This window comes from Tachypleus tridentatus, chromosome 7 (assembly GCF_004210375.1).
Source record: "Tachypleus tridentatus isolate NWPU-2018 chromosome 7, ASM421037v1, whole genome shotgun sequence".
In the NCBI taxonomy this organism is placed as follows: domain Eukaryota; kingdom Metazoa; phylum Arthropoda; class Merostomata; order Xiphosura; family Limulidae; genus Tachypleus; species Tachypleus tridentatus.
The window spans coordinates 98,745,986-98,806,933 of record NC_134831.1 but is presented as its reverse complement, the minus strand read 5'-3'; the positions used below and the strand labels follow the sequence as shown (position 1 = coordinate 98,806,933).

The 60,948-nt window shown below is 33.5% G+C and overlaps 1 protein-coding gene across 3 annotated transcripts; it reads right to left on the bottom strand.

Moving 5' to 3' along the window:
- Positions 1-2,543: 2,543 nt before the first annotated feature.
- Positions 2,544-40,952, bottom strand: Ufd1 (ubiquitin fusion-degradation 1-like). 3 transcript variants are annotated; one of them, XM_076513246.1, is made up of 13 exons: positions 40,600-40,906; positions 38,125-38,239; positions 35,489-35,521; positions 31,097-31,218; positions 30,271-30,401; positions 25,156-25,228; positions 24,561-24,629; positions 23,984-24,055; positions 15,262-15,312; positions 10,944-11,032; positions 8,044-8,122; positions 3,067-3,116; positions 2,544-2,632 (listed from the first exon to the last, which is right to left on the bottom strand). In XM_076513246.1, exons 1-13 carry the CDS (start codon positions 40,600-40,602, stop codon positions 2,626-2,628), a joined length of 894 nt encoding a protein of 297 aa, XP_076369361.1. In that variant the 5' UTR covers positions 40,603-40,906; the 3' UTR covers positions 2,544-2,625. The 3 variants fall into 3 exon arrangements, with proteins under 3 accessions (XP_076369361.1, XP_076369362.1, XP_076369363.1); XM_076513247.1 differs by lacking the exon at positions 3,067-3,116 and having other exon boundaries at positions 40,600-40,907; XM_076513248.1 differs by lacking the exons at positions 3,067-3,116; positions 38,125-38,239 and having other exon boundaries at positions 40,600-40,952.
- Between the last annotated feature and the right edge of the window lie 19,996 nt (positions 40,953-60,948).

Sequence of the window (60,948 nt, the reverse complement as noted above, 5' to 3'; positions counted from 1 at the left end):
GCACAAAGAGCAACAAAAAGAAACTTCATTACTGACATATACACTATCTTTCACCTAATATCTACATATTTTTATCAAAAGTATGTTCTCAAAACGACCATGTATACTGTAGTGTTTGATAAAGATGGTACATTACTGACCTTACAAAGTAAATGGTACAATTTTAAGTTGCCCTAATTTCAAGTATATTTAACATTTTTCAGGACTGTGTTGATAATATATTACGGCTAATGTCCAACCCTGTATTACCATTTACCAATATTCTTCACTTTATTTATATTAATCAAGTTTTTGTTGATTTTATTATTTATCTTTATGTTTAAATATGAATTTATATCTACAATATTACAGCTAATACCTTGTGGGGTCCACCCCATGAATTTATGAAGAATGGCACAGATACTACACACATGAGTCCTTCATACCTGACACACCTAACAACAGTATGACGTCAGATACTACACACGAGTCCTTCATACCTGACACACCTAACAACAGTATGACGTCAGATACTACACACGAGTCCTTCATACCTGACACACCTAACAACAGTATGATGTCAGATACTACACACGAGTCCTTCACAGTTGAATACCTGACACACCTAACAACAGTATGATGTCAGATACTACACACGAGAGTCCTTCACAGTTGAATACCTAACACACCTAACAACAGTATAATGTCAGATACTATGCACGCGAGTCCTTCACAGTTGAATACCTAACACACCTAACAACAGTATGATGTCAGATACTACACACGAGAGTCCTTCACAGTTGAATACCTAACACACCTAACAACAGTATGATGTCAGATACTATGCACGCGAGTCCTTCACAGTTGAATACCTAACACACTTAACAACAGTATGATGTCAGATACTACACACAAGAGTCCTTCACAGTTGAATACCTAACACACCTAACAACAGTATGATGTCAGATACTACGCACGCGAGTCCTTCACAGTTGAATACCTAACACACCTAACAACAGTATGATGTCAGATACTACACACAAGAGTCCTTCACAGTTGAATACCTGACACACCTAACAACAGTATGATGTCAGATACTACACACAAAAGTCCTTCACAGTTGAATACCTAACACACCTAACGACAGTATGATGTCAGATACTACACACACAAGTCCTTCACAGTTGAATACCTGACACACCTAACAACAGTATGATGTCAGATACTACACACAAAAGTCCTTCACAGTTGAATACCTAACACACTTAACAACAGTATGATGTCAGATACTACACACAAGAGTCCTTCACAGTTGAATACCTGACACACCTAACAACAGTATGATGTCAGATACTACACACAAGAGTCCTTCACAGTTGAATACCTGACACACCTAACAACAGTATGATGTCAGATACTACACACAAAAGTCCTTCACAGTTGAATACCTAACACACCTAACAGTATGATGTCAGATACTACACACAAGAGTCCTTCACAGTTGAATACCTAACACACCTAACGACAGTATGATGTCAGATACTACACACACAAGTCCTTCACAGTTGAATACCTGACACACCTAACAACAGTATGATGTCAGATACTACACACAAGTCCTTCACAGTTGAATACCTGACACACCTAACAACAGTATGATGTCAGATACTACACACACTTCACAAGTCCTTCACAGTTGAATACCTAACACACCTTAACAACAGTATGATGTCAGATACTACACACAAGAGTCCTTCACAGTTGAATACCTGACACACCTAACAACAGTATGATGTGATGTCAGATGACACACCTAACAACACACAAGAGTCCTTCACAGTTGAATACCTAACACACCTAACAACAGTATGATGTCAGATACTACACACAAGAGTCCTTCACAGTTGAATACCTAACACACCTAACAACAGTATGATGTCAGATACTACACACAAAAGTCCTTCACAGTTGAATACCTAACACACTTAACAACAGTATGATGTCAGATACTACACACAAGAGTCCTTCACAGTTGAATACCTGACACACCTAACAACAGTATGATGTCAGATACTACACACAAAAGTCCTTCACAGTTGAATACCTGACACACCTAACAACAGTATGATGTCAGATACTACACACAAAAGTCCTTCACAGTTGAATACCTGACACACCTAACAACAGTATGATGTCAGATACTACACACACGAGTCCTTCATACCTGACACACCTAACAACAGTATGATATCAATCAGTTTTTTAAACCAGATCTGGAGTATGTTTAAACAAACAATCCAATTATTTAAAGTGAACCTAGCCTGTAAAAAACTGAACAAAAAATAATGGATTTAATGTGTAATCAGCTGAGACAAAAACATTTAGCTGGCTGATATATTATGAACAAAAAACCTACCATGGATTTCTGGAAGCAATTATACAACTTTTTAACTATGAAAAATTGCAACAAGGAATGTGGAGCAGAACAGTAGAGAAGCAACACTGTGTTGTTTTCATACAAACTGCAGTGTGTCCAGAGATGTACAAAACACACTAAAACAGTATTTACTATAAGTTAAAACCTTTATTTCTTTTGTCTTAACATCTTTCCTTCTCCAGAAAAAGCTTCAAACTGGTCAACACTAGTTATTTCCTGTGAAGTAAATTTATAATAGCTTTAATCATATAGTTCTAACAGTTTAAATAATGATTAACCTTAAAATAGCATTTAAAGTTCACAAATAACAATGTGAATTAACTTAAACTGAAGACAACATTGTTTCAAAGTAACAAGGAGGTTTGTACATTTCTGGTTTTATAAGTTTTTGCTGTCTTTCCTGTTTTTGTCCAAACACTTAAATAATTCATAATAAAATTAGAAAATTTAAAGTAAATAAGAAGACAAAAAAGCAGCTGTAGGTGTAGGGCTATGACCAGCTTAATAAAGACAAGATTGACACAGTAGTTAAAAAACACAACACTTAACTGTAGAGGGGGTAAGAGAAGAATTTTATATATATTTCACTATTTTACTGAGTTCATTATGTCTGTCACTGTATCTGTTGTACCTAGCTCAACTTAACACACATGGTATAGGTAGGGCTGTATTGGCACTGGACATATAGATCCAACAGACACTGTAATAGTTGAACAGGAATTCATGCAACCAAGCAGTTCAAACAACTGTTATAATTTTATATATATATTTTTCTGGTACAAATACAGTATGTCAGTACTAAATCTAAAGAATATTATTTTTGAGCACAACTTCAATTGGGTAAAACACGACTGTGAAGTTTAGTTACACTAATAACACATTTACGAGTAACAACACCTTTTATACAACTACAACGATTATACTAAAAAGTTCACCAAAGCTGATATAATGTGAATCTGGTACTTGTCTCAGGATTTGCTTGTCTATCTAATACATGTACTTTTTGGACTAGGAAATAAATACAACTTTAGTAATGTTGTCACAGAGATAAAAATACACCATATTATCACATGCATCTACTAAATGTGTCACCCATGGACTGTTTTATATTTTTAAACAAATGAGTTTCATAATCTTTACTCAAATTTCTTGCATCTTTCCTCAACAATTCACAGAAATTAAATAAATTAGCTTAATTAACAATAGACAAAGTTTAATAGTCTAAATCTGTGCTACTTACAATAACCTAGTTTCATGTTAATACACAGGTTTTATTATCTAATATGAAAACAATAACCTTGTCTCATGTTAATACACAGGTTTTATTATCTAATATGAACACAATAACTTAGTCTCATGTTAATACACAGATCTTATTATCTAATATGATCACAATAACCTAGTCTCATGTTAATACACAGGTTTTATTATCTAATATGAACACAATAACCTAGTCTCATGTTAATACACAGGTTTTATTATCTAATATGAACACAATAATCTACTCTCATGTTAATACACAGGTTTTATTATCTAATATGAACACAATAACCTAGTCTCATGTTAATACACAGGTTTAATTATCTAATATGAAAACAATAACCTTGTCTCATGTTAATACACAGGTTTTATTATCTAATATGAACACAATAACTTAGTCTCATGTTAATACACAGATCTTATTATCTAATATGAAACAATAACCTAGTCTCATGTTAATACACAGGTTTTATTATCTAATATGAACACAATAACCTAGTCTCATGTTAATACACAGGTTTTATTATCTAATATGAACACAATAACCTAGTCTCATGTTAATACACAGGTTTTATTATCTGATATGAACACAATAACCTAGTCTCATGTTAATACACAGGTTTTATTATCTAATATGAAAACAATAACCTAGTCTCATGTTAATACACAGGTTTTATTATCTAATATGAACACAATAACCTAGTCTCATGTTAATACACAGGTTTTATTATCTAATATGAACACAATAACCTAGTCTCATGTTAATACACAGGTTTTATTATCTAATATGAACACAATAACCTAGTCTCATGCTAATACGCAGGCTTTATCATCTAATATAAACACAATAACCTAGTCTCATGTTAATAAAATGGTCTTATCTGATATGAACACAATAACCTAGTCTCATGTTAATACACAGGTTTTATCATCTAATATGAAAACAATAACCTAGTCTCATGTTAATACACAGGTTTTATTATCTAATATGAAAACAATAACCTAGTCTCATGTTAATACACAGGTCTTATTATCTAATATGAACACAATAACCTAGTCTCATGTTAATACACAGGTTTTATCATCTAATATGAAAACAATAACCTAGTCTCATGTTAATACACGTTTTATTATCTGATATGAAACCAATAACCTAGTCTCATGTCAATACACAGGTTGTATTATCTAATATGAAAACAATAACCTAGTCTCATGTTAATACACAGGTTTTATCATCTAATATGAACACAATAACCTAGTCTCATGTAAATACACAGATCTTATTATCTAATATGAACACAATAACCTAGTCTCATGTTAATACACAGGTTTTATTATCTAATATGAAAACAATAACCTAGTCTCATGTTAATACACAGGTTTTATTATCTAATATGAACACAATAACCTAGTCTCATGCTAATACGCACGCTTTATCATCTAATATAAACACAATAACCTAGTCTCATGTTAATACACAGGTTGTATTATCTAATATGAAAACAATAACCTAGTCTCATGTTAATACACAGGTCTTATTATCTAATATGAACACAATAACCTAGTCTCATGTTAATACACAGGTTTAATTATCTAATATGAAAACAATAACCTAGTCTCATGTTAATACACAGGTTTTATTATCTAATATGAACACAATAACCTAGTCTCATGCTAATACGCAGGCTTTATCATCTAATATAAACACAATAACCTAGTCTCATGTTAATAAAATGGTCTTATTATCTGATATGAACACAATAACCTAGTCTCATGTTAATACACAGGTTTTATCATCTAATATGAAAACAATAACCTAGTCTCATGTTAATACACAGGTTTTATTATCTAATATGAACACAATAACCTAGTCTCATGTTAATAAAATGGTTTTATTATCTGATATGAACACAATAACCTAGTCTCATGTTAATACACATGTTTTATTAACTAATATGAAACCAATAACCTAGTCTCATGTCAATACACAGGTTGTATTATCTAATATGAACACAATAACCTAGTCTCATGTTAATACAAAGGTCTTATTATCTGATATGAACACAATAACCTAGTCTCATGTTAATACACGTTTTATTATCTGATATGAAACCAATAACCTAGTCTCATGTCAATACACAGGTTGTATTATCTGATATGAAAACAATAACCTAGTCTCATGCTAATACACAGGCTTTATCATCTAATATGAACACAATAACCTAGTCTCATGTTAATACAAAGGTCTTATTATCTGATATGAACACAATAACCTAGTCTCATGTTAATACACAGGTTTTATTATCTAATATGAAAACAATAACCTCGTCTCATGTTAATACACAGGTTTTATTATCTAATATGAACACAATAACCTAGTCTCATGTTAATACACAGATTTTATGATCTAATATGAACACAATTACCTAGTCTCATGCTAATACGCAGGCTTTATCATCTAATATAAACACAATAACCTAGTCTCATGTTAATAAAAAGGTCTTATTATCTGATATGAAAACAATAACCTAGTCTCATGTTAATACACAGGTCTTATTATCTAATATGAACACAATAACCTAGTCTATGTTAATACACAGGTTTTATCATCTAATATGAAAACAATAACCTGGTCTCATGTTAATACACAGGTTTTATTATCTAATATGAAAACAATAACCTCGTCTCATGTTAATACACAGGTTTTATTATCTAATATGAACACAATAACCTAGTCTCATGCTAATACGCAGGCTTTATCATTTATCATCTAGTCTCATGTTAATAAAAGGTCTTATCTGATAAAAACAATAACCTAGTCTCATGTTAATACAAAGGTCTTATTATCTGATATGAAAACAATAACCTAGTCTCATGTTAATACACAGGTCTTATTATCTAATATGAACACAATAACCTAGTCTATGTTAATACACAGGTTTTATTATCTAATATGAAAACAATAACCTCGTCTCATGTTAATACACAGGTTTTATTATCTAATATGAATACAATAACCTAGTCTCATGTTAATACACAGATTTTATGATCTAATATGAACAAAATAACCTAGTCTCATGTTATTACACAGGATTTATTATCTAATATGAAAACAATAAACTAGTCTCATGTTAATACACAGGTTTTATTATCTAATATGAAAACAATAACCTAGTCTCATGTTAATACACAGATTTTATGATCTAATATGAACACAATAACCTAGTCTCACGTTAATACACAGGTCTTATTATATGATATGAACACAATAACCTTGTCTCATGTTAATACACAAATTTTATTATCTAATATGAAAACAATAACCTAGTCTCATGTTAATACACATGTTTTATTAACTAATATGAAACCAATAACCTAGTCTCATGTCAATACACAGGTTGTATTATCTAATATGAAAACAATAACCTCGTCTCATGTTAATACACAGGTCTTATTATCTAAGATGAACACAATAACCTAGTCTTATGCTAATACACAGGCTTTATCATCTAATATGAACACAATAACCTAGTCTCATGTTAATACACGTTTTATTATCTGATATGAAACCAATAACCTAGTCTCATGTCAATACACAGGTTGTATTATCTAATATGAAACCAATAACCTAGTCTCATGTCAATACACAGGTTGTATTATCTAATATGAAAACAATAACCTCGTCTCATGTTAATACACAGGTCTTATTATCTAAGATGAACACAATAACCTAGTCTTATGCTAATACACAGGCTTTATCATCTAATATGAACACAATAACCTAGTCTCATGCTAATACACAGGCTTTATCATCTAATATGAACACAATAACCCAGTCTCATGTTAATACAAAGGTCTTATTATCTGATATGAACACAATAACCTAGTCTCATGTAAATACACAGATCTTATTATCTAATATGAACACAATAACCTAGTCTCATGTTAATACACAGGTTTTATCATCTAATATGAACACAATAACCTAGTCTCATGTTAATACACGTTTTATTAACTAATATGAAACCAATAACCTAGTCTCATGTCAATACACAGGTTGTATTATCTAATATGAAAACAATTACCTAGTCTCACGTTAATACAAAGGTCTTATTATCTGATATGATCACAATAACCTAGTCTCATGTTAATACACAGATCTTATTATCTAATATGAAAACAATAACCTAGTCTCAAGTTAATACACAGGTTTTATCATCTAATATGAACACAATAACCTAGTCTCATGTTAATACACAGGTCTTATCTAATATGAACACAATAACCTAATCTCATGTTAATACACAGGTTTTATCATCTAATATGAAAACAAGTTTATAACATTAAAATACAAAATTAATACATACATCAAACTCATTCTGAACAGGTCTAACAGTTCTGATGAATCGAAGAGTCCCAATCTGATAGTCATAATCTGGTATTCCTCTATGATCAGAATAAAACTATACATTAAAAAGTATTTTCATTTTAAAACAATGCATCATGATGAAACATTAAAATACAATGATGTTAGTAGCTATAAAAATCTGTGAGGTAAAACAGAATAATATTAGTAGCTACAGAAATCTGATATAAAATAAAATATTAGCAGCTACAGAAATCTGTAAAGTAAAGTAAAATATTAGCAGCTACAGAAATCTGTGATGTAAAATAAAATATTAGCAGCTACAGAAATCTGTGATGTAAAATAAAATATTAGCAGCTGCAGAAACCTGCGATGTAAAACAATGATATGAGTAATCAGTGATGTCGAGAAAACCCACTTGTGGAGAAATATATATGCAAAAACGGCTCGTTTGGGTTGAGAAAATATATTACGTAGAAGAGCGAACAACATTTCGACCTTCTTCGGTCATCGTCAGGTTCTAAACCCAAACGAGCCGTTTTTGCATATATAATGATATCAGTAGTATGGAAATCTGTGATGTAAAACAATATCAGTAGTATAGAAATCTGACATAAAACAATATTTCTGGCTTCAGAAATCCATGGTCTAATACTACAGGCAACCACAATAAGAGTAGGACATTCTTTTACCATCAGTGATGTCAAAAAACCCACTTGTTGAGAAATTTATATGCAAAAACGGCTCGTTTGGGTTGAGAAAATATTTTACATAGAAGGTTGAAACGTTGTTCGCTCTTCTATGTAAAATATTTTCTCAACCCAAACGAGTCATTTTTGCATATAAAATTCTTTTACCATAAAATATATAGCTTTAATTTATGATTTTTAAATACACTCTAGATAGTTTAAAAAAAAAAAAACGTTTTATCAACACTGAATTTTGAGCATGATTCAAACCGTTTTATAAACAAAATTATCTATTGATAGGAAAATAAACAATGTAATTTATAATATTTAAAACTATTAGAGGCATACGTTAAGGAAAACAGTAATATTAAAACAATAAAATATCCTAGGAAACACGACTGTGAGAAATAATATACACAAAAATACACACCTGGATAAGGCATGATATATAGTTTTATCTTGATCTATATTGTTACTGAAGTAATATTTTAGTATATATATGGTTGTGATCTTTTAATACTTCAACATTGTCAAATAACTTCCAATTTAAGATTTTTTTAACGTATAAATGCTTTTCAGCAAAATTTACTGACTTAAGTTAAAATCAAAAATTAAATTCAAAGCTATGAAAGAAATTATACAATTTTACAAAAAACATCTGTTTCAATATTAATTTTGTTTGTTTTTCTGAATTTCGTGCAAAGCTACTCGAGGGCTATTTCCACACTAGCTGTTCCTAATTTAGCAGTGTAAGACAAGAGGAAAGGCAGCTAGTCATCACCACCCACCGCCAACTCTTGGGCTACTCTTTTAGCAACAAACAATGAGATTGACTGTCAAATTATAACACCCCCACGGCTGAAAGAGTGAGCATGTTTGGTGCGACTAGGATTCAAAACCCGACCCTCAGATTACGAGTCGAATGCCTTAACACGCTTGGCCATTCCGGGCCCATCAATATTAGTTAAGATATTTTGGAGCTCTCATATCAACTAATGTTTCAACCATTCAGTACTATGTATCATATACTTAGTGATTTTATGTTTTAGCAAATCACAACTCTAAGTGTTAAAACTGTTAATAAAGTTTCATAAAATCACTTATTTTAAACATGAAAAAAAGACACAAAGTAAACAGTTTATTAAGGATAATATCAACACAATGTTTAGTGAAACATCTTAGCGTAACTCATATTTTATTAGGGTTTCTGAAATAAACAAAGTCAAGTAATTTGGGGATAAGCAGTTTAGATAAGTGTGAAAAAAATAAAATGTATCCTGTATGTCAGGGTTCCCCAACCGGTGGGTTGTGACCCCTGGGGTCTTGGCAGGGGGGTTGCGAAGCCTTGGCAGGGGAGTTGCATAGCCTTGTTAGAAGTAGCTTGGGATGACATTAATTTTATTTCATCAATTACATTTTCATGTCGCGAGTGCAAAAAGGTTGGGAACCCCTGCTGTATGTAGTATCAAGGTTAAATTTTTCTACTTCAATCCAAGTACTTATTTGTATGGTTTGTTTTGAATTTCACGTAAAGCTACACGAGGGCTATCTGCGCTAGCCATTCCTCATTTTACAGTGTAAGACTAGAGGGAAGCAGCCAGTCATCACACCCACCATCAACTCTTGGGCTACTCTTTTACCAACAAACAGTGGGATTGACCATCACATTATAATGCCCCCCCACGGCTGAAAGGACAAGCATGTTTTGTGGGATGTGGATTAAAACCAGTGACCTTCAGATTACAGGTCGAGTGCCTTAACCACCTGGTACTTATTTGGAAAGTGTTGTTAATTTTAAGTTTTTCCATTTCAATCCAAGTACTTATTTGAAAATTGTTGTTAATAAGTATAACATTTCAAGTAAAGTGAGGTCAGGCTCATACAGAATATAGATTTGAAAGATGTAATAATATTTAAAAATGTTATATGTATAGAATATTTTCAATGGTTTTATGCAATATTCACCACAGTCAAAAAAGTATTTCAACTCTGAAAAATAAAAGAAATTCTTGCAACAGAAGTCTGTTAAACAATAGCAGACAAGTCTGTTAAACAATAGCAGACAAAAGTCTGTTAAACAATAGTAGAAGACTGATTTGTTCAATTATTTCCAGTTTCAAACAGTTTTCATTACATTCCTTCCCACTATTGCTACTGTAACTGCTTTTTATTTTTAAAAAAACCACAGTTGTACCACAGAGATAAGATATACCTTTTTTGAGGAAACCTGTTGGTTGAGGAAACTAATGGGTCTGTTCCTTTTTTCTTCCCATCTAACCTGTTTCCTTTTCCGCTGAAAGCCTGCAAAAGAATAACACATAGAGGATTGTATACACAGAAAACAACACTATGGGGCTCTCATACCTATCCATCTTTGTTGTTTGTGATCATACTTTGAAAGATAATTTAAAAATCTTACATTTTCTTACCATTGCTTGCTACTACATTTATATTTAAATCTTTTTCCATAAAGCTCAAACATGAACAGCACAAACACAGAAATAAGCCATAAGATGAACTTATGTATTTATGTTTGGTAAGCTACACTACATGATCTGTGGACATCTGACTATCATATCCATATGTGTTTGTTGAATATCTCATTCCAAAACCATGGCCATTAATATGGAGTTGGTCCCCCTTTGCTGCTATAACAGCCTCCACTCTTCTGGGAAGGGTTTTCACTAGAATTTGGAGCATGGCTGTGGTGATTCTCTCCTATTCAGCCACATCAGAGGTCGGGCACTGATGTCGGGCGAGAAGGCCTCGCTCATGGTCGGCATTACAATTCATCCCAAAGGTGTTCAATGGGATTGAGGTCAGGACTCTGTGGAGGCCAGTCAAGTTCTTCACACACCAACCACAACAACACATGTCTTTATGGACTCACTTTGTGGATGGGGCATTGTCATGCTGAAACAAAAAGAGCCTTCCCCAAACTCTTGCCACAAAGTTGGAAACACGCTATTCTCTAGAATGTCATTGTATGCTTTACATTAAGATTTCCCTTCACTGGAACTAAAGAGCAAAGCCCAAACAAAGAAAAACAGCCCCAGACCATTATTCTTCCTCCACAAAACTGTGCAGTTGGCATTATGCATTTAGGCAGGATGCTTGGCATTGCATATGGTGATGTTAGGCTTGTGTGTGGCTGCTCGGCCATGGAAACCCATTTCATGAAGTTCCCAACAAACAGTTTTTGTGATGACGTTGCTTCCGGAGGCACTTTGGAATTTGATGGTGAATGTTGCAACTGTAGACAAATGATTTTTACGTGCTACACGCTTCACCACTCAGCAGTCTCATTCTGTGAACTTGTGTGGCCTAGTGCTTCGTGGCTGAGTTGTTGTTGCTCCTAGACGTTTCTACTTCACAATAACACTTACAGTTGACTGAGGCAGCTCCATCAGGACAGAAATTTGACGAACTGACTTACTGGACAAGTGGTATCCTACGACAGTGCCACGTTGAAAGTCATTGAGCTCTTCAGTACGACCCATTCTACTACCAATGTTTTTCTTCGGAGATTGCATGGCTGTATGCTTGATTTTATGCACCTGTTAGCAATGGGTGTGGATGAAATAGGCGAATCCACTAATTAAAAGGGGTGTCCACACACTTTTGGCCATGTAGTGTGTACTTCTTTCAATGTGTTTAACTATACATACAACAGAATGATGCTCATAAAAAATGTCCAAAAATGGCTTGATTCTTTGTTGAAGACAACTTAAGCCTATTTCCTTCAATACTAAAAGAAAAACTAAAGTCTTGAATTTAGGAAATGCAAGAATGTTCTAGAGGTTATACATATGTACTAAACAAGTTTGATATCAGGGAAAGCATAAATAAAAATATTATATAAGGTAATCTAAATGTAATTTTATAACAGACACTGTTCTATACACTAGCTACAATTTTTGTAATAATAATTAGTAGAAATTTGTAATGTTATACCTACAATGAACTAATTATTGTAAAGTACTGTGATTATTGTCCAAAAAGGAATATTGTACTGTGACCATTCCCAGAAATGGGCCTAGAAATTTGAGCTATCCTTCCTTATGGTATAACAAAACATAGTTTTAATGCATTGGTTCGTTACAAGTAAATGTACAGTTGTGGAAAAAAAATGCACTTATGCATGGATATTCATGGGTAACCTAGGTTAAAAAAAAGTTCCACAGAATGCTGTTCGAAAATGGAAAAAACTGTAGAAACTGTCAGTTTTTGTGATACCTTCATAAAAAATGGTATAAAAATAAACCTTATATAATGACTTTCAGTACTGTGTGATATAATTTATATTATTTGTACGCTTAACCTGGCATTGTGATGAAATATTTTATTATCTTTTAAAATTTATACCCTAACACTATTTTAATATTTTATCATTGGATGTTTTATTTGGTAGAACAAGGCACAACATCTTCCTGATGTATTAATATCTCCCATGCCCCTAGAAAATGGTTGTGACATAATTAATCTGTTTTGATATGTCTTTAAACATGGATATCTACAGGTACCATTGCCAAATATTTTACCCAAAAAGCTACATCCCAAATCACTGACTGGTAATAACATCAGTAGTTCTTCTTATATCTTAAAATTTAACTAACCAACATCTGTCAACTAATAAAAGGTTTATTATTTGTGTTTTAATAAGCCATTTAATATACATCTGTACCAAGGTTAGAGAAAGACTGGAATTTTATAGAACAAAATATTATTGTAATATGATAAAGATTTCAATTTCTTGGAAAACTAACAATATACTGAAGAAATAGTTATGTATAAGATGCATTACACCTCACTCAAGAAAATGTGTTTTGTGTATGTACTAGAATAATGACAATTTATATACACACACACTAATTAATTACCAGTCATTTCATTACAGTCACTTTCTTGCATGTTTTACGAGTGTCTTTCAACTTGCTTGTTGCTTATTCAAGTCAGAAATTACTTGATCAAACTAGCTTCTCATGAATATTAAGTTAGATTGTAGTTAATTAATTAGCCAGTTTTATCTGTTGTGCTTTCAGGTAAGTTGACCAGGAATTTACTCACATAAGTGAAGTTATTTAACTGTTTTAACTATCCAAATCTCAAGTAAAAAATAATCAATTAGTTGAATATAATTAATATAAATTGGAAATAACCTAGTGTATAATAATCATAAAAATTTATAATTGTATTTTATGTTACACACTATAAAAACTACACTGAAAGCACCAGGCTTTAAATAAATCTATACATGTTGCAAAGAGTCAAACCTAACACCACCAAGAACACAGTAATGAAACATTGTTCATATGATTATATACACTTCCATATTCTACACAATACAAAATTTCTCTATCCAACAGTTAGTATACGAGGTGCTGCCACCTATTTATCCTTTTGCATTTAAAACAAGTTTCATGCAGTAAAATTTTGCAATCCCTGGACCGGAATCTCCATCTACAGTTAACACAAAATTATTAAATATTTCTTATATACTCTCCTAAATTTAGGTATAATGTATTATTCAAATATCTGCTCGACTTAATGTTATTTCAATTAACATCGTGAGAAAACAGACTGTTTGTCATGAGTTCTTCGAGTTTGTTTTTATATAGCTAATTTATGTTTCTAAAGTTTTAAAATTCCTACATGCATTATACAACAGTTACAAAGAAATTTATTAGTATAACATATCTGTTAATGCTATTTCTATCAAGGCTAGCAGTAGCACGACCATTAACAAAACTTGATAATTAATCAAATTCTATTATCACCCAGCTCTGACAGATCCAGCCAAAAATAAAAGCAGAGATCAGCCATAAGAATAGGGGACTATCTCAAAATCTCATTGAATTATACAAAATGAATCTTATGTTCTTGGACAGATGTCTTTCAACATCAGATAACAAAAGTGGATTATAAGAAAATGATGATGAAAAACAAAGCAAAATGTCATATAACATACCTTGCTTCATGTATAAATAAATAAATGGTATTGGGATATGTCTTACCCTCATTTTTATAAAGGAGGAGGGCTGATCAAAACATCCAACTCACTTAAGACTTGAAATCAGCATACATCAAAGCTTCACACTTTCTTTCAAAAGTGAATGTTTTGATCACATATTTACCATTATATATAAAACATATACCAAATTGTTTGATTGTTTTTGAATTTCGTGCAAAGCCACACAAGGGCTATTTGCACTAGCCGTCCCTAATTTAGCAGTGTAAGACTAGAGGGAAGACAGCTAGTCATCACCACCTACTGCCAACTCTGGGGCTACACTTTTACCAATGAATAGTGAGCTTGACCACCACATTATAACACCCTCACAGCTGAAAGGGTCAGCATATTTGGTATGACGGGGATTCAAACCTGTGACCCTCAGATTACGAGTCGAACGCCTTAACCCATCTGGCCATGCCGGGCCCATATACTGAATTTCTTGACTAATAATACAACCACTTCTAGAAAGAATACAGCTTTTAAATCATACATTTAGTGGAATACACAGTTAACTTACCACAAATTCTGGATTATCAACTTGCAAGTTGTTGATGTCAAAATTCATTTCCTGAAAATGAGAGAGAGAAATGTATACAAGTTTTCATCAACATTTATTTTCCAAAACTTTAATATATAATAGGTGTAATAATTATTACAACCAGAAGTCACTTCTTTGACAGTCAACACATTTTAAACAAAATCCACGGAGTTTTCATCATAGCAATGCTACTTTTAAATATACATTAGACTTCATATTTTTATTCTTGGTTTATGAGTTTTCATATTTATAAAATAAAAAGTAAGCTTGAAATGGAAAAAACAATTCTACTTTAAAGACAAACTGAATTCTTACAGCTTAAAGTTTTTCTCTAAATTGTGAAAACTAAAATCAAATTGTTCTTCAAAAAACAAAACATTTACATAGCCCTCAAGTATATCCTTGTAGTGATTTTGATAACTAATTTCCTGTTAACACCATAAACAAAGGTCAAAACTCGTTAGTATGAACCACATGTAACCACTCTCAATCTTCTTGTTCACAAGTAATATTAGCTTCTGCACTTCACTATAAATATTGTGTTCAAGTCACAAAAGTTAAGACTTTATGGATTACTCTTCTATATTTCAATACTTGAGATTCGTTTATTGAAACATGCAACTGTCTCTCTCAGGGACACATTTATGATTTATGGATAAAACTTTCTTGTGTCACATGCCCATCCAGGTGATCTCTCATGTTTGGAGTGTAATTACTTGAGAGTTAATTGAACAGTGAGAAACTAACTGATTTGGAACTTATTCATTCAAAACAAAATGTCCTAACTATGTTTATAAAAACAGAACCAGTTGAATAGTCAATGTTTTGGAACTTATTCATTCAAAACAAAATGTCCTCACTATGTTTATAAAAACAGAACCAGTTGAATAGTCAATGGAGATGTATGTACATTTCACCACACCTGCAGCCAACTTTCAATGCCCAGTCAGTTTCAATATGGTCATAATTTTGCTTTGTTTAACTTAAGCGTATTTTGCCCTCTAGGATACTTTTGGCATGAACTTTTTTTTAAATTTTCTAAAAGAAAAAAAAAAAACTCAATAAACACCCAATCAAGGAAATTAAAAAAAATGTCTGAAGACATGACATTTTCATTATAAAAACTTTCTAGCATGGGTGATTAAAACTTCAAATTCCCCAAGCCTTCAATCTAAAATGAAAATCAGTTTTTTTTTAAAGGATTTATCCAACAGAAGGAACAACATTGGTTCTGAAGGTCTTTTCATGCTTAATTGTTATAAAATATTAATTGTTTCAGTTCCATGTTTCAGTGAAAAACAGTTAAAAATGTTGGTAAAAACAAACATACAGCTATGTAACAAGATATGAGGTCTGTTCAAAAAATACGCGGACTGACGTCATAAAATAAAATGTACTTTATTTAGAAGTTACAGGTCTGGGACCCCTTCAAAGTCTTCTCCTCCCCAATGTACACACTTATCCCAACGATGTTTCCACTTGTTGAAACAGTCCTGGTACGCTACTTTTGTAATGTCCTCCAGCTCCTTCGTCACATTTGCCTTAATCTTGGGAATTGTCTCAAATCTTCTTCCTTTCAAGGGTCTTTTGAGTTTGGGGAACAAGAAAAAATCGCAAGGAGCAAGATCAGGTAAGTAGGGAAGAACAGTGATTGAGTGTTTGGCCAAAAACTCACGAGTTCTGAGGGCTAAATGGGCTGGAGCGTTGTCGTGATGGAAAAACCAGTCACCACTCCTCCACATTTCTGGCCTTTTGCGACGGATGGCGTCCCTCAGACGTTTCAGAACTTCAATGTATTAAGTCTGGTTCACTGTGGAGCCTTCGGGGAGGTACTCGTGGTGAACAACACCCTTAGCATCGAAGAAAACTGTCAGCATCACCTTGACCTTGGATCAAACTTGGCGAGATTTTTTGGGTCTGGGGGATGTTTCACCCATCCTCTGGGAAGATTGGACCTTCGTTTGAATGTCATAACCGTAAACCCATGATTCATCACCTGTTATGATCCTTGACAAGAAGTTTTCATCTTCGTCTGAACGATCAAGCAGTTCCTGACAAACCTGGACGTGATGGGCTTTTTGTTCGTCCGTCATCAGTTGTGGCACAAATTTCGCAGCAATGTGGTGCATCTTCAATTTTTCAATCAAAATCTCGTAACAAGATCCAACTGATATCCCACACTCTTCAGCAAGCTCCCTGACAGTCAGACGTTGATTTGCCCGCACCAGGATGTTGATTTTGTCGATGTGGAAGGACGTCCAGGACGCTCATCGTCATCAATGGACTGTCGACCATCCTTAAAACATTCATGCCACTTGAAACATACCGTACGCTTTGTAGCAACATCACCGTAAGCCGTGTTAAGCACAGCAAAAGTTTCAGTCACAGATTTTCCAAGTTTAACACAAAATTTCACAGCAAGTCGTTGCTCCTTCAGGTCATTCATTCTGAAATCTGCCAAACGAAAAAAATCGCACTTCACTTAAAACCGCGTAGCTAATACACAAATGAAGATATCTGCAATCGGGAAATGGCGTCGTAATCAGCTGATCTGTGCGAACCTAGCAACACCAAGTGGATTCCCCTGGAACCAACTGAAGCCGCGCAATTCAAACAGTCCGCATATTTTTTGAACAGACCTCGTATTTCCTTAGGAGAAAATAGTAAAAACACAATCAGAAAGGAACATTTTTACAAAACATAGGGCAATATTTAATCCTCTAAGATGTCATACCAAACTGCACAATACTGTAAAGACATTATACTCTCTAGTCTGAGGTAAGACTGAGACAGTGGGTGGGTTTGGCATTTTATGGCATCAAGCAACTAGGCTATCTATGCCAAATATCCAGTAAAACATTAAATATCATACCAAACTGCACAATACTGTAAAGACATTAAACTCTCTAGTCTGAGGTAAGACTGAGTCAGTGGGTGGGTTTGGATTTTATGGCATAAAGCAACTAGGCTATCTATGTCAAATATCCAGTGAAACATTAAAAGTAACGTAAAAGTATTAAAATTTGTAAAAAAGAAACAAGTTAAAACAAAGTTGAATTTTTGAAGTAAAACTTAAACAGCATGAAATCCAATTTTTTATATTTCTTGTACAGCAGTGAGAGAGAAGTTACAGTAATATTAGTTTTAAAGGACATTCTGTAGAATAAGTTGAATAGTCATAACTCACCAGGATGATTTACAGGTAAGTTAAAACATCAGCATTAGTTAACTGAAGTTGGCCTTTCCAGTCATGGTTTTGAGCTATTTGATGTTACACCCATATTCTAATTTCATATTGAACTAGTTGTACTTCAAAAAGGAATCATAAAAAAATGTCTAATTTATGAATTGAAAACTTAAATGGTGTTAAAAAGATCAACGGCCTTTAAAAAACTAAAAACATTTGTAAGGGTGGACAGTGTCACCATTGCCAATGACACTGTCCAACGTTATGGGTAAACCTTAAGACAAAACACGTCTAAAATGGTGCTGTCATTGAGAGTCATAACGACAGCAAGACAGTAAAACGTGGCTTATTGTGACCTGAGTGTTACACAGACAACACATTGTTACATCAGTTCCAGATAAAAGAAAACAATGAGTTAAGAAATTGTGACCAATGCGTAATCTAGTCAGAACAAGTTCCTCTTTCTGATCCTTAAGGAAACAAGACGGCCAAAGTCCAATAGAGAGTTCTATTTGGAAAAGCTTGTTTTCATGTTGCTCACTCCAAGTTGACTGCCAACTGGCACAAAGCTGAGCCTTGAATACAGAACCACACTCCATGTATGGAATAGGCACAGCAGTGATAGTGCCAGAGCAGATAGATTTAGTTGCAGTGTCAGTGAGCTCATTCCTGTGAATACTCACATAGCCTGGTACCCAGAAGAACTGGAAAAGGGAGTACAACAGCACAGTGCCAAGCATCAGAAAAAACATTCTCCTGACAGATCTGGTTAAAAACAATCAGAAGAACAGCAACAGAGGCAGAAGAGAGTTGGCACACCATCTCATAATGATTGTAATCAGGTCTGATTGATATACTGCCAGACCAATATGAACATGTTTAAGCTCCACCAGTGTAAAGGGGTGATTACAGTCACAGAAACGATCAGCCTAAAAGAAAAGAGGTGATCCTCCTGCTCATGTTTTGATGGCTAAGAAGATGGAGGATGAAGAGAAGTGCTAGATGCATGGGAAAAGCTTTTGCTGAGAGTATTAGAGATGCTATTGGTATCAACAAACTTCTGGCAAACAGAGAACAAGATTGAAAGGAGTGAAGAAGAAATCTGGCCAATAACCTTTCAAATATTGTCTCATATGACTTTGGAACTGGTAGTAGAAAGAATGCTAGAGGTGTATTTAATCCAAGGTTCCTTCTGGCTTTGATGTCTGACCTGCTAAGCATGAGCATAGGCCTGCTGAAATGCAATGTGATTTAAAAGTGTGGGATATCTATGAAAGGTATCCCAAGCCTGTTTTTTGAGCTTTTCTTGTCATGTGGCAGGCAGGATTCCACCAAGGATAAGGATACTGTGGGAAACGTGTCAAGGTTTTAAGAATACACTGAGTTAGCTGCCTGGACAATAGTCGGTTACTGCTGCCACACAGTCATCTATCGATGGCTTACATATGATGGCAGGATCAAGTCCTGAGAGAGTGGTGAAAGAAATGCAGTTAACCTGGTCCAATTTTCATTGAGGCATGCAGGTCAGATAGCATCAACCACATCTAGTCTCTCTCAAAATGATAGGAAAATGATCACTGCCCTGTGGATTACCATCAACTCTCCAAGAAAAGTAAATGAAAAGTGAAGGGGAGCAGATAGAAAGATCTATAGCAGTAAAAGACTGACTAGGTGCATGAAAATAAGCATAAGAACCAGTACTGAAGATAAACAGGTTGTGTTCCAAGAGCATATGCTGCATAGCTTCACTCCTCCCATCAATACAAGCACCACTCCAAATGGGATTATGTCCATTAAAATCCCCCAGTAGTAAAAAGGGGGATGGTAACTGCTCAATGAGGGCATCAATGTCTGACTTATTACAGATCACTTCAGGAGGCAGGTAGAGAGAACAAATAGTGATGACATGACCCCAGGAAACATGGATGGCTACAGTATCCAAGGGTATATCGAGTGACAAGGACAGGGTGGGCACACACTGATCAACCAAAAATGCCACCCCACCATGCACTTGTCCATCACAACATGTTTCTACATGGAAAACTGCTGAAAAGTGACTATATCAGCAGGTTTCAGAAACGTTTCTAATGAGGAGAGATACATGGGATGGTAAGAACAAACAAATCTTTGATGTCATCTGTATTTGATCAAAAAACCTCAATAGTTCTACTGGATTAGAATGACCATTGTTATTTATAAGTGGAGGAGAATGTAGCGGGGAGATCTGTTTGCAACCACATTTGTTTTCTTTATTGGACGAAGATCTACCAACATCCATGGATCCTGCCCTGGGTCGGGTAGGTAGGTCTCTGTCTGTGGATAAAGATTCCAATGACTGAGGGCATGAACAAATGGTCAATTTACTTTTCGGGGCTGCAGAAGAGAATGGACCTGAGAAAACATTTGAACCTGAAGAAAGTGAAACTGGGCAATCACTGGAAGGAGTGGTAGGAACAAAGATGCAGACACAGATGCATTAGCTTCTTTAATTATGGTGGGCACGAGATTCTTAAGTTGTTTTGTAAATGACTCTGTTAGAGGCATGGAAAGATCTCTCTACACTCCCACTGTGGGAGGGGAATGGAGTGCAGCAGCATATGTCCAAGATAGAGTTGGGGACAGTAATTTCTGAGTAGGTGATATTATGAAGTCTTGAAGCGTTGTACCTCTTTGTCTTCTACCCATTTAGGTCAAGAAATAGAGTAAGAGAGGTGTGAGCCACTTCAGTTAACACAGTGTGGTTCCAGGTTACACTTGGAAGCATTATCGCCTTTACCACCACAATGAGCACATACCAAAGAACCATGACATGATGTTTTTTAGTGACCAAACTGCTGACATTGGAAACATCTGAGGGGGTTAGGAATGTAAGGCCATACCTTGCAGTTCAGATAACCTGTTTTGCCTGTGGCAGGAGGACGTGGTGATGTAAACGTTAGTATCAGAACATTGGTAGGGTCCATAATTCTGTCTTTACGGGTGAAGATTCAGCATAGCGTAGTAATGCTTTTGCTGGAGAAACCAGCGAGGATTTATGACTCGAGAATGTTCTTTAAATCCCTCTCAACTAACTCCTCTGGAAGAATTCAAAGTCACATGGGGAGTAACCTCAAGGAGTATATCCCCAATGGTTTTTGATTTCAACAGGAGTTTGGTATGCTGCGGTGAAGATGTTTCTACAAAAATATCTTGAGAGCACAACTTCTTTACTAACTTTGAAGAGCCAGCAAGTCCCTCTAATCCTTTCTGAATGAAAAATGGAGACATCTGCCCCAAGTATTTCTCAGAAATCATGTTGCAAAATCTGGCTGTAACATTGACTGTACAGAGTCGTCCATGCATGGTCATTTTCCAATGATCTTTTTTGTTCCCCAATTCTTTCATTTTTATTTATTTTGTTAGATAGAGGGGTATCCATGACAAAGAAGCTACATTTCAGTGCCCACTGACCCCACCCCACCATGAAGCCCTGTGAGGTGATGTACTACAGTGCCAAACAAGGACACTGCAGCAATGCTAGGTTTCATGAGCACTATACCCAAACACCAACATCAGATACAATGTCCACAACACCTTTCTAGAACACCCAACACTGGTACTTGGTTAACCCTAGCCCAAGTGGACCAGCTGACTGACTCTAGGTGGCCCACCCCACGGCAACCCATCTACAGGAATTCATGGCCAAAGTGATGTGTTAGGGTCAGACCCCTCAACCATCAGGATCCTCTCCTCCATTTCACGGGTCACCATACACAGCAAACATGTGGATGGATGTTTAGATCCTAAAGAACAGAACCTTCCCTGGGAGGTTCCTTCATCACATACAGGAATCCACACCAAGGGGAGTAAGGCTGAACCAACACTAAAGAGGAAGAGTATTACAAAAGGGTACTCAGTAAATCACATACCTATAATACAGAAGGGTACTCAGTAAATCACATACCTATAATACAGAAGGGCACTCAGTAAATCACACACCTATCATATAGAAGGGTACTTAATAAATCGCATATCTTTGCCACACAGCATTGAACATATTCACCTCTCAAAATATACATAACTGTGTTTCTGTGTCCATCATTATTAATGGACACAAGCCATTTTTGGTAGGACAACGAGGAATAATATTCTACAAAGGCCCATTAAGTTTCATCAAAATCTGATCATTTTTGACTGAGTTATAGAGCAATAAACAGCATGAAAAATTGGATTTTTATTATTTTGCTGCAACTCTCCAAAAACTAATCACTTCTAAGTTGGATCCGTTCAGTCATTTTCAAGACATCTTGTTGAAAAAACACACTACCAAATGTGCACATACATACATGTGGGTGAATACAACCTTCAGCGGCTAAAACGACACAAGAAAAGTCTCAGTAAAAAACAGTAATTCCCTATGGACCTTTTGGTATTAAAGCCCAAGAGATAAATATTTTGTGCACACATACACACACTTTTTACATGAGAATTTAGAACTATATTTTTTGAAACTAAGACAACCACTTTTTTTAGTGTTCTACTGAATGTAATTACAGAAGCATAACTCATAACTACTTGAAAACATCAGAAACAAGCATTAGTTGGTTATGATGAATTCCAGGTAAAACTGGTATCAGTCATTGTTAGCTTTCAAGTGAGAGATCAGAGGGAAGGCAGCTAGTCAACACCCACAACCAACTCATGAGCTACTGTAAGAATGGTCTCAAATTTTGTAGCAATATTTTTCTTGACAAGAACAGGATGTGCACCACAGACATTTGGATCCACATTGCACATGTCAAACACAACACTACAATTGACCCAAGAAAAGCAAAAAACATATTTCTCTCAAAATATTTTAATCTTTTTTCCATTCTCAATGTTTTCATATATTATCACTTATGTCTGAACAAAGGGTTTATTAACTTTTTAAACAGAAAACAGGGTTGTTGTACTACAGATACAGTCTATCTTGTGTTAAGTTCAGCTGCACTTATCACACATTTCAGAACAGTAACTCTCCCATTTATGTCATTCCATATCAAGTTATTAAGATATCGAGGAACAATATCTGATTAAATAGTTTTTGGTGGCAAATACAAAAAACAAAACATTCACATAATTCACTTAGGCCCATACTGCATAATGACAAAAACAAGACCACCATTCAGGTATTTTTTCATCTTCTGGGAGTCAAGTAAAAGCCAACCTGTCCCTTGGCCTCAGTCATGTATCGTCTTACCTATTAGCTAGTATCAAGTGATATTCCCTGTAATAATTTTAGTGCCAAATCTACTAAAAATCCTGAAATGTGATTGTTCTGTATTGGTTTATTTATTTTCTGTCTTTATTTGAGTTAGATTAAGTTTAGACATTCTAAATTATTCCAGAGATATGCATCTTCCCTTTATAACAAAATTTAAATCAATGGGAAAATTCATGTCAATCTGCCTAATTCTGTATTTCATAGAAACAGGTCCTCAACATGAATCAGTTTCTGTATATATAAAAAAAGAGTAATAAAAAATAGTATACTTCTTGTGAAGAGGTTTGGTGTGATTGCTTTCTCTCAGGTTCCTTGTATCCAACTGGAGCAGCAAATTCTACCTAAATAAAGGATGAAGGGTATTTTTCTTAGTATACAAGTGTTAAATTCTGGGAAAATATAAACAAATATATCACTTGTTTTTCTTGCTATAAAAACTGACAAAAACATCAGGTGAAACTACTGATTTTCATATAAAAGACACAAGTTGATTCAAGCTGTAATTAGTAAGATAAATTATAATATTGGCAAAACTTTTGTCATTTTGTTTAACTTTTAATGCAATAATACGTCACTAGGAGCTCTATAATCAGCAAGTTGTGGATCTCCAAGTACTTCAGAAAAATGTGTATGAAAATTAGATGAGTGACATGAACAATAATTCAAAGATTACATAGAAATAATAAAACTGAATTGATCCTATGATAATCAATGAGACAGAAAAACATGGCACAATTTATATTTAACACCATACAATTGAAATAATATTAGAAATGTAATGTTACAATTATAATAATAATAACACTGCTCATTTTTATGCACAATTAATTCAAAGATATGACTTACATTCATGTCACATTCAATTATTGACACTGCTGATCCAGGTTTTGTTTCTAACACACACAGTTCATAGATCTATACAAAATACAAACATACATAAGAAGTCTTTAAAATGATATTTCATAACCTATTTTAGGTGTAGCAATCATATAACAAGATGCAACATTGAAGTTTAAGTCATCAAAACCATACTTCTGTCGTTAGTCTAACATTTAAATACAAGCTTACTTCAATATAAAGAACTCTTGTTACAAGGCTTACTTCATACATAAAACAGTTCGTCTTAACAAAACAAAGTTTTCCAAAATGACCCAACATTCTTCGAAAAAATGTTTAATTACTAAAAACAACAACAAAAAATGATTTTTTCTACAGCAGCAAAGTAATTACTTTAAATAAAGTGTCTCTCTGAACAAATTTAACATGATTTGTTATACACACCAGATTCTCAACTCAAAACTGACATGTAGAATCAAGTTAACTGTAACAGTTTTCTTCCATATTTATCCTGATATGTCCATGTCTTTTGGCATTTAAGCAGAGATATAAATTAATTTTTATATATACTATTACAATAAATATAACGTTAAGCACAATGTACCTTGTTGTTATATTCAATAGCAATAATATCACCTGCTGTTAAACAGGCAAAGTTTCGAAGGGCATTTTCCAAGCTGAATTTATGTTAAGAAATGCACACATTTGCACAGAAAAAAAAACACACCAGAATACTAGCTTATAATTAAAATAAAGAAACAAACAATACATGGATTAAATGACAAAAATCTGACAATGACATTTCAATTAATGGTAAAATAATTATTAAATACACTCCTACATTATCAATATTATAATTTAATGTGGAAAACTTTAAAAAGTCTGGGGGTAATATTTTAAGACTGGTTAATCTTAGCTCAAAAAGCACTAGTTCTCTTGAAAGTACATGTGAAGGCAGAACAAGTTATACAGAAATGAACTTGGATCATCACCACATTGTGACAGTACATGTCACCTCTACTTACACACTATTAGATCACTATGCACCTTAACAATAGAACTGCAATGTAGTTTCCAATGCAAAAGGCTCGGTTATAAGGTTGACCTTCTCTAATACCCACCACTGATCCCTGCAGGCTTTCTATAATCAATTTAACTTACGAGGACAACAGTTTCTCAGTACCCCCTTAACCAACCTAATCACACAGAAATAACAAACTTTTTGGAAAAGTTACAAATATGCCTTTGCATTGGATGGCATGAATAACAGTAATTTTCCATGTGCTTGAGGCATGCCAATGTTGGATGGGTATGTAATGGAAACAACTTTTACATGTAACTAAGAAATTCTAATTCCCCAATCAAAACTCACTTTTATGATCTGAGTGCTTGAATATTTTGTATAAGAAATTCTAATTCCCCAATCAAAACTCACTTTTATGATCTGAGTGCTTGAATATTTTGTATAAGAAATTCTAATTCCCCAATCAAAACTCACTTTTATGATCTGAGTGCTTGAATATTTTGTATAAGAAATTCTAATTCCCCAATCAAAACTCACTTTTATGATCTGAGTGCTTGAATATTTTGTATAAGAAATTCTAATTCCCCAATCAAAACTCACTTTTATGATCTGAGTGCTTGAATATTTTGTATAAGAAATTCTAATTCCCAATCAAAACTCACTTTTATGATCTGAGTGCTTGAATATTTTGTATAAGAAATTCTAATTCCCCAATCAAAACTCACTTTTATGATCTGAGTGCTTGAATATTTTGTATAAGAAATTCTAATTCCCCAATCAAAACTCACTTTTATGATCTGAGTGCTTGAATATTTTGTATAAGAAATTCTAATTCCCAATCAAAACTCACTTTTATGATCTGAGTGCTTGAATATTTTGTATAAGAAATTCTAATTCCCAATCAAAACTCACTTTTATGATCTGAGTGCTTGAATATTTTGTATAAGAAATTCTAATTCCCCAATCAAAACTCACTTTTATGATCTGAGTGCTTGAATATTTTGTATAAGAAATTCTAATTCCCCAATCAAAACTCACTTTTATGATCTGAGTGCTTGAATATTTTGTATAAGAAATTCTAATTCCCCAATCAAAACTCACTTTTATGATCTGAGTGCTTGAATATTTTGTATAAGAAAATGTTGTTAGAACCCCACTCAAAAAAACTTTTTTCTATACCAGCATATTATTTACCAAATTCCAAACAATTCCAAAATGTAATTTTGATACACTCTCTTACACCATGACCATAAATTAACTGAAACTGTCACCTGACCTAAAAATCATTTTAACATTACATACTCAACCATATGTATTTTGTAATAAAGTTTTAAACTACCACTCCACTGCTTAAGAATTTTTATATTACAAGAGTAATAAGTTTATACAAAAAACAAACTACACTACTACTATTATTACAAGTCCATGTAAAAAACAAACAAACACACCTACTTTGAATAAAATTTTACAAAGTTAGGCAATAATAGTCAAACATAATAATTTTACACTGGCCCATTTGACTTTAGAACAGTTTGTGTTACTCTGTCTGCCTCTAACGAATGTTTCCAATTTTACAAAGTTAGGCAATAAGAGTCAAACATAATTTTACACTGGCCCATCTGAGTATAGAACAGTTTGTGTTACTCTGTCTGCCTGTAACGAATGTTTCCAATTTTACAATGTTAGGCAATAAGAGTCAAACATAATAATTTTATACTGGCCCATCTGAGTATAGAACAGTTTGTGTTACTCTGTCTGCCTGTAACGAATGTTTCCAATTTTACAAAGTTAGGCAATAAGAGTCAAACATAATTTTACACTGGCCCATCTGAGTATAGAACAGTTTGTGTTACTCTGTCTGCCTGTAACGAATGTTTCCAATTTTACAAAGTTAGGCAATAAGAGTCAAACATAATAATTGTACACTGGCCCATCTGAGTACAGAACAGTTTGTGTTACTCTGTCTGCCTGTAACGAATGTTTCCAATTTTACAAAGTTAGGCAATAATAGTCAAACATAATAATTTCACAATGGCCCATCTGAGTATAGAACAGTTTGTGTTACTCTGTCTGCCTGTAACGAATGTTTCCAATTTTACAAAGTTAGGCAATAATAGTCAAACATAATAATTTCACAATGGCCCATCTGAGTATAGAACAGTTTGTGTTACTCTGTCTGCCTGTAACGAATGTTTCCAATTTTCAAAGTTAGGCAATAAGAGTCAAACATAATAATTTTACACTGGTCCATCCGAGTATAGAACAGTTTGTGTTACTCTGTCTGCCTGTAACGAATGTTTCCAATTTTCAAAGTTAGGCAATAAGAGTCAAACATAATAATTTTACAGTGGTCCATCTGAGTATAGAACAGTTTGTGTTACTCTGTCTGCCTGTAACGAATGTTTCCAATTTTACAAAGTTAGGCAATAAGAGTCAAACATAATTTTACACTGGCCCATCTGAGTATAGAACAGTTTGTGTTACTCTGTCTGCCTGTAACGAATGTTTCCAATTTTACAAAGTTAGGCAATAAGAGTCAAACATAATAATTTTATACTGGCCCATCTGAATATAGAACAGTTTGTGTTACTCTGTCTGCCTGTAACGAATGTTTCCAATTTTACAAAGTTAGGCAATAAGAGTCAAACATAATAATTTCACAATGGCCCATCTGAGTATAGAACAGTTTGTGTTACTCTGTCTGCCTGTAACGAATGTTTCCAATTTTACAACGTTAGGCACTAAGAGTCAAACATAATAATTTTACACTGGCCCATCTGAGTATAGAACAGTTTGTGTTACTCTGTCTGCCTGTAACGAATGTTTCCAATTTTCAAAGTTAGGCAATAAGAGTCAAACATAATAATTTTACACTGGTCCATCTGAGTATAGAACAGTTTGTGTTACTCTGTCTGCCTGTAACGAATGTTTCCAATTTTACAAAGTTAGGCAATAAGAGTCAAACATAATAATTTTATACTGGCCCATCTGAGTATAGAACAGTTTGTGTTACTCTGTCTGCCTGTAACGAATGTTTCCAATTTTACAAAGTTAGGCAATAAGAGTCAAACATAATTTTACACTGGCCCATCTGAGTATAGAACAGTTTGTGTTACTCTGTCTGCCTGTAACGAATGTTTCCAATTTTACAAAGTTAGGCAATAAGAGTCAAACATAATAATTGTACACTGGCCCATCTGAGTACAGAACAGTTTGTGTTACTCTGTCTGCCTGTAATGAATGTTTCCAATTTTACAAAGTTAGGCAATAATAGTCAAACATAATAATTTCACAATGGCCCATCTGAGTATAGAACAGTTTGTGTTACTCTGTCTGCCTGTAACGAATGTTTCCAATTTTACAACGTTAGGCACTAAGAGTCAAACATAATAATTTTACACTGGCCCATCTGACTTTAGAACAGTTTGTGTTACTCTGTCTGCCTGTAATGAATGTTTCCAATTTTACAAAGTTAGGCAATAATAGTCAAACAATAATTTCACACTGGCACATCTGAGTATAGAACAGTTTGTGTTACTCTGTCTGCCTGTAATGAATGTTTCCAATTTCTTGAATTGATATAATTTGTTTTGAATTTCATGCAAAGCTACCTACAAGAGGTTTATCTACACTTGCTAACCTTAATTTAGCAGTGAAGGACTGGAGAAAAGGCAGTTTGTCATCACCCACCACCAACTGTTAAATTACTATTTTATCAACAAACAGTTGGATGTATCAAAACATTTTAACATCTTCATGACTGAATGGGCAAACATGTTTCATTGGATGGAGATTTGAAACCCATAACCCACAGACTGAAAACTGAGTGCACTAGCTGCCTGGCCTTGTTCAGGCCATTTCCTGAATCATGATCACCGAGTAATCTTTGAGGCACACCCAAAAAAATTCTAAGACCCTTAATTTATCTATTTGCATGAGTATAATGGTAATTTTGCTTGAGGCTTAGTGTCTCTTTATATATCTCAGTAATTACTGTTTCTGGAAATGAACATCATTTGGAAAAAAACAAGATAAGGAAAAAAAATTAACATGTAAAATGTTTATTTCATAGGATATATTAACTTAAGCAATAAAAAAATGTTGAATGTGAGGTCATATATAAAACATACAGCTTCTAAGTCAAATATGTTTAACATATTTATATAAATATCCCAAATATAGGTTAATGAGACACAGTATTACCAAGATATGTATAAAGTACAAAACTCAGCTTGTTTTGTGACATCACAGAATTATAAATATTCAAACTGTGTTAAAAACTCCCCTCTCCAGATCATAGAGTTATCAGTTATCACCTGTTAACATGTGTAGAAGACACAAGACTGAACTCAATTTAAGACATTATATAACTATTACATTATTCATAACCGTACAGAAATCAAAACCTCACCTCAAGAGTTATAGTTCAGGGTTTTTGGAAAGTGTGAGAACAAGATTAGTCAGTGCAAAATGTTTTGCATGAGTGAAGTTTTGACAAATTGAGAAACCAAAAATGAATCTAATTACTGAAAATAAAATTACTTGTTCAGTATTTCTTGTTTTAAATATAAAATAATACAATTGCACAAATGTCTACTGCTGGACTTACAAAAGATTAAATTAGTAGTGTAACAACCACATCATTGGTCACTAAAGGAGGTACAGATTAAACCAACTACAAGTTAAAAAGGATACACTGCTTTAGGATTAGTAATGTCCAAGAAATCTTCAGATTGGGGCTGAAATTTGGAAAAAGTTGCTACAGGTAATGTTGCACTCTCAACTTGAAGGATGCCACCTTCTTCTAGCAATAAGTTCCTCATCATCTGACAGAACACAATGCTTTTTTAATTTTATGATATCATAGCTTAAAATGTTAGATATATCACAAACCTAGAACACAACAAGAATAAAATCTTGTTAGTTCTAATTGTTTTAAATAAGTTCATTCAAGTTAATAAAATAGTTATTAAAGATACAGAATAAATAATTACTTATTATTAAACATTACCATAATTTTACACATTTTTATTTACACAAGGTCTGAATAAAACAACATATGAATCATGATTTACATGTATTTATACTAAAGTTATACAAAAATGTTTAAAAGTGAGTAGTTTTTCGAGATTTGCAACTGTAATGTAAATCACTTTCAAGTATCAGCCCCGAAATATAGTTTCCCATCATGTTTTTGTTATATCCTCCCAGGTCACAAAAGCAAAGTTTGAAGAGAAAAATAGGTCTTTTCCATTTACGTTAGGCATAAGCAACTGGGAAATAACACTTTCCACCCAGGAACAAGAAAAAATTTTGTTACATACAGTAATTTCAGAAATGGTAATGTTAAAGTGATCTTTATTTTAAAAATGTGGGAGACGAATTAGTTTTATGAAATTCCAGGAACTGTAAGTTACATGTAACATTCATGTACATACAGAAGCTTCTTTGTGATCACAGAGAACTTCATGCAAAAGAAGATGTTAATAAAACTGCATTTTTTTAAATTAAAAAGCCTTACCCAATAAGGCAAGTATACTTTTCCTTCATCAGCAACAAACTCCAATACTCCACAGTGAGTTACCCTATTTGTCTTACTGTTGGTAAGTTTAAACAGCATAGGATATACAATGTTTAATCGTGCTAAAATGGACAAATAATATTAACAATATTATTATGTACACATTTCTTAAAATTTCAATATATATATATATATATATATATATATATATATAAACACACTATTGGATATATTTTGAAAACAGTATTCCCAATGGAATAATCTTCCTAAGGCTATTCTTTAAACACAAATAAATTGTTACACAAAAAGACCAAGCAATAGATATGTTTTACATTTATTTTCTATAATACAGACTCACATCACTACATCTACAAGAAATTAGAAAACACAATTCCATCACCATACTGCACATTTTTCAGTTTTATGTCTGACAGATGAAACCTGTCAGACACAAAGTTGCTGGTACATTATTATTTTGTGCTTAATACATTCATTGTTTGACAAAGAAAGAGCTTACAGTCATGATAAAATGAAGATGCAATTTGTTTACTAACAAAATTGTCAACAACACTTAGTCGCACATCTCCATCATCAAGTAAAATGAATAACAAAGTATTAATAACCAAAAAAAAAGTAAAATTTTCACTGCAAAATTACCATTAATTTATCACACTGGGTATCCATGTTCAGTAAAATTGCTGTGAATTTATTTGTGCATGTATACATCATTTTCTTAAAGGTTTATAGATATGTACAAGGAAATTGTCATGAATTTATATATGCATGTACAAGTCTTTTCCTTAGAGAATGAAAGTGTCATGAATTTATTTGAGCATGTAAAAGCCCTTTCCTTAGAAAAATGAAAGTGTCATGAATTTATTTGTGCATGTATAAGTTCCTTAGAGAATGAAGGTGTCATGAATTTATATAAAAATGTAGAAGTCCCTTCCTCAGAGAATTAAGGTGTCCTGAATTTATATATGCATGTACAAGACCTTTCCTAAGAAAATGAAGGTGTCATGAATTTATTTGTGCATATAGATGTCCTTTCCTCAGAGAATGAAGGTGTCATGAATTTATATATGCATGTAGAAGTCCTTTTCTTGGAGAATGAAGGTGTCACGAATTTATAAATGCATGTAGAAGTCCTTTCATTAGAGAATGAACGTGTCATGAATTTATTTGTGCATGTAGAAGTCCTTTCCTTAGAATATGAAGGTTTCATGAATTTATTTGTGCATGTAGAAATTGTTTCCTTAAAGAATGAAGGTGTCATGAATATATTTGTGCATGTAGAAATCCTTTCCTTAAAGAATGAAGGCGTCATGAATTTATATATGCATGTAGAAGTCCTTTTCTTGGAGAATGAAGGTGTGATGAATTTATTTGGGCATGTACAAGTAAGTTCCTGAGAGAATGAAGGTGTGATGAATTTATTTGTGCATGTAGAAGCCCTTTCCTTAGAAAATCAAGGTGTCAGGTATTTATATGTGCATGTAGAAATCCTTTCCTCAGAGAATGAAGGTGTCATGAATTTATATATGCATGTAGAAGTCCTCTCCGAAGAGAATGAAGGTGTCAATAATTTATATGTAGAAATCCTTTCCTTAGAGAATGAAGGTGTCATGAATTTATATATGCATGTAGAAGTCCTTTTCTTGGAGAATGAAGGTGTGATGAATTTATTTGGGCATGTACAAGTAAGGTCCTGAGAGAATGAAGGTGTGATGAATTTATTTGTGCATGGAGAAGTCCTTTCCTTAGAATATGAAGGTTTCATGAATTTATTTGTGCATGTATAAGAAATTTCCTTAGAGAATGAAGGTGTCATGAATTTATATGTGCACGAAGAAGTCCTTTCCTTAGAGAATGAAGGTGTCATGAATTTATATATGAATGTAGAAGTCCTTTCCTTAGAGAATGAAGGTGTAATGAATTTATATATGCATGTAGATGCCCTTTCCTTAGAGAATGAAGGTGTCATGAATTTATATATGCATGTAGAAGCCCTATCCTTAGAATATGAAGGTTTCATGAATTTATTTGTGCATGTATAAGAAATTTCCTTAGAGAATGAAGGTGTGATAAATTTATTTGTGCATGAAGAAGTCCTTTCCTTAGAATATGAAGGTCTCATGAATTTACTTGTGCATGAAGAAGGCCTTTCCTTAGAGAATGAAGGTGTAATGAACTTATTTGTGCATGAAGAAGTCCTTTCCTTAGAGAATGAAGGTGTCATGAATTTATATATGAATGTAGAAGTCCTTTCCTTAGAGAATGAAGGTGTAATGAATTTATATATGCATGTACATGCCCTTTCCTTAGAGAATGAAGGTGTCATGAATTTATATATGCATGTAGAAGTCCTATCCTTAGAATATGAAGGTTTCATGAATTTATTTGTGCATGTATAAGAAATTTCCTTAGAGAATGAAGGTGTGATAAATTTATTTGTGCATGAAGAAGTCCTTTCCTTAGAATATGAAGGTCTCATGAATTTACTTGTGCATGAAGAAGGCCTTTCCTTAGAGAATGAAGGTGTAATGAACTTATTTGTGCATGAAGAAGTCCTTTCCTTAGAATATGAATGTGTCATGAATTTATTTGTGCATGTATAAGAAATTTCCTTGGAGAATGAAGGGGTGATGAATTTATTTGTGCATGAAGAAGTCCTTTCCTTAGAATATGAAGGTTTCATGAACTTATTTGTGCATGTATAAGAAATTTCCTTATAGAATGAAGGTGTGATGAATTTATTTGTGCATGAAGAAGTCCTTTCCTTAGAATATGAAGGTGTCATGAATTTACTTGTGCATGTAGAAGTCCTTTCCTTAGAATATGAAGGTTTCATGAATTTATTTGTGCATGTATAAGAAATTTCCTAACAGAATGAATGTGTCATGAATTTATATGTGCATGTACAAGTCCTTTCCTAAGAGAATGGAGTCATGAATATATTTGTGCATGTAGAAATCAGTTCTTCAGAGAATGAAGGTGTCATGAATTTATATATGCATGTAGAAGTCCTTTCCTTAGAGAATGAAGGTGTCATGAATTTATTTGTGCATGTAGATGTCCTTTCCTCAGAGAATGAAGGTGTCATGAATTTATATATGCATGTAGAAGTCGTTTCCTTAGAGAATGAAGGTGCCATGAATTTATTTGTGCATGTAGAAGTCCTTTCCTTAGAATATGAAGGTTTCATAAATTTATTTTAGCATGAAGAAGTCCTTTCCTTAGAATATGAAGGTTTCATGAATTTATTTGTGCATGCATAAGAAATTTCCTTAGAGAATGAAGGTGTCATGAATTTACTTGTGCATGTAGAAGTCCTTTCCTTAGAGAATGAAGGTGTCATGAACTTATTTGTGCATGAAGAAGTCCTTTCCTTAGAATATGAAAGTTTCATAAAACATTTCCTTCAAGGATTGTAATATAAATAAATTTTATTTAAACCATTTAACAAGGTGTCATTTCCTAAGGTGCCTCTTTAGAAGTGCGTTTTTAGAGGCACCTTACACATTTTTAATATCAGATTGCCAAATTAGTTGAACTATTTATAACTGATCCCATCCTTAGTTGATGAAATTAGATTTTAAGCAATGAAAGACATTTTTAGTCACAAAAAATAACCTGACAATTATCTCGTAAAAATATGGAGATTTTAAAAGTAATAATTTTTCATACAATGAAAAAAAGTAAAGTAAGCTTTCAAAAATATCTCATCATTAAAAATTAAGAAAGTAACAACAAATATGAAAGTTAAAACAATGTAATAAAAACTAAACCTTTATTGTTTGTATCATACTTTAAATTAACCAATCTTAACATTTAAAGAAATTTCTGAAAAAAATATTCAATATCTGAAGGTAACTAATTACCAGCTGGATGTCAAAAGTAGGTTTGTCCAATTTATCAAAATATTTAAAAAACCTTAAATCTTAAGATTAAACAAAGAATGTTTCTGGAATTACCTACAGATAAACAATATCAAAGAGTAGTAAGTTAAGTTTAATAACTGCAATCTTAACAGAAATATATCAGTTAATTACCCTTAAAACTAATTTTTTCCAGCTATGGTATTGCCACTTAGGAATGTTCATTTTGAGTTTACTTACTGATAATGTAAAGCTAATCTTACTTACTGTAAAAGCAGTAAATTGCAAGAAAGTAACATTTATTTTGACTAATTTTAACTAGTACATGCTTTGTGGAACAAGTCTTTTCTTGTTAGAAGTTTGGTTGACAATTTACACACCTACAGAACACAATAATGCAACTTATGAAACCCAATCACCTTATTTATTTCACACCCATGTCCAAAAACTGAAACCAGGTACTTTCCTTACATATTTTACTATTTAACGTATTCAGAATCACACAATTACTTACTCAAATGATCCAAGGCAGAAGGAGGCATGATAACTAGAGAAATATAAAAATAGTTCAGACATTTGTATCTGAGACAATCAAAGATAAATTTTTACTACAAACCAAAATCTATGACCAAAGTCTGTCACCAAGATAACAACAGTGGCACATGTGACAATTTTTAAATTTAGACAAAACTAATGGATAAACAATGGGAAAACCTTTAGGCATTTAACTTTCTCTTAAGTCCATACATATATTTAAACTTTAAACAAAAAGTTCATGAAAAAATGAAATTTTCATACCAGAAGTATTGGTTTTCCTTAACTTTCAGTTCTATCCCACTGATGTAAGAATTTCTTCACAAAAGTGAGTCAGTTGTGATATTTTATCCCATTAGTGTTGTAATGCATACTCTACTATTGAATACACTAAATGTAACAGAACTTCACTGAAACATTGTATGTGATTAAGGGGGCAGAGAAATAAGAAATGCTTTTAAGAAAAGTGTGACTCGGTTCTTTTTACTAACACATCTGAGTCTCCAGCTCATGGTTTTACAAATACCCTTATGACAGTAACTTCAAACAGCATAATTTAAGCACCAAGTTGTTGATACACACAATAAACTGCACATAGCATATTGATTGATATACACAATAAACTGCACATAGCATATTGATTGATATACACAATAAACTGCACATAGCATATTGATTGATATACACAATAAACTGCACATAGCATATTGATTGATTTACATTTAAAACAGAGAAAATGTTTGTGTTTGGTGAAATTTCTTATAAACTATTAAAACAACTTAATAAATATTCAGCATTTTATATTACAAAAAAACAAGGGCAATTACCAGCAAGAAAAACCTACATGTACAGAAAATTGATTCAGTGTGTACAATAAACCTACACGTAGAGAAAATTGATTCAGTGTGTACAATAAACCTACACGTAGAGAAAATTGATTCAGTATGTACAATAAACCTACACGTAGAGAAAATTGATTCAGCGTGTACAATAAACCTACACGTAGAGAAAATTGATTCAGCGTGTACAATAAACCTACACGTAGAGAAAATTGATTCAGCGTGTACAATAAACCTACACGTACAGAAAATTAATTCAGCGTGTGTAAAAAACCTACACGTACAGAACTAATTCAGCGTGTATAAAAAACCTACACGTACAGAAAACTAATTCAGCGTGTATAATAAACCTACACGTACAGAAAACTAATTCAGCGTGTATAATAAACCTACACGTACAGAAAACTAATTCAGTGTGTATAATAAACCTACACGTACAGAAAACTAATTCAGTGTGTATAATAAACCTACACGTACAGAAAATTAATTCAGTGTGTATAATAAACCTACACGTAAAGAAAATTAATTCAGTGTATAATAAACCTACACGTAAAGAAAATTAATTCAGTGTGTATAATAAACCTACATGTAAAGAAAATTAATTCAGTGTATAATAAACCTGCATGTACAGAAAATTAATTCAGTATGTATAATAAACCTGCATGTACAGAAAATTAATTCAGTGTATAATAAACCTGCATGTACAGAAAATTAATTCAGTATGTATAATAAACCTACATGTAAAGAAAATTAATTCAGTGTGTATAATAAACCTACATGTACAGAAAATTAATTCAGTGTATAATAAACCTACATGTACAGAAAATTAATTCAGTGTATAATAAACCTACATGTACAGAAAATTAATTCAGTATGTATAATAAACCTGCATGTACAGAAAATTAATTCAGTGTATAATAAACCTACATGTACAGAAAATTCAGTGTGTATAATAAATCTGCATGTACAGAAAATTCAGTGTGTATAATAAACCTGCATGTACACAAAATTCAGTGTGTATAATAAACCTGCATGTAAAGAAAATTGATTCAGTGTGTATAATAAACCTGCATGTACAGAAAATTCAGTGTATAACAAACCTACATGTACAGAAAATTCAGTGTGTATAATAAATCTGCATGTACAGAAAATTCAGTGTGTATAATAAACCTTCATGTACAGAAAATTCAGTGTATAATAAATCTGCATGTACAGAAAATTCAGTGTGTATAATAAACCTGCATGTACAGAAAATTCAGTGTGTATAATAAACCTACATGTACAGAAAATTCAGTGTGTATAATAAACCTGCATGTAAAGAAAATTGATTCAGTGTGTATAATAAACCTGCATGTACAGAAAATTCAGTGTGTATAACAAACCTACATGTACAGAAAATTAATTCAGTGTATAATAAACCGACATGTACAGAAAATTAATTCAGTGTGTATAATAAACAGGAATAAAAATTGTATTAAAATAACACTATAAAATGTAGAATTACAAAAACAAGACTTTGTAGGAATGCAAAACATCGGAAAACATGCAGATGAAATATATATATGTATTGTGAAAAATATATTCAAGTGTAAGAAACTTTCATAAAACACCAGAGCTGGTCATAGCAGCATTGTAATTGTTGGTTTTGCATTTTTTGTTAACAACCCTGTGTGAATGGATAGTTACAAAGAGTGTAAATATATTCAATATTGTTCCACTAGAACAAAAGTAAGTTTGTATGAGAAAAATTGATGTTAAAACAACAAGAAGATATTACTTTTTCCTCCTTTCTCCACATCATGTCGCTCATTTCCAGGTAACATGGACACTGAATAACAGCGATACTGAGTGTTGAAAGGCCGCATGGGCTCGGGGAACATGTTAAAAGAAAACTGAAAACAAATTTGTTATTACTACAAGTCTATGTAGTATGAACATAAGTTAAATACACATTACCTTTTATAAAATCTAAATGGCCTAAACATCTTTTCAAACTCCAAAGAAAGAAATCACACTAAACAGACCAGCCTGAACCAGAATAACATTTCTCCACATTGTTGTTCTTACATGTGGGCAACACCACCAGAAATGGCCTTCACAATACTACTACTAGAATGTTGCTATGGAGTCAACAATACATAACTGTTAAGCAATTACTAGCACTCAATGAAATGTATACACAATATTGCAATAACAGATATATATAGAGTGGCATATTTAGATAAGGGCTAGAGGGGGCTCAGTCCCATAGCCAATGGTCTTAATGGGGTCCTATTGATAATTTACAAAAGCATTAAGAAATGCAGGGTCCACACAACCTTAAATCCACCACTGTATGTGAACAAAAACTAAAAGATAAAGAAATCCACAGCTAATACCAGATTTCTTCTAATTGATAAACTGAAATAAAAAAACCTATGGACATAGTTTACTAATATTAGTTCAATAGTGTACAAAGTTCATTTACATGATGACTTACTAATATAACAATGTACAAAGTTCATTTACATGATGACTTACTAATATAACAATGAGCAAGATAACGGTTACAAAGAAATATAATTTAATTGTACAAGTCACTGAAAGGCCACATTTGGAATACTGTGTTCAGTCTTGGGCTCCTTATATTAGGAAGGACATTCAATTGTTAAAAGTGGTTCAGAAAAGGGTTACTAGAATGGTGCCTGGAATGGAGGAGTTGTTATATGAGAGGCTGAAATCTCTCAAAGTGTTTTCTCTTGATGAAGTGTCATAGAAGATCTGACAGTGGTGTTTATAAACTGATGTGATAATGTTGATAAATCAACATTTTTTTAATAACTACCAGTGAGAATATTAGGATTGGAGGTCACAAATATAAATTTAGACAAGATAAGAATTAACTTCAGCTAAGATAGTTTTATTTTTCAAACAGGTTAGATGGCCTTTGGAATGGGTTGCCTTCAGACGTTCTACAGACAGTGCATTGATAACTATAAGCATGATAATAGCTGGCTTTAATATTTTATTATTATTCTAAATTAGTTCAGAAGACGAAACAGCCAAGACGGACCAACAGGTCCCACATTGTTATGTACCTTACAAGCACAGTTCCTCAGTCACTCCCCCATCAACAAGAAAAATGAAAATCAACCACTAAAATGTACATGTACATAAAAATACCCACTCATCAAACTGTAACAAGTCACATGACAATACAAGGAAAGTCATTCCATAAGTTCAAAACTTTTACCCAGAAGCAAATATAGATCTACAGTTTTAAAGTTCTTCTTATTAGGCCTAATAACATTCAGGTTGCCAGTGATGTCTCTAACAGGCCAAATCAAATCAATTCTTGCATGCTCAAGTCCTCAATACACATCTTTAAAAGTAGGTAGTTAAGGGGTATTTCTTAAGTTCTATAATGAGAATGGAGCCTCTCACTGTCTAAATATGAAGTTACAAAAATATGAAGTATCTTTATATCATAACCCTCAGTAAATAAAAACCAACAAAAAATTTTGTAAATGAAGAGCTCAGTGCATTATTTTATTCTTGCATCAGGATTATTCAAGAGATGTCAAGAGTCCAGAAATGGGACAGTGTTTAATATTAGAATTTACTTGTTTTTCAGAAGCTGCTATCATAGTGATGATGGTATATCTAGAATATTCATGAAAGTAGTCCTAGAAAGTTCATTTCATGATGATGTAATATTCAAGTAAATTGTGTATGTGTACCATTTGTGAGGGATTTCTACTGAAATGTTTTTTTGGGGGAACTTTGGCCTACAACTTGTATCAACAAACATTAAAGAAGTTAATTTGCTACCATTATATCGAATGAACTACGCATTATTTTTATAAAATAATAATAATAAACAACCCAACAATAAAACAAGTTAAACAATATGTATAAAAATACAACTTAATACTCAAAGGCACTGTATAACAAAAACAGTCAAAATTTAGGTTTACTCGATTCCATCAGATAAAGATTATAAACCAGTAGCCTCGTCTAACACTATTTATAATAACTGAACAACAGTAACAGTAGTTGGAACTCTGCTGTAGTACTACTAACTGAAGTAACAATAATTAATATTATGGATATTAACCATTGTTACTTCAGTTTGCCATTATAATTATGACGAAAAATCTGTTATCGACATTAGAAATGCATGTCTTTCACAATATTAACTTATAATAGTAAACCACAGAGTCAGAATTAGGGTCACAATAATAAAACTGAAAAAACGATTCTTTTTGCCTACCATTATATAATAATGTCAATTAGTTAGGCCTAGAAAGCAATCAAAATCACGAACGTAACCCACACTCAACTACTTCGGTGAAAGACTTTTAATGAAATGTTAAGTATTTTAATAAAGTCGCGTAACTTCAATCCACTCGCACGTCCCATCTACTCCAAACAAGTATTGAAGATATTTTGATATGCGCACAGTTACTCCCAATACAGCATATTTACTTATTTTAAAACTAATAGAAAACGGATATAAACAGACAAATCATTCTGTGCATTCATCTCTTTCTTGTTTCGAGAGATAATTTTCTAAAAAAAATCCTTAGTTCAGTATTTTAAGCTTTTTTTCAGTATTAATGTATAAGTTTCCTATCTTTCTTATAAAACCGTTAAAGGGGAAATTGAATTATTCAAGTTCCTGAAATTATGGTTTTTGTTAGTTAAGATTTCACACAGTATTTTATATCAGTATTCACTCATCAAAATTTATATAAAGTTGCGAGCACCTTTTTTACGCTTAAATTAAGTTTTTATAAATAAATCACATAACGCAATATGATGTCTAATCTGAACCGAAGTATTCATTTAATTTTCAGGCGTTCGTTTCGTTAATTTACTTATCCACAGACCAGTGGTATTTTCGAGCATGTTTGTTTGTTTTTGAATTTCGCACAAGGCTACTCGAGGGCTATCTGTACTAGCCGTCCCTAATTTAGCAGTGTAAGACCAGAGGGAAGGCAGTTAGTCATCACCACCCACCGCCAACTCTTGGGTTACTCTTTTACCAATGAGGAGTGGGATTGACAGAAACATTATAACGCCCCCACGGCTGAAAGGGCGAGCATGTTTGGCGCGACGGGGATGCGAACCCGCGACCCTCAGATTAAAAATCGAGTGCCTTAACCACCTGGCCATGCCGGGCCTCCTTGAGTTTGTACTACTGACTAATGTATGAAACAAATCAAAAAAGGTTTCGCCTGATTATCCATCTAAATCAGAATTACGGAAAAACAAGTTAACTATGTTAAAAATCCCACTGATTAGCCTAGCCAGCAGACATTGTTGACAACGTTCAGTGAGGAAGTTGATAAAACGACTGAAGCTAGTTTTGTTATATCATGGAATATTGCTCGTGCTAAACGCCCATATTCTGGTGGTGAAGTTGTTAAGAAGAATATAGCTGAAGTTGTTGCAATGTTAGATCCACAAATAACACAAAACCTCAGCGACTAATAGCACAAACATCAGCTTCACGTCACACTACAGAGAGACGTATCTCCCTGATCAGTGCTGATGTTGCAGGCAAAATGCAAAATGATTTCAAGAATTCCCTTACTTTCAGCTTAGCCCTTGACGGATCTATGGATATACAATACAATCCACAACTGGCTATATTTGTTCGTTATGTTTCCTCTGATATAACTGTGAAAGAAGAGATGTTGGACTTAGTGGCACTAAAAAAAAAACAACTTGTGGTGTTGACGTTAAAAATGCGTTTGACAGAGTCTTAAGAAATTCTGATATTCCACTGGATAAACTCGTCAGTGTTGCAACAGATGGAGCACCTGCAATGGTGGGGAAAAAATGCTGGATTAATTGCACTTATGAAAAGTGATCCCAGCTTTCCAGAGTTTCTCCCTGTTCAATGTATTATTCCTCGTAAACAGTTGGCAGCCAGATACTTCAAGTATGAAGATGTTATGAAACTTGTTTTTAAAATGGCAATTTTATACGTCTAAATGGGAAGACCCACCAACAGTTCAAAATATTTATGGAAGAACTCGAGCTTGAAAATAAATTCAGTGATATCTCTTTCTACTGCATTGTGAGGTGGCTGTATACCAGCAATATATTAAATAGGTTTGTGGATCTGTTGGAGCCTATTATTACTATTGTTAAAGAAAAGAAAAGATTCTATCCTCAACTAGGAAATGATGAATGGATGGAAGATCTAATGTTCCTTACTGATTTAATGAATTATCTACAAATTCTCAACTTGGTACTCCAGGGGATGGATAAGATTGTTTCTGATTTTACTCAGACAATTTTCAGCTTTCAGAATAAAATAAGAATTTTTTTAAAGAGACATATTGTGAAGAAACTTCAGTTACTTTCCCAATCTCAAAAGGAGAGTAAATACATTTCCTGATATTGAAATAAAAGACCACAAACTGGAAAAATACAGAGATAAATTATAAGAACTGCTTGACAATTTTCTATACAGGTTTGAGGACTTGCAGAAGCTGAAGCCCTGATTTGTCTTTCATGAAAATCCATTCACTTTTGATGTGATCAATGATGGTTGTCCAATTCTCGAACTAGTTACAAAATCATCTGTTGTGGAAATGGAACTAATAGAACTACATAAGAACCTGGATCTAAAGATGATCAATAAATTCCATTCTACAATTGAGTTCTGGAAGCAAGTTCCAGGAGTAAAATATCCTAAACTGAAGAAACCCAGGGTGCGACTCATCTCAATTCTCAGCACAACATAGTGTTGTGAATTATTGTACTTTATAATGAAGTTTGTGAAGTCGAAGCATCGAACAGTCCTTACAAATCAACACTTGATGGAGCTAATTCGTACAGCCTTGACAACATATCATGGAGGCGGGAGGTTCTTATTTCATATTTAGGTGTTGTCTTTTTTATTGTTTTCTGAATTAAGCACAAAGCCACACAATAGGCTATCTGTGTTCTGCCCACCACGGGTATCGAAATCCGGTTTTTAGCATTGTTGTTTTGAATTAAACACAATGCTACAAAAGGGGCTATCTGTGCTCTGCCCACCACGGGTATTGAAACCCAGTTTTTAGCATTGTAAGTCCACAGACATACAGCTGAGCCAATGGGGGGCTTTATATTTAGCATATCTATATTTCAAATTCTTTACGTATTTGTATATGTAAATTAGGAAGTTAAAATATATATAATTTTAAAATGTAAATTATAAACTATGTTTGGAAACTAATCTTATTGACGTAAGAGGTTAAAAATGTTATTTAATAAACGTTTGAAAATAATGCTCTAATAGCTTTCGAATAACGTGTTAAAGTTTGCATTCCGAAGAAAGCAAACGTCAAGGTTGACTTTTAAAGTTCTATTTTTCAGAGGCACAGCATACAAACAACAGTTCATTTACATATGGTAATATCAGGACATTGGTAATCGGTGTGTTCGAAGGAAAACAATGTTTGACAGTTAATAGCATATCTATGTTAAAAATGAAGAAATAGATTCATATAACAGAAGGGAACAGAGATAAAATTTTCAATATTCTACAGATTCCATCTTCAGTGTTTAAAGCCAAATAAAAAATACATCAGAACAAAAATAATACACCAGAACTATCTAAATAATACCAGAACTATCTAAATAATACGCCAGAACTATCTAAACAATACATCAGAACTATCTAAATAATACACCAGAACTATCTAAATAATACACCATAACTGTCTAAATAATAAACCAAAACTATTTAAATAATACACGAGAACTATTTAAATAATACACCAGAACTATTTAAATAATACACCAGAACTATCTAAATAATACACCAAAACTATCTAAATAATACACCAGAACTATCTAAATAATACAAAATAATACATTATTTCTACCTAAATAACTTAAATACATTGCTGAAATTACAATTATTTAATCAAAACTAAAATACATAGAAAGTAAATTACTAAAAATAAAAAAAAATCTACATATTTTAAATGGAACGATTTGAATGAAGACTGCATAATATTTGGTGTTGGTTAAAGTTGTTTGATGTGAATGGTTTCTTTAAGTACTAATTCCAGATCAGTGTCATCCCTATAAAGAATATTTATATTTTATAGTTCGTGTCCTGTTTCTTCACTATTTTGGCGTATAAACGAAAACCATGTGTCACCGAACATTTCTGTGTGTTTTCATGAACGGCCCGGCATGGCCGAGCGCGTTAAGGCATGCGCTCGTAATCTGAGGGTCGCGGGTTCGCATCCGAGTCGCGGTAAACATGTTCGCCCTTCCAGCCGTGGGGGCGTTATAATGTTACGGTCAATCCCATTATTCTTTGGTAAAAGAGTAGCCCAAGAGTTGGCGGTGGGTGGTGATGACTAGCTGCCTTCCCTCTAGTCTTACACTGCAAAATTAGGGACGGCTAGCACAGATAGCCCTCGAGTAGCTTTGTGTGAAAATTCAAAACAAACAAACAAAGTTTTCATGAACAATCCCATATTTTATTAGCTCTTACTACTAGATGCCGTTCGGTTTTGTCATCACAACAGGCCCTGCAGTCTTCTTATGTGAAAATATGGACAAGCCATGAGCAAAGATAAATTCGGATATCTCTTCTCAGAAGAAATCCCAGGTGTATAATACGAGGTTAAACAGATCTGGAACTAAAACATAATTTGTGAGTTTTAGAAAATCAACTACATATCACCCTAATGCTCTGTGGTTTACATATCACCCCATTGCTCTGTGGTTTACATATCACCCTAATGCTCTGTGGTTTACATATCACCCTAATGCTCTGTGGTTTACATATCACCCTAATGCTCTGTGGTTTACATATCACCCTAATGCTCTGTGGTTTATGTTTTTTAGCTTATCTTTTTAATTTCCTGTTTTTTCCATCCTACCACGACTTGTGAGCAACTTTCAAATGTTGAGCGCACACCTTTATATTAACTATTGAACTTTCAGCAAGAAATAATTCTGAATCTGTTAGAACAATTTTATTCAGAAGTACTTTAAAGTTCATAATTTTGTGACATTTGTTCAGTGTTAAGTCACAAAGAAAAATGAAATCCAATCCAGATTGAACAAGGAACATTATGTACTACTTGTTTTACACTATCTAGTGTAGTGGCTGTCCATCTGTTCATCTGTCTCCTGGTTATGACGGCTTCACTTCTCATGTTGAGTGTAAAAAGCTATCGATAAAGACAAAGTTCAACATTAACTATTTAAATAACAGTATAACAGGTATGAATAATGTTAACAACAAACAAGATATTCTACACTAACTTGTTATGAATGAATAACACTGTGATTTACATATCAACATGTGACGTAACGGTACGTTATTGTTGAGTGGTTCTTAACGTGACTGAAATACTTAAGCATTACTTCTTGTAGTTGTTGGTATAAGTAGGTTTGTGTCTGAGAGAAACATAATTAATAATATAAATAATTTAAATTGTTTGATTAACTTATAAACTTTTCCTGTTGTGAGAAATGAATGTTCCTGTATAATAAGAAATTAAGTAAGTAATATAGGTTTAGAAAGTTTGATTGATAACAGCAAAATACACCAGTCATTCAAATTCATATAGAATTTTGTAGTAAAAAGGAAACTATATTTGTCTATACTACAAAAATAACACACACATAATATCATTTAATTTTAATTGATGTTATACTTGCAAAAATGTTTATTTCTCAATATATTATTTATTGGCATTTTTATTAACATATTTAATACTTGATATAAGGTTCATATTCCTCATTTTATATAAAGATTGATTTTCACTCTAATGTACATTATCATGTTTCATGTTAAATGTTGAGGTTTATTTAAATAGTTATAGTTATATTTAATGGTTTGTCTTGATTTTCAGAATTCTACCAAATGTACTAGAACATAATTAGCTGGGATAACGTGAAATGTACCTACCAAGTTGAAACAATAACAAGAGACGAACGTGAAAACGGATTTCTGTTTGTTTACCAATTTAATTGGATGAATTCAGAATCTTGGAAATGTTTGATTGGCTGATACAAACTTTATTCTAAAAAAACAATATAATAAAATTTTTTAGGCACCGTTTTGAAACAAAATGAAAACTAAACACACATGGAAAGTTATACTAAATTATTGTACATAGTCTAAAGTATCTGGTTTCATACTAGTTTTGACAGAATGTCTTTTTGTTCTCATATAATAGTTACTCTTGTTCAGTTCAATATGCGAAAATATTTTTGGTTCCACTAGCCTTGAAACTCTCATCTACCGCACGTTTCAACAATGGTTCATCTGCGTTGTAGCATGTAAATAAACAAGCACAACGCTTCACTGAAACATACTCTACTATCAAAGCTGGAAGCTGGCTTCCTATTTACTGTAGAACACAATCTTCAAAGTTGACAGAAAAGAAGTACCAGAAGTGTGAGGAGAGTAAAGTATCTATCGGAAATATATTTTCAGTGTAAGAAAACATCAACATTGACACGATATCTTACCTAAAAACACATAATAACAGGAATCACATTGAGAATCTCACATTGACTTGGTGGAGGAACCTAGATGAGCAGTCCTCGGAAAGTGTCCCCAAGATGCCCCTGGAGTGTGACTTCTCTTTTTGGAGGAACACACTAGTGAGATAACGCATAAACTAGGTACACTCTTTTCCCGTTTTGAAAGTACGGGTCACTACGTTGGGTGTAAAATGACATTTTAAACTGTAGATATCCTGGCTGGTCTACCTTCTTTCCCATGTTGGGGGTAGGGACATCTTAGCAGATACAGTACATATAAAGTTGTCCATCTTTTTTTCCCATGGTAGACTGGGGAACATCCTAGCCAACACAATACATATAAACTGGTCCACCTCCTTTCTATACCAGATCTCCAAAGAACCAGCCTGCAGGAGATGGTATGAATGGAGTTTCTCAGCCGACTGGTAAATTCTTTGGCTGGTACAGCTCCTTCTGACACAAGACAAACCTTTTAACACAGTTAAGATGTCTTCTCTGTTCCTCTGCCTTAGAGATTTGCTCTTTAGGGAATTACCATCTTAACACATGAAGTTTCTTATAATGCAGCACATGTTTTCCAACAACTTGAGAAACACCAACTTCCTATTTGCGCTCGTTAAACTTAAAAAATTCGTATTTAAGAAATTTACTAGTTTTTAATGAAAGAGATTAGCTTTGCTTACTGACTTATATATTTTTTCATTTATTAACTTACAATTTCATATTACTATTCCTCTGCCCTTTGTGAAAGAAGAATTTCTTCATATAATTCACCTCGAGTAGCCTTGAGTGAAATCAAAAGAACAAAACTTCTTCAAGCCCCAGTTTTTGTCACATGTCTGCTTGTCAGTCTCTTTTGTAACAACCCGAAGATATCACACACTTCATATCATTTCGTATATACATGTTTGTCTTCATTTTCCTCCTATAGTCCCATATGTAAACGAACAGATTGGTTACCATCATTATTACACATGGGCTTCAATTCTATCATCCCTTACTATCAGTTCAGTTTAATCCTCTTTAGAATCTATGCTGACTGCTTTAGATGTAAAGAAAATTACCAACCATTTTACAAAGGTTTACTTGTAGTCCATAAAAAAGACCAGGGAGGTCGTTTAGTTATTAATCTGTCCAACGTTCTCATTTGGAAAAGTTCTCTTCCCTGGCCAGTTACTCCAAAATCAGGTCTATGTCTTATGTACCATTTTTTTTTCATATTCCCATTGCAGAGACCTTTAGATGCTTTCTTATCTTCATTCATTGGTGTTATATTTTCATGTTTCAAATACTACACTGGCTCTTATGATTTCAGTCATGTGGTCAGAGCCTTTGCTTTACATCTCCATTGACTTTGTCTATGATTTTATTGCATACGAGATAGCCTTCTCTTTTCATGCTCATGGAAAACGCTCTCCAGTCTTTTCTTTATTTATTATTGGTGGTAACCCATTTTAGGTGAATTGACAAAATGTTCAAATCCTTACTCACTCCAACCCAATACTTTATCCTCTTCACCAAACCATTTTCCCTGTTTCCTACTGTGCTCGAGAAACTCGTTGTGGCTAGATAATCTATTACCACTGTTTTGGTTCATTCACTTTGAATCGTACCAAACCCACACCTCTTCAGAAATGTTAATATTTACTGGTTCGGTTACATCATTGAACAGCAATCTCATCTTAAACATATGTATCAGCATAAGGAGTTCCTCCACATCAATGTGCTCAACCTCTGTTCTGTTCATTGGACATGCTTGTATTCCTTACCACTGCTAGTGAACTGTTTGATTATGATCCATTCTGATAATTTCATGGTGATGTTTTACATCAATCTTAAAGCAGGTATCACATCTTTAACTCTGTTTTAAAACACTTCATCGTCATTACTGAGCATTTGTTCAGTGGATTTGCTGTATAGATTCTCATGTATTGGAAGTGATGAACCTGAAAACAGACCATCTGTATCATGTTCTTCCTATGAAATAGCCACTTGACCAACAAGTTTTCTGATGCGTATGAGTTCTTTTGAGTAATTACGACTTATTTCCTCGTCAATAATGAAATTTTATGAGTGGAGCAGTACAGAGGGAGCTAGCAAACGGGGTGAGCCTTTACTCCACTATAACATCATTATCCATTAATAAGAATCACGTGAGTTTAGGTTGGAGTTGCCTAGAAACGAATGCCATACAGAGACGGAAGGCACCTGTTCTCAGAAGATATAATCTCTGTGTGATGCGGTAGATATCTAAAGGAAACATTTTCATGTAGGAAAATGTTAACTTTCCAAAATCAGATGTCTTCTGAATTAACCAGTAGGAGATAATAGAATAGGGGTTCCTATCTTCATCTCTACATTTAACACAATAGTTTTATGATGTGTTAAAAAATTTCCTTCCTGATTTTACTTTAACGTTTTTCATGCTGTTTATTACTTTTTATTTTGTACGGTTATTAAGTAACTGTAGTTTCAAAATTCACTCCATTTAAACACAAATCTCAAATTTCATATCACTTTTCATACCCTCTTCACCTGGGATATTTTTTAACACATTTCTCAATCAGTCCGAATTTTCTTTCTTTTCGTTTGGGTTGATGCAGTCCTAATCTGTCTACTAGTGAAGTTATTTCTATACTGGGGTGATAGCAGTAATGAAAGTCTTTATACCATTGAGTCACACACACTTTCACATTTGTCACTGAGTGTGACAGAATCAATGGAACCTTGCATCCATTACGTAATACTTAATTCATATAAGATCCTTTGTACAGTGAGTATTTCAATACCCAAGTGTTCTGATAGTTATCTAATCAGTGAAATACTCAACCTCTGTACACATTTACCACCCATCTCAGAAAGAACAGTCATAACTTTTTGGTCCCCAGTACCACGTCGTTCTGCTTAGATGGTAAATTAATTCTATCAAGATTAGACCAAGTTACCTGTATATGTTTCCTTCTCAAGGTTTTATACGTCACTCAGTCCACACCTGCATCTGTCCTTTTGATAACACATTTATGTCCAGCTCAAACTTAATTTCCAGTCCTTATCCTTCACAAAATACCCCCTCTAAGTACTTCCCCTTAAATATCACTCATTCACCAGACTCGGTGTCAAGTTATCATTCCACTATCACCACTCTCTGGTTTCAAACGTGACTTTTGGATTAACTGTACATGTAGCTTATTTACTTTTCATTTCTATATATCATTTTCCCTTTGTTGTATACGAGAGAACGTTATATCTGCCGGGTACAATCTCCTGCTGGTTATTTTGTGGTAAAACTGGTTTTAGAAAAGTACTGGACCAACCAAATAGTATTAGTTGGTTAAGAAACCTCTGTCATATCTTCTTCAAAAGGTTAATTCTCAGGTGGTCTGGTATAGAAAGGAGACAGACTAGTCTAAATGCACTGTGTTGGCTAGGATATCACACATTACCATGGGAAAGGTGGACCAACCATCATATTTACAATTAAGGATGTCATCCTCTTTTTAACAGCCAGTTTAGTGAAACGTACTGTCAACATGGGCGAAGACTGTAACTGGTTCATGAATATTGCGTTCTCCTATGTGTTTGTTCCTCTAATCAGAGATGTCACACTCCATAGAGATGTATTTGGACACTTTCCGAAGGGTGCTCATCACTGTTTCCTCAACCAAGTCAGTGTGAGTTTAGGTAAGATATCGACTCACACTTCTGGTACTTCTTTTCTGGGAAGCGGCAGCGACAGTAGAAGTAGTCACGTTCCTGTTGAAACAGATGTAAGGCAAAGCTGAAAATCAGTATTACCAAAAGTGTATTCAAATTTTATGTGTGTAATCTAATGTATATATAAATAATTATAGATAAACGTATTTACTGGTCCTTATGTTTGTAAGTTTCAAAGCAGAATTATGTGGCTTTCTTTAAGCAAAATTCTATCGTAACTTATCTGTATGTTTTACCTGTAAAGGCATATCATCACAGATATAATGACATATTTAAAAGATGTAATAGTAATATCTGATTCCATGTTGTCCAAAACATCAATTATTATAAGGATGTTGTTGAAACATTTTATTCAGAAGAGATTCAAAGATATTATATTCACATGTTCAAATTATTTATTGATACGAATAATCAGTGATGTCGAGAAAACCCACTTGTAGATAAATATATATGCAGAAACGGCTCGTTTGGGTTGAGAAAATATTTTACATAGAAGAGCGAACAAAGGGAACCTGACGATGACCGAAGAAGGTCGAAACGTTGTTCGCTTTTCTATGTAAAATATTTTCTCAACCCAAACGAGCCGTTTTTGCATATATATTGATACGAATAATTAAAATCATGTATATGTTTTTGCAATAAGATTTTATCAAAACTGTAGGTATGCTGTATAAATAAAATTATAAAAAACAACAACTAAAGTCTGAATTCTTTATACAGTGAAAAGACAGTTTGTCTGATATATTTTCATTACATTGGTTCTTGACCAACACGAGGAATGTCTTCACATTTTTTAATTTTGATACAACTACGCACTGAAAATACAAAGTATTAACTAATTTACGTTTTATCGTATCTTTGTATAGTTCTACTATTATTAGATAGGCTTGTTTAAAAGATTCTAACAAACAAGTTTTTAAACCTTCATAAAATGTTCGATCCTACCTGATTCATTCAATACTAAATTATTATTTAACAGAAACTGATCAAGAAAACATTTCTATATTTACTGAAATATTAAAATTGTTCATGTATGATGATTTAATACATTTTATATTTTTAGTAGGATGCACAGGGTTCATAATGTTATATTAAAATAATGTTGAATAACCAAATCAACATCTTGAATATAAGGTTCCAGTGGCACAGTAACAACATTATTTGTAATTTAGTATGTAGTTGGATGTCACTAATACTTTGTCACATTTAAGAAAGTATGTGATGGTCTTAAAAAATAATCATGTACATGGATTGTGTTCAGATGAAGGACGTTTCAAGATGGAGATAATCCTTAAACTTGAATTAAGAAACAAGGCAACATACATCAACATTTTCAACAACTTTCACTAACACTATATTATTGGTATACCTTCATTAACACTCTATTAGTCCTGTATGGCCAGATGAGTAGTCGCTTGACTCCCAATTTGAGGGTGACAGGTTCAAATCCCTGTCCTACCAAACATGCTTGCCCTTTAAGCATTGAGGCCTTATGAAGTGACGGTCAATTCCGCTATTCATCACTAAAAGCGTAGCTTAAGAGTTGGCGGTGGGTAGTGATGATTAGCAGCTCTTTCTCTAGTCTTTCACTGCTAAGTTAGGGAAGGCTAGTGGAGATGACCTTCGTGTAACTTTGAGTGAAGTTCAAGCTACACCAAACCAATTAACACAGTATCACTGGTATGTTTTATCCAATTAACACAGTATCACTGGTATGTTTTATGCTCTAACGAATATATTCAACCTTTATTTCGATATAGTTTTGTTAAAGTGGGTGTTTACTATAAAGTACTGTGATAATACCGTTTTTTACGAAATTCACACCAATAATAGCTTTGCCTCAGTCACAGTGACACCTATATTGATGTCTCAGAAGTCACACTAACACCTGTAGAGGTGACGTGACTGAAAGCGGAGCTTGTTTTACTATCTGAGATTTTGTTTGTAAACATGACGACTTTCTGTTTTGTTTATTGTATACAGAAAAGCTTTATGTTTACAGCTTTGACTGATGATTTAGATGAACTGTAGTTACAAGGTAAAATGTTAGTAATTTGGAATGTCTGTGACGAACCCGTATTCCAGCAATAACCGCAGGCTTAGCTGCCGGTTCATTAATCTTGTTCAGAGAGACACAGTTATGGATATTCCAGACACAGAATACCTCGATATTTTCAGTTACCTAGGGTTCAGTGCCTGATATTGAAGATATAAAAAGTTTAGTATGTTTTGTAACAGGCTGGGTGTACAGTGTCAGACTCGTTAGTTTTGGTAATCTGGTCGAAGGTAAACAACTGGTACAAAAATTGTTAAACTGGACCTAGATGTGTTCTATATAATCACCTTTACTTACTTAGCAGCATTTCATGTGTGCTGATGGTTGATATCTTTCTTTACCTAAAGAGAATCACCTTGTTTGTTAGGTTGTTTGATAACGTATACCACATCTGTTATTGTTAGACCTGTTAGACTGTTTCTTTTTGGAATTTCACGCAAAGCTACACGAAGACTAAACAAGCTAGCCTTCCCTAATTTAGTAGTTTAAGACTAGAAGGAAATCAGCTAGTCATTATCACCCACCGAAACTCTTGGGCTATTATTTTACCTACGAGCACTGGAATTGACTAACATTATGACGCCCCCACGGCTGAAAAGGCGAGCATGTTTGGTGTGACGGGGATTCGAACCCGTGACCCTCAGGTAACAAGTCGAGTACCCTAACCACCTGACTTTACTGGCACGTTAGACCTGGAATTTAAATCCAATTGTTTATCTACACAACGCTTGTATTTTAACGATACGTTACAAGTACATTTGTATTTTATAGTTGTAGTACTTGTATTTTGTTTTCTTGTAATGTTTTAATGTATGATTCTATCCAAATATTCACATTTCTCATGAAACAAGCACCACCTACAGGCTGCTAAATTTACTTATAGTTTCTGAGATAATGTGTTAATGATATATGTATAATTAATATGTTATAATGACTCAACACTTACAAGTTATAATAAAAATTATGTTTTCATGTTAGTGAACTACTAATCCTGTTCGACAATAAAATAGTAAAAATATTAGGACCAACACGGTTATTAAATTACCAGTAGCTCACACATTAACAAAAGTTTATATATTAATGCCATATTTCACATGCTAGCCTATATACATAATCATTACTGTGGACTGGGATGGAGTATTGTTTTAGATGAGCTTGGTTGGGTCTGTATCAAAAAATGTTTGCTGTTCTTAAAGCTTTGGGATTCTATTATTAATATTCATGATGTCCTCCGGTGAGACAGTGGAATGTCTACAGACCTACATTTTAAAATTAGAGGTTCGATTATCCTTGGTAAACACATAAGATAGTTTAATATTCATGATAATTTAATTCTTTGAAAGAAAACACTTTGAATACATTACGAATATGTTTGTAACTACGTCAGTCACAACGACTATCCGACAACTCTTTGTACGGGTTGTAGTTCAACTAGAGGGCCAGGACTTGATTGTGCATTGCACATGTATAACAAAAATGTTTTAATGTTACTCACGTGCAGCAGCCACATTATTTTACATTGAGACACCAATAAAGATGACCAAAGGTCAGCCCTATATTTTGCTCAACCAACAGCGTCAAAACCATATGATATTATTACACGATTCAGTTCTAAACAGTTAACTGAAAATAGAGTCTTAGTTATTTCACTAATTTGTTCAATATGGCAGAATAAACAGAGCCAGTCAGCTGCATAACGTCACGTGCATAACCTCTGACGATTTCGACTGGTTTGTTTTTGAAATTTCGAGCAAAGATACACGAAGTCTGTCTGCGCTTGCTTTCCTAATTAGTAGTGTAAGACTACAGCGAAGGCAGCTAGTCATTACCACCCACCACCATCTCTTGGGCTACCCTTTTATCAACGAATAGTGGGAGTGACCATCACATAATAACGCCCCCACGGCTAAAAGAGCGAGCATGTTTACGAGTCGAGTGTCTTAACCATCTGGCTCTAGTATATGCTAAGACTTAACATTAATAAATGTTCTTCCTTTAATATGTGTTTATTTCAAAATAGAAAAGGTGCTTTTGTGAAGATATTTTTCAACTTTACTGTTACCAGTGCGGCCTGGCATGGCCAAGCTCGTTAGGCGTGCGACTCATAATCCGACAAACGAACAAATATCTCTGACAAACTCACAATAAAGAGTAGACATTCAGTTTTCCAGTAACACTCTTTGTAATTAATCTTTAACGTTGTCGTATGAGATTTCTTTGTTTTTGGAAGCGTGATTACGACATAATACAAAATATAAACAAAGGTCTCCAAAGATGTAACACCCATTCTTTAATATTCATAATTAAATGCATGTTCAATATTTTGCTCATTCCGTGTTCAAATAATTAAATAAAGCTTGGTAAATATATCTAAGAAATTATAAGATACGTCAAACAGTTTGTATTTCTTAACGTCATGGTGATTTTGTTTTCCTGCACTTTTATACCGTTTCTTTTCTTCGGTTTCAAAAACGATTTTGAAAGCAACTTAAGTAATACATTTTTATTTAACATCAGTAAAGTAAAGACATATCCACTCGTAAAAAAATGTTCATATCTTTATTATCTAAAGATAATATTTGACGTATACATATATATGTAAGTGTTATGAAGACGACAATACTTAAAATGTAAAGAAATTACACGTTCAAGAATAAAACTCGATAAGCCAAAATAAGACTGCAGTACTCATTTGAAATCTTATTTGCATGATAAAAGTATACACTTAAAGTACACTAACGTAAGGATGTCTTCTCTATTCTTGCTTACCCGTTTTAAAGATCATTTATAATAATGAAAGAGCCTGTGTGTGCGACCCCCATAGCTCCAAGAGGAAAGAACCTAGAGACCCGAAACTTCTTACGCATACTAAGGGGATTGTGAGGGTATGAACTTCGGTATTATTTTTAGCTTTCATTCAAAATGTTTCTGCCCTATAGCCCTTAAGCCATATAATTCTACTTCCTGAAGGTCTATAGAAAAATGTTATATTTTTGTTTTTCTAATTCTCACTTGTTCAATGAATAGTGAAAGTTTTCTACCTTGTGAGAAAACAACCAGTATTGTCTATCTTGAAGCACTACAAAGATTGTTTGTTTTGGAATTTCGCACAAAGCAACTCGAGGGCTATCTGTGCTAGCCGTCCCTAATTTAGCAGTGTAAGACTAGAGGGAAGGCAGCTAGTCATCACCACCCACCGCCAACTCTTGGGCTACTCTTTTACTAACGAATAGTGGGATTGATCGTCACATTATAACGCCCCCACGGCTGGAAGGGCGAGCATGTTTTGGCGCGACTCGGGCGCGAACCCGCGACCCTCAGATTACGAAGCACACGCCTTAACGCGCTAGGCCATGCCAGGCCCGCACTACAAAGATAAACAGTTGGAAACACTGTGACAAATTGTGATAGAAAATATGATGTGACATTTTCAGTGCAATAATAAAGAATTAAGATGTAAATATATAATTCTTAACTTACAGAAAAACGTATACAAATTGTAACATTTATATACAAATTGTAACACATTTCTTTTAAGAACGGTGGCTTAAATAACTGCTTCTGTGATAACACATTGCATCTTAGAAATAAAGTGTTTTCCACGCTTCATTTACTTGAAATAGTAGAGGTGGTTCATGTTGATTCACAATGAGATTACTTGATTATTTATAGTCAAATGTTTTGAATCGCAATTTTGTATTTTTTTTTTTTTTTTTTTTGCAAACTGTTGTTCCACTAAATTACCTACTCTTCTGTGTATGTGGTCCCTCTGTAGCTGAGGAGTAAGTTTCAAGACTTACAATGTTAAAATCTGGGGTTTGATTATTCACGGTAAACACGTAGCCAAATTGTTTAGATTTACACTGAAAGCAAGCAAGAAGTCTGCTTATCTGTGTATAATAGTTGTCTGAAAGAACGGTACATCACACATTTAGCTGCTGCCCATAATCGTCTAGCCAGTGAAGATATCCGTGCTGATGTGTATCAGTGAAATTAATACTTGATTCAATCAACTTATTTTGACCTAGAATTGAGAAAAACTTATTTTATGCGCTCAGAAAATATATGAACTAACACCATAACCACTACCTGAGCTAATTATTTCACAGTACATGGTTGTAAAAAAAAACAACATACAATCATCTAGTGTATCACATCCCAACAAATCTTTATCACAAATGGTTGTGCATCCAAACCTTACAATTATTACATGAAACGAATAAATTATAAAATAATACAACTGTTAAACAGAGCAGTAATTAAAAATTACAAAAATATTATCACTTGTTTTTAAAACATATAATAATATTTTTGTAATTTTATTAAACATATTATTATATGTTTTAAAAACAAATAAATATGCATCTAACCATTTTTTTACACCAATATATCATAAAGGTTTCAATCTATAATGTGCTTTCATTTGAGGAATAGTGATTTACTGTTGTAGGATAGCGAGTTTTATACGCGTGAGCATCCTATTAAACTAGGATGATGATTCATTATGATAAAATATATGATCACGTATCTTAAGGAAAACCCAATATTTAATAATAGTAGGTAAATGACTTCTAAAATCTTCGACAACTAAAAGTACATAATTTTATTATGAATCACATTTAAAACGTATATTTGTTTTAGAGAATCTTCAAAACGCCATCTATCATAACGAAAATAAAAATAATTCAAAGCACAGTGGACTAATATGGTCTAGCGCGTAAGGCGTGCGACTCGTAATCCGAGGGTCGCGGGTTCGCGCCCGCGTCGCGCTAAACATGCTCGCCCTCCCAGCCGTGGGGGCGTTATAATGGTACGGTCAATCCCACTATTCGTTGGTAAAAGAGTAGCCCAAGAGTTGGCGGTGGGTGATGATGACTAGCTGCCTTCCCTCTAGTCTTCCACTGCTAAATTAGGGATGGCTCGGTGCAGTGGGCTAACAACCTACTCACTTAAATTCTTGTTGAAGAATCCGCAAGCGATTGCGGCCCTATGTTCCTAGATGGAATCTAATGGTGATAACTAGCTAACTATTGCCAGTCAATTCATCTCTCTGTCATACTTATATGTATAAAAGGTTGGACACATACAGCAAATCAAATTGTGTTTCTATGTAATACGCAAAACATTCATCAGATGGCACTAACAGTTTATTCACAATATAATGCATGCAGGCAACAAATCACCTAATTAAAATTAGTTTATGTTGTAATAACGTCATTTGAGACATCAAAGTTTTTTTAAAAAACATAAATGTAATTAAATAATTACTTATAATTTTTTCTTCAGAAATTATAATGTATTAAAAGACATTTCAAAATACATTTTTGAATTATTTGAATTGCTGGCAAACTACAGTTAATGAGTAATGTCACCAGACTCCACAAAACTTTACAGTTGGCAGTATGCATTCAGGCAGGTGGCGTTCTTCTGGCATCCGCCAAACCAAGATTCGTCCGTCAGACTGCCAGATAGTGAGGCATGATCCATCTCTCTAGAGAACACGTTTTCACTGCTCCAGAGTCCAATGGCGTTTTGCTTCACACCACTCCAGCCGACGTTTGGCATTGTGCTTGGTGATTTTATGTTTGAGTGTGACTGCTCAGCCATGAAAACCTGTTTTATGAAGCTCCCGACGAAGAGTTTTTGTGCTGTAGTTGCTTCCAGAGGCAGTTTGGAACTCGGTAGTAAGTGTTGCAACTGTAGAAAAACGATTTTACGCGTTAAGCACCGCAACATTTGGCGGTCTCGTTCTGTGAGTTTGTGTGGCCTACTGCTTCGTGGCTGAGCTGTTGCTGCTCCTAGACGTTTCCACTTCACAATAATAGCGCTTACAGTTGATAGGGGCAACTCTAGCAGGGTAGAAATTTGACGAACTGACTTGTTTGTAAGATGGCATCCAATGACAGTGTCACGTTGAAAGTCACTGAGCTCTTCAGTACGACCCATTCTACTGCCAATTTTTGTCTGTGGAGATTGCATGGCTGCATGCTTGATTTATGCACCTGTTAACAATGGGTGTGGCTGAAATAGCCGAACCCACTAACTAGAAGAGGTGTTCACATTCTTTTAGCCATGTAGTATATGTATATATATATATTAGAGAACACCCTCCACTACAATATCAATGGACGACAGTAAGACATGGTATTAGAGGCATGTTTTTGAATTTCAATTATACTGTAATGTTTTTGGTTTATACTAAATATATTATGGTTTTAGAATGCTGATTTTAATTGTACATGAATAATTAATGTATGCGTCCCCCATTAGTACAGTGGTATGTCTACGGATTTACAACGCTAAAATCAGGGGTTCTATTCCTCTCGATGGGCTAAACAGACAGCCCGATGTGGCTTTGGAATAAGAAAACGCACACACACAAACATACATTAATATATTCATAGTATTGTATCTATATACACACAAACACACACACAAAACAAAATAATACAGGCTATATTTAACAAACTTGTCTATCATACATAATACGTATACACTCAGTGGCCATTTTATTGGGTAAATCCGCTCTTCAACGTATACAGCCAAACAGTGAATCATGAGGCTGCTACCTAATACATAAAGCATGCAGACATGATCAAGAGGATCAGTTGTTGTTCGACCAAACATTAGAATGGGAAAGTTGTGTGATAGCGACTTTGACCATGGAATTGTTGTTGGTGGCAGACATGGTGGTTCCAGCATCTCAGAAACTGCTGACTTAAACTTATGTTAAACTAGCTCTTAAGTCAAGAAACGAACCTTTAGTTGACTGCTGGAAAGTCTTGTTAATTACAAGTTCTTTTACCGATTCAGGCATATTGCTGAATGGTCTACATTCTGTTTGTACAGTTATGTTTCCTCTCAGTAATACATATACTTTGCTCGTTATTTCTGAAATTCAAACAGTACATATTTTATAATTCGGAATGTCTAGTCAAAAACGAATTCATTTATTGTTCATTTTCTTCCTGTTAATTAAGAAACTGTTTTATAAATGTGATTCTTTGTTACCGCTGTTTTCAGTTGTTCTTTATTTTTGTTTTGTTCCTGATATGTATCTGTTCACCTATTTTTATATCATAATTAATCGTATTCATTAGGATTTAGTCTCTCTGTATTTTGTATAACTGGAGTAGAATTAAAGAAACTGTTAGCTAATAAAACAAGGTAAACTCAAATTTCTCCAGTGTTGAATCATATTGATTTCGACCATGGTAACTAACGACTTTTACATGCACTGAAAGTGATCGTGTGATAAACAAGTGTAAAAGTATCTTTTTGTTTTTAATTGTATATGGCTTGGTTACTTTCAAAGACTGAGCAAATACGAGCAAATTAATTCCTATACCTTGATAAGAAAGTAGTTTGATTAAATGTTGAATGCAACTTACTAAAACCTCATGACAAGTACAGAAAAAGATGTCATAGTGAATCCACAGACTTTGATAACACCCTTTAAAATTTTAATATAGTGCTTTCTCTTTCATTTGAGTACCAGGCATCCTAATAGCTTTATGAAACATTCACACAGCATGTCTTACAGTTTACAGCTAGTTGTTACATTTCTCTTTTCTACAAGCTCACAAAGAGAGAAACTCTCATGTTTTATAACACTCTGCTAAATCTATAATAGTTGTTTCTTCTTTACGGACTTTCTTCCTAAAATCCACTTAGGCTAACAACATATATATTTTTTCTTCAATATGGTCATCAAATTACTATATTGGAAGCAACTTGTATATAAATATTTATATGAGTGAAATAATAATTGTAGTACGGCGTCCTCTATTAAATAATATTATGAACAAACATTTATAAAAATTCACATTCAAGATACAAACAATTAGAAAAATATTAAATGTGCAACAACGATTTTATAACAGAATGTGACTTTCAATAAAAATACCTTCCGCATAACAAGAACATGACTTTCACTAGGACTGGATGTGAGGGTCTGATTATATCTTTATTGATGTAGTTCATAAATATAGTACTAAAAATGGAGTTATTTAAAACCTTATTTTGTCAATAAAGAGAACCACTTTTAATGCAGAAAAACATTGCAGTGTACATAAGCACAATCTGAACATTTTTCCCACATTGTACTTCACAGAAAAATCCTTTTAGAAAATGTTCACTTTTTATTGCTCTTGTTTTCAATGAAGTATGAGTACTACAATTAATTAATAATTACTAACACAAACAGTCAGCCACAAGGTGCTGTTTCTACTGTATTTAATGAAAAATTGGTCATGGCACATTTGTAAGGAAACCTTTCCTCAGATACTTTTGACTTATGTTTAGGGTTAACAAGCTCCATCAAACAAGCTA

Bases quoted from the DNA above. Each gene is read 5' to 3' on its own strand.
- Ufd1 (XM_076513247.1), bottom strand. The intron at 24,630-25,155 runs GTACATTGTGCT...TATTTTGTATAG, and splicing joins CTATTGAATATAACAACAAG to ATCTATGAACTGTGTGTGTT. The intron at 8,123-10,943 runs GTATATCTTATC...TTCTGATCATAG, and splicing joins AACAGGTTTCCTCAAAAAAG to AGGAATACCAGATTATGACT.